The 72,089-nt window shown below is 37.8% G+C and overlaps 3 protein-coding genes, 1 long non-coding RNA gene and 1 pseudogene across 5 annotated transcripts; 2 read left to right on the forward strand and 3 right to left on the reverse strand.

The window, feature by feature from the left end:
* Nucleotides 1-3,940: 3,940 nt before the first annotated feature.
* Nucleotides 3,941-8,159, reverse strand: LOC121264115 (G-type lectin S-receptor-like serine/threonine-protein kinase B120). Of its 2 annotated transcripts, none has more exons than XM_041167171.1 (7): nucleotides 6,836-8,159; nucleotides 6,165-6,278; nucleotides 5,813-6,054; nucleotides 5,491-5,695; nucleotides 5,142-5,379; nucleotides 4,615-4,762; nucleotides 3,941-4,502 (listed from the first exon to the last, which is right to left on the reverse strand). In XM_041167171.1, exons 1-7 carry the CDS (start codon nucleotides 8,142-8,144, stop codon nucleotides 4,188-4,190), a joined length of 2,571 nt encoding a protein of 856 aa, XP_041023105.1. In that variant the 5' UTR covers nucleotides 8,145-8,159; the 3' UTR covers nucleotides 3,941-4,187. The 2 variants fall into 2 exon arrangements, with proteins under 2 accessions (XP_041023105.1, XP_041023106.1); XM_041167172.1 differs by having other exon boundaries at nucleotides 4,378-4,508.
* Nucleotides 8,160-11,981: 3,822 nt separating this feature from the next.
* On the forward strand, nucleotides 11,982-12,737 carry LOC121265780. The gene has a single exon (XM_041169449.1). It carries the CDS (start codon nucleotides 11,982-11,984, stop codon nucleotides 12,735-12,737), a length of 756 nt encoding a protein of 251 aa, XP_041025383.1.
* A 15-nt stretch (nucleotides 12,738-12,752) lies between these two features.
* On the forward strand, nucleotides 12,753-17,043 carry LOC121265781. Its single transcript, XM_041169450.1, has 5 exons — nucleotides 12,753-12,968; nucleotides 13,100-13,292; nucleotides 13,443-13,581; nucleotides 13,659-14,415; nucleotides 16,612-17,043. Exons 1-5 carry the CDS (start codon nucleotides 12,753-12,755, stop codon nucleotides 17,041-17,043), a joined length of 1,737 nt encoding a protein of 578 aa, XP_041025384.1.
* A 14,759-nt stretch (nucleotides 17,044-31,802) lies between these two features.
* Nucleotides 31,803-34,137, reverse strand: LOC121265959. Its single transcript, XR_005940714.1, has 2 exons — nucleotides 34,019-34,137; nucleotides 31,803-31,882 (listed from the first exon to the last, which is right to left on the reverse strand). It is a non-coding gene; the product is annotated as an uncharacterized LOC121265959 (long non-coding RNA).
* Nucleotides 34,138-46,754: 12,617 nt separating this feature from the next.
* LOC121265782 lies at nucleotides 46,755-50,902 on the reverse strand (annotated as a pseudogene).
* Between the last annotated feature and the right edge of the window lie 21,187 nt (nucleotides 50,903-72,089).

A 72,089-nucleotide genomic window follows, 5' to 3' on the forward strand; every position in this document is an offset into this window, starting at 1 on the left:
AAACCGAAGACCCACAAACCAGAAACCACAAGCAACAACAAAGTCTGCAAGTGATGAAACAGAGAGGGTCGGCTGAGAGGGTTGAGTTTAGGGTCTAACATGAAGAATAAAAGAGAGGGAGAAAGAGATACCTGTAGGCAGAAAAATCACCAAGTGGAAAGAGGGAGAGCCGCGTCTGAAGAGAGAAAAATCTAACTGCAGAAAATAGAGGTATGCGAGAGGGAGAGAGACGCACAAACTCTGCAAAAATGGAGGGACGCGTGAGGGAAATACCGAATGGGAGAAATGTGTAGGAAAATTAGGGCAGGACTTTCGGACTCACAAACAGACTCAAGGAATAGAAGAGAGGGACTCGGGAAGGGGGACTGGGTTGTGGGAAAGAGAAGGACACGGGTGAAAACCAGAAGAAGCTGAAAGAGAAAGAGGGGGAGAAGGAATCGGGGAGCTGAGGAAGAGGGAAACTTATCCCCAAAATGGCGCCGTTCGCACTCGTCCAAGGAAATGGGCCGGGCCCTTGAGCACTGTAATACCCCATATTTCTTTAGCGTATTTATTTATTTTATGTGGAAGATTTTTTTTATATAATTAATTTAAATATTATTGTTCTTGTTTTATAATTTTTAAGTTGTAAAATTTATTTGGATGTGCTTTGGTGTTATTATTTAATGTTTGTTTTTAAATTTGCGTTTTGCTTTAATGAATAATTTTATTGTTGGAGTTTAATTGTTATTGTTTTATTTTCTTTTTCTTTTTCTTTTTCTTTTCTGTTTTTTTTTTTCTCCCACGCATGGCACTACACGTTGCACGTCTATCTCTTTTCTTTCTCTAGGGTTTTCTTAGCACCCGTATATTTTCACACTTACACCCTTGACCTTCGAAACTACCTTGTGTCGTCGCTGCCACCAGCCTCCAGAGTTCACCATCGTGCAGCCCTCCTAGTTCGACGTCAACTTCCATCTCCACGCACGTAAAACCGACGCCACCGTTAGCATCCTTCACCTAGGCTCAACGCCTCTCTGTGCTCCATCGTGTCCGTCTCGGCCTCAGCCGCAGCAGCATGCCGTTATCGTGAGAGCGCCCCGCTCATTCAAGGAGGTCAGCAACCGCGGGAAACCATTGCACCACGTGAGACGCTGAGCAAGCAGATCGCACGGCAAGAGACTCGCCCGCGCACGGCCAAAAGCCATCCTGCATCTTCACGGTTTTATCCAATCGTCTCCTGGAAAACCGCAGCCTCCCAAGGAAGTCAAGTCGCCGCTTGCTCCTCCTCAACGCTGCCATGCGCCGCCACCGTGACCCAGCCGTGAACCCGTAGCCTTCGATAGCCATCCTGCAGCCTCTGTTTTTCACTCCCGAAACAGAGGATGGTTCTCCTCCTACCGTGAGCCATTGCAACCTTTAACCACCGTGAGCTTCTTCACGTTGCGGCTCCAGAAACCGCCGGTGAAGTTTTCCGTCACCCCGGGTCCGCCTCTTGCCGCCCCGCCGCACGGTATCTTCCTCTCTATTTTCTGTCTCTCACGTTGGTTTACTCTCTCGTAAGCTCTCTCTCACCGTGCATCTCTCTCTCTCTTTCTCGTCCAGTGCATAGCCACCGAGTGCACCACCTCCCGTCGCACGCAGCGCCGTCGCACTTCACCATCTCGGTGAGTCCCTGTCGCCGCTGCATGTTTTTCGTTTATTCTGTTGTTTGTTTATCGTCTGTTTTACGTATAGGGTGCTTATATATATATATATTTATATATATATATATATGTGTGCGTGTGTGTGTGTGTGTGTATTTATCAGTAAAGTTTTAACTTGGGCACTTACTAGTTTTAACCTAATATATATTAGGAAAGTTCACGGTTTGAGTTTCGGCTGAGAAGAAATTTTTGTGTGTTGAGTTTATATTTAATTAGGATTTTGTTTTACGTTTTAATAAATATTATATTGTATTTTGATAATATTGTTAGTTAAAGTAAGTAAATCTATTTTTCATAAGAGGTGAGTTTTTCATGAATTATTTTAGGAAAAGTTTAGTAATCAATGTATTCTTTTTATTTATAAAATATTGTTGGTATTTTAGATATTTTGAATATTAATTTTTATTGAGTTCTATAAGTATCATAATACTTTTTCGATAAATTTTCTTCTCCAGTACGATTTCGATTAAGTGAATATTGTTAGTCTTAGAAAATGTTGGTATTTTAGGTATTATGAGAATTTTAGGTTTTGAGGTTCTTAAAATAGGTTCTTTTAGCATTTTTAAGTTTTAATATCGAAATTCGTAGTTGATTGGAAATTTATGGAAGTTACGTGATTATTTTATAGATGACGATTAATACTTGTTCGGTATTTTTGAGGAAAGTTCTGAAAAGCTAAGAAGTCCAGGTAAGCGGGGTTCCTATGCTAGACTTTGCATTAAAATAAAATGAACTAAGGTCCTTCTTGGAAAATGTGCATGTTTGGTTATGAAAAGAAATCTGAAAACAACCTCAGATATTTGTTCTGCATTACTCATAAGATTCTGTTTAAGAAGAAAGTATTTTCTGTCATGACTGGTGTAGACATGAGTTTATTTCTGATATTTTGTTTCTGAACTTTGAAAAAGAGAGCGAATATGAAATTTTGTGCATAAAGTATGTTTTGTGATATGATTCTGTTCTGTTTTGTACTCTGTTATGATGTGACATCTGAAAAACCTTTGGCATGACTTTCTGACTCCGATTCTGACTCTGATATGGTGATTCTGATTCTGTTTTACTCTGATATGTGGCCCTGTCACGGGATATAATAGTGACCTTTGGCCCTGTCACGGGAGATAATAGTGACCTCTGGCCCTGTCACGGGATATAATAGTGACCTCTGGCCCTGTCACGGGAGATAATAGTGACCTCTGGCCCGCCACGGGATATAATAGTGGTTTTCTGTTCTGAGTGCAATCGCTTTGGTAACACGGTGATTTATGTTCTGCTTGGCTTTCCGCAGGATGCACAACCCTACCATGGGGGTTAAACATGGTCTCTGTTCTGATATGATATGATAAGACGAAGTTGTTCAGTCATGTTGTGCCAAAGGAGTCTTTGAACATGAAAAGTTGGTTTCTGAATATGAAATATTCGAGAAGTCGCTCTGATTTTCTGATAAAACGTATTTGTTTGAGATTTGCATATTGATACTGAAATGTTTTGTTTCTGCATTCCGAACTCTGTGAAAATGCTCATGTTTACACACTAGTATATGTCCTCTACTTACTGAGTTGTTGATAACTCACCCCTTATCTCCATTCATTTTTCAGATGATTTTTGAATAGACCAGCTAAGGATCAGGATTATGGAGTATCGATGAGATGATTTTTAAGCATAGTGGATTACTCATAGAAGATTTTTGAGAAGTGGCGGATTTTATTAAGAGACTTTGTAGTTTTCTGATGACGTTATATTTTAGAGTCTATAAATTTGTTGATTATCAGGTTATATGAGTTAACTCTCTAGACCCTTGGGGACGGGGCGTTACAAGCACGATCTGGGCTTCACAAATAAGAAAGAAAAAAAAAACTGGGCCTTACATGATGGGTTTATGCCCATCATTTTAAGCCGAGTCTCGTATAAAGTTGTCTCTATGCCCAAGTTTGTCTCTCGCCAGCAGGGTGCATTTGTTGAGGTTAGAATGATCTCTGGCGACGTTGCTTTGGCTCAAGAATTGACTCATAGCTTGGCTATGAGAAGTAGAGGCAATAATGTCATGCTTTTTTATAGAGTCAACTGGGTATGTTTTTGGCGTGTCCAGTCCACTTTTGGTTTTAGTGAGAGTGTTGTGTCTATTGACATCAGAGTTGTTTTCCGAATCTAGTGGAGGCTTAAGACAAGGGAACCTTTTTGTATAAAAACTCCGGCCTAGTTTTGTTTTTAACCCAATAATCATCTGAGAAGATTTAATAAAGAAAAAAAATGAAGAATTCAAAAGAATCTGAGTGCACTCCCCAAGCTGTTCCTGGGTCGATTCGATCTGTTAATTTCCCCTTCAACTTTGTATGAGTTTTTGTCTAACCCAAATCCTAATTCATAGAAACATTATTCATCAGCTTATTAGATTCCAAATAGGAATCTGATATACATTGGTCAATTACGAAAGCTGAGTTGAAATCATAAACTATACTGACTGCATTTGTACCACTTGGAGCAAAAGAAAAGATAAAAACTACTCTATGATCTTTCGAAGACCACTGTTACTGTCAAATCGTTTAAGGATACATTTCCATGGCCTTCCATATGGGATTCTGACTCAATAGAGTTGCCCTTCTTTGAAGTGAAAGTAGGCTGTCTGGGTAACGGAAGATTTATAGCTTCACTCTCTAGAATTAACACAACAGATGATATTGTTGGTCTCCGAGCTGCTGAATCTTGGACACACAGCATCCCCAAATGAATGCATCTCAATGTTTCATCTTCGGAACATGAATCTCGAATAGAAGGATCAACGATTTCCATTGCCTTTCCTTCATTCCAAAGATGCCATGCCTAATACCAGCCAAGAAATTAATTAAGTCGCTGCATGCAGTATCTGATCACTGAGTGGAGGTTATTTCTCTAATCTCACTGTATATTGGAACATACTATTAGACATACTTACATGTTGGATAAGGCTCGAGTCTTCTGATAAACGAAAGCTAGTGTTCCTTCGACCACTCACAATCTCTAGTAATAGTACCCCAAAACTATAGACATCTGACTTCATTGAGAATAAACCTTCCATTGCATATTCAGGAGACATGTAGCCGCTGCATTTCGACAAAGATTGCGGAATTTAGATTGAACTAGTTCTTGACGTGGGGTGAAATATGGTTCATATTTTACATATAATTAAGATATAAAATAAATAATAAAATCTACCTCTTCTCATCAGTTTAACCTTTCGGAACAAATAGAGATTTCATATGATATCAGAGCAGAGGTTTTGAGTTCAAACTCCAATTCTATATTTTATGCCATTTAATTAAATATTTCACGTGTTAGGCTACCCATTGAAGAAGAGTTTGACCCACATGTGAGGGAGAATGTTAAGATATAAAATAAATAATAAAACCTACATCTTCTCATCAGATAAAACTTTTAAGACAAGAAGTGATTTCACACATGATAAAGGTCATATATACTCACTAGGTTCCCACCACTCTGTTTGTCTTGGCTTCATGCTGGTTTCCCCCAAATATCCTAGCCATGCCAAAGTCTGAAATCTTTGGATTCATGTCTTCACCAAGCAAAATGTTGCTGGCTTTTAGGTCGCGGTGAATTATTCTTAGCCTCGAATCTCGATGGAGATAAAGGAGTCCTCTTGCAATCCCTTCAATAATAGCGAAACGTTTCCTCCAATCTAGTAGTGCTTGCTTGGTTGTGTCTGTCATATTGATAGGAAGTACTCTTTGTTGGAATATACTTAATGAATTAGATCTATAATATTTCCAGGCAACCTTTTTTGGTAGCAGTAGATAGGGAAAAAGGAACGTACCAAAAAGAAAGTAATCTAAACTTTTGTTTGGCATGTATTCATATATCAACATCTTTTCTTCCCCTTGAATGCAGCAGCCTAATAGTCTGACAAGATTTCTATGTTGTAATTTGGCAATTAGTATAATCTCAGTCTTAAACTCCTCCAAACCTTGACCAGATCTTCTTGAAAGCCTCTTTACAGCTATCTCTTGTTCACCCGGAAGCTTCCCCTGTAAATGGAAAAAAAATAAATTAAATAAAACGATCATATCTCTAGTTTTAAGTTTTAACATCCCTTCTCTAAGAAGACTTTTTCAGGCAAACTTATCATAAATAGTCACCTTATAGACAGTACCAAACCCCCCCTCCCCGAGCTTGTTTTCTTCAGAAAAGTAGTTCGTAGCATGTTGTAGGCAATTGAAATTGAAAATTGGTAGTTCCGGCATCCTTGCTTGATCTCCTTCAGTGGAAAGATCAACAGATCCTGAAAATCTTGGAGATGATTCTCTACGTTTGCTTTGTTCAAAAATTGGTATGTCAGGACCGTACTTCCAATATGCAATCGAGAAAACTGTGGCCAAAACTAATTAAAACAAAACAAAATAAAGGCTTCCAAGTTAAGATCGATCATCGGAAATGGGTACATTTTGAAATCTTTCACTCATTCACTTAAGGGAAAACTTTGGATATTACCTTTCAGTTTTGTTTTGAGACAACACAACAAGAGTATGAATAGTACTCCTAGGCCCAGTACTCCAGCCACAGCAATTATTATAATCATATGGGTGGATAATTTTCTCTTGCCACCTATTCATATTAACAGACAACAATAAGTACATGTAAATTATTGCAATATTTCATGTAATTTCAACAGATTTATCTTCTATATATGGAAACAAAAGGAATAAAAGAAGAACACATTTGAATCAATTAATTGAGCCTTTTCGTACGTATCTGGTGTTTTTTACTAGAACAATTTGAATGGACACGAGAAAAATCAAATGGCAGTTTGATCCCCATCTGTCCCTTGATAAAGACCAAGGACGATAAAATAAATTGCTTGGAGAAGTACTATAGAACTCAGTGAAAATTAATGGGAATGGCCATTGAAATCTCCTCTACTGACTTATGCAAACAGAGATGCCATATGTCCAAAACCAGCCATACAAACCAATAGCAGAAAACTGATGCATGACATAAAAAGATATGTGGAAAAAGAAAAAGAAACTTTCTGATCATTTGCAAAATGTCAATGACATCTTAGACAACTTATAGGGGTGACAATACTGCACTCTCTGAATGGATATGATAAGTTTTTCTATGTCAAGAACAGTAAGAATGACAACTGCGAAATTTAACATTACCTAGTACTTCGGAATTCGCAAGTCGGATATGCATCCTATTACCTCCTTTTGCAAACTGCTGAGCATCAACCAAATCCCCTATCCATATCATGCACCCAATCCCAGTAACAAATGCATACGCTGTACAAGAACAGTTTTGCAGACACCTTTCCTCACAAGCCTCGTTAGAATTGAGCGTCACCAAATCTGCAAAATCTGGCAACTTCATGCCACGTAATTTGGAGAACCCATCTCCATTATCATTTTCCTCCGACAATTTAGTACTCTGACAATTTAACCGAGTCCTCCTTATACATCCACCTGACCAATTTCCTCTACTCCATTGATCTGTGTACCTTGGAACAAACCCTTTCATACAACGGCAAATTGGTGAATCCACTGCACTACAAATCCCAAAAGCACCGCACTTGTTATAGTGCTCGCAATCGTTAGCCGGCTGAGATTGAATAACACTCCACTTTTTGTCCCCATTATCTTCTACCCATCTTGACTGCTCTTCATGTCCATCCCATGTTATCCGAAATCTCAACTTATCTTTATCATTCAACGGGGTATAAGTAAAATACCTGCTTCCATTCTCTTTATCAGAAAGTACAAAAGTACCATACATATAATTGCCTGTCATATTTGTTACACTTGAAAATATTCGTCCATCCCAGTACCCGCTTCTCCATCGCCTTTCCTCTCCCTCCCATATCAATACCTGTGGCGAGGCACGGGGATCTACTCCCATGGAGTAGTTTCCTGGTGAAGGATCATTGGCAGATTTCCATGAAATGAAAAGACGATTTTCACCCATTTCAGCATTCACTTCCACTCTCATGCCAGGCAAATATGTGTCTGTCGGGTCATTGAAGCTCTGCCAGTAAACATGAGTTTCCTTATCGTCACTGCCAAAGAGGATGAGATTTCCTGTATTGTCAAGTTCTGCTGTCGTGTTCTTTAATGTGATAGAAGCATTACTTGACCATATTGCATCATTTTGTCCATCGAAAACCATTAAATTGCCATCATCTCCGATCCTTAGCACCCCCGATTTATCCGATATTGGTCTCTCTCTGTTTGCCACCCAAATGACTGAATATAGTTCCGGAATGCCGTTGTCATGCCATATTCCAACGTACCTTGATGATGAATTTTCAGGGCTGAAGAATCCCAGTACGAAGTTCTGACCCTCTGATATGAGGGTCTGGCCGTCTTTTATGGATTGGCCTTGTGAGATTACATTTTCTGCATGGCAAAACAAAGTAAGAAAGCTAGAAATGAACAAGAATGATAACTGAAAAATACCAACTGGGTTTCTGCCCATCTCACTATAGGTGATCATGATTATGGAGATTCGTCTGCAGGTAATTAGAGATCTAGAAGTATATATTAACATTAATGGCGTTATCAAAGAAATTAAGTTTTTTTTTTTTTTTTTTTTTTACCTTGTCTGAATATATATGATGTGAGGTGTACAAGTTGGACTGGGAAACTTGCATTCGAGAGGCGCATTTTCCGAGAGTCATAAAGAGTACGGACACGTGTTTCATGTGATCTTGATCAAAGCTTTTATGCATCTATGCATCGACTATTCCTCTCTAGGTTTTTATGCTTTAAAGTTCTTGCATAAATTTTAAATTACCAGACAGCATGGTACGTCATTTCTTTACTCTATAGCTATTATATGATGATTTATACATTATAAAAGGGTAATAACTTAGATAATTAATTAATGATGTCACTTTATCTTTATATTTTGAGATTATTCAATAAAGAAATACTTTAACCACAAAGAGATATCATAAAAGTAAATTTATAACTTAACGTAATACGTTAAATTGTAAAGTTCATTTAATTGTAAAGTAGATCTAACGTTTTATTTGAAATCATATCAGTTTGTGAGTTTATTTTTATGTAATCGTTTTGTAATTGTAATATTTATAATCATCCCATAGTTATTCATAACTGAAGACTACGTACTACAAGGCTAATTAAGTTACAAAATTCGGACAGAATTGAATTGAAATGAATTAGGATAATAGGCAGGTAAATTAGTTAAGTGGCTGTAATTGGCCGCGTCGAACACCAGATTTGACTGTTTGGAGTCAACCTTAATTAGACCACACAGTTGCCATTGGATTACCTTTTTTTTTTTTTTTTTTTCCTGTTTTCGTAAATAAAGGTTGAAAACAGATGCATGCATGTGAAACAAAAGCAAGAAACATGAAATTTCAGTGTATAAAAACAGATTACAGAGAGTAACAGTTGGTCTGGGCGTGGAAGCTGGGAGACCCTACGTACAGAGGAATAATATAAAAAGCATAGACAAAGTACTCAATATTGGTAGAATAAATATGATTTGGTCGATCGCGCGGTTCGTTCACAACAACGCGTAAATTATATCCTTTTAAGAAAAACGATTAACATAATTTTTATACAATATTAGTCTTAAATGAAGAATAATCATTTTGTAAAACAAGATTTTAAGAGCATCATAATTTTATTACAATCCATTTTGTTTAAATTATTACTGTAAAAGAATTATTAAAATTGTCGTTTCTGATCTATCACTATCCCGTTTGTATAATGAAAGTATTTCATCTCATATCATCATTACAATTTTTTTAAATTCTCACATAAAATATAATAAACAATTCATTTTTTTCAAATTTTAAAACAATAATAATATTTTATTTAACTTTTAAATTTTATCTAAAATCATCTCGTCTCATTTCACTACCCAAACCACACCTTAATCTTTAACCCTTAATCATTATCAAAGTACTTATAAAATTGAACCTTATTTCTTAATCGTGTCACTTTATGGTTACAATAAAATAAATGTTTTCATCTATTTTTATCATTTTATTAATAAAATATTGTAAACAAATAAAACCTAAACATAAAATAAATAACATCAATATAATGAGATGATAATAAAATATAAATATATATGCCATAACTCTTTATTTGCAACTAAACCCTTACTCAGAACATTGGCAATAGCTTATGTATCTTCATATTTATCTTCATATTTATATAATATCTCTATAAATTGATCTACATTGGATTATGAATCTTCAAAATTTTACATAGTTATGAATAGTATTTTTTCAAATTTGAAAAAACAATAATCACTCTCTACACATAATTTTACTGGGTTGTGCTTGAGGGCGGAAAATTCTTCTCTCGGTTTCTCCTAGTGGGTGGCTGAGGTGAAGTGGGGGGACCACACCTTTTGCAACGGAAAGGTGGTGGTAAGAGGTTACGTACGTTCAAGGTGAGTGGTTACGTAGCTGAGCGAAAGGAACGCACGGTGGAGTACGGAGAAGCAATTCGCAACGAGTTGGTGGTTTTGGGGGAAGAAAGAGGAAGTTGTTGGTGTGAAAGGGAGGAAAAGGTTTCAACAATGAATGATTTGGAGGAACAGTGGGGGAAGTTTTGTTTGACAGAGGAAGACAGGGAAGCTATAGCCATTGATGATGCTGTCGATGAGGTAATAGGTTTCAAAGGAGACTGTAGCTTGGTAGGGAAGATTTGCCTGGATAGGAACATCGGCAGAATGGTTCTTAAGGACACAATGAAGAAAGTATGGAGAGTCAGCAAGCTTGCTAAGTTCGTTGAACTAGGAGGTAACATGTTTACCATAACCTTTGCTAACCAAGCAGATAAGCAACGCGTATGGAGTGGGAGAGCTTGGCTCTTTGACTCTCACATTTTAGCCTTGAAGCTATTTGATGAATACACACCCCCGCAAAGAATGAGGTTTGATAAGGAAAGTTTCTGGGTCCAAATGTATGATATGCCCCTTGCATGCATGAATGAAGAACATGGCAAACAGATAGGGGGAACAGTAGGAAAAGTAGAAGAGGTGGATACAAAAGAAGATGGGGTTGGATGGGGTAAGTTTCTAAGGGTACGCATCAACATCGAGCTCATGAAACCCCTGGCCAGAGGTAGAACAATCACGATGAAAGGTGAAAAGCTCTGGATCCCAATTAAATATGAAAAGCTGCCCAGGTTCTGCTTTGAGTGTGGTTGCCTAATTCATGGCCCACATGGATGCACTGGGAAGGTGGGTGAAACGTTGCAATATGGAGTGTGGTTAAGGGCTGATACAAAAATGGGGTCCAAGTTGAAAATAAGAGCTAATGGTTTTGAAAGCACGTGGAGAGAAGTGAATGAAGGAGAAGAAGGGGGTGTCAGGGATGACCAGCATGAGGCAGAGGGTGAGGAAACAAAAAGGGGTGAGGTTGAACAAAACATTGAGGGGGAGGAAAATACACCTGGGTTAAGGGGAGGGGATGAAAGTAATGAAGTAGAGAGTAGCTGTGCTAATGGTACATAAAAAAAAAAGAATGGAAGGGGTAGACGGTTGGTTGGTGGAAGCAAGTGGAGATGAAAGGTGTTTGGAGGTGGAGGAGACAGTGCAAACAGTCACTATTGGCGAGGGTCAAGGCTTGCTTAATAGAAAGACTAAGGGAGGGGGGAATAGGAGAGTAAGAGAGAAAAGGGAGGATACGAAGCAGGGTGGTGGGTATGTTACTAGAAAGAGGAAAAAAGAAGAGGTGATGGGAGGTGAAAAAGTGCAAAAAAAGATCAAGCTAGGGAGTTTGAAAAGTGAAGGTTCAATGGATAATTCTCAACAATTATTGGTGGAGGCTGGTCACCAGCCCCGCCAATATCAATGAAAATATTAAGCTGCAACTACCGAGGGCTTGGGAACCCTCAGACAGTTCAAGATCTCTACCTTTTGGTGGAGGAGAAGAAACCCGATGTAGTTTTCTTAATAGAAACTAGATTAAAAGCAGTCAAGTATGAAGGTTTTAAGAAGAGACTTAAGTTTGAAGGGTGTTTTGTGGTAGAACCTGTGGGTCAAAAAGGAGGTTTAGCACTTTTATGGAGTAGTAGGGTCCATTTAGAAATTTTGAATTACACACAAAGGAACATAAATGCATGGATATGAAATGAGGTGGATTGCTCGAGGTGGCTGTTAACTTGTTATTATGGCCATCCTGAGACTCACAAAAGAGTTGAAGCTTGGGAGCTACTGTCATCCTTAAAGCCAACAGGTTTTCAAGGATGGTGTGTATTGGGAGATTTCAATGAGATCTTAACTCATGATGAGAAGATAGGGGGCAGACCCAGACAAAAGAAACTCATGGATAATTTCAAGAAAGTATTGGAGAAGGGGAACTTGTCAGACTTAAAGTGGGTGGGCAGCAAGTTTACATGGAGCAGCAGACATGAGGATGCTTCATTCATGAAAGAAAAGCTTGACAGAGTAGTAGCAAATCCATCTTGGGTCCAGTTGTTTAAGGAATATTGGGTGGAAGTGTTAACAGGCAGGAGCTCAGATCATAGGCCAATCCTGCTGACTATGAACAAAAGGGACAGATTCACAAGGAAGGTTGGTAGAATATTTAGATATGAAGCTAGTTGGAATAAGGAGGAGGGATGTGAGGAAGGCATCCAAGAGGCTTGGAGGATTAATGAAGGAAGGAGAGGTTCACAAATCCCAATAACAAATCAACTTGAAAGGTGTAGAGGGGCAGTTCTGGGATGGAGTAAGCAGTTCAAACAAGACAGGAATCAAGAAATAAAGTTAAAAACTAAGGTACTGAAAAGGCTGAAAGATGAAGAGAGCTGTCTTAATGCAGCTGAAATAAAGAAGTTACGGAAGGAAGTTGGAACTTTGCTCGAAAATGAGGATATCAAGTGGAAACAAAGGGCTAAAAGAAATTGGTATGCTAAGGGGGACAGAAACACAAAGTATTTTCACGCTTGTGCAAACCAAATGAGGCAAAAGAACACAATTAAACTGATTGAAGATGGGCAAGGGAGAAGCTACAAAGACCAGGAGGGCATTGAGGGAGCTTTCAAAGGATATTTTGAGAGCTTGTTCAATTCAACTTAGCCTAGTTCAGAGGAGATGGAAGATTGCTTAAAACACTTAGAACCTCGAGTTACAAGGGAGGAAAATGACAAACTGCTCAGACCATTTAGCAAGGAGGAGATTGAAGAAGCCATTACAATTGGAGATGATGTGTGTGCAGCTGTTCTTGACCATCTCAATGGTATAATTCCTTTCCAACCTGTCAATTTTACTTTTATTGCTCTAATTCCAAAGAAGAAGGACCCAAAAGTTGTAACTGAGTATAAACCCATCAGTCTTTGTAATGTTTTTTATAAAATCATTTCCAAAGTGTTAGTTAACAGATTCAAAGGAGTTCTGTCAGAGATCATCTCAAGCAATCAAAGTGCCTTCATTCCTGGTAGATTATCACTGAAAATATAATGATTGCCTACGAGGTTTTGCATACCATGAAGGTGGGGAAGAAGGGTAAGAAAGGAAGCATGGCCATTAAGCTTGACAAGTCAAAACCTTATGATAGGATAGAGTGGCCTTTTGTGAAAGCAGTAATGAAAAGACTTGGCTTCTGTGATGCTTGGATAGAGCTAGTCATGAGCTGTATAACCTCAGTTTCTTACTCTGTGTTAGTCAATGGAAAGCTAGGGTAAAAAATTTTTCCTTCGAGGGGCTTGAGACAAGGGGATTCCTTATCCCCGTATTTATTCATATTATGTGCAGAAGGGTTAAGTTCTTTGCTTAATCACTCAGATTTGAGTGGGAATACTAAAGGGGTTATTGTGGTGAGAGGAGGAAGTAGAGTAAATCATCTGCTGTTTGCAGACGACTGCATTTTATTTGGGAGGGCTTGTGCGGAGGAATGGAAGAGGTTGCAAGAGTTGTTGTTGAGGTATGAAAGAGCTTCTAGTCAATTCCTGAATAAAGAGAAGACATCAGTCTTTTTTAGCTCAAATACTCCTGTGGCAGTCAGGGATCTTATTCTAAGAGAAGGGGGTCTTTGGTCCAAGGCAGTTATGAAAAATACCTTGGTTTACCAACCATGGTTGGTAAATCAAAGTATAACACTTTTAGATGTCTCAAGGAAAGGGTGTGGCAGAAGATCAACAGCTGGAAGAATTATTTTCTATCAGGGGTAGGGAAGGAGGTGTTGATCAAGGCAGTTCCTCAAGCAATTCCCTCTTACACAATGAGTGTGTTTAAGCTTCCCAAAAAGCTTTGCAAGGAGATCAATATTATGCTGTCCAAATTCTGGTGGGGTAATGGGATACATTGGAGGAGCTGGGAAAAAATGGGGGTAGCTAAGGGCAAGGGAGGTTTGGGTTTTAGAGATTTGGCTAGTTTCAATTTAGCACTCCTTGCTAAACAGGCATGGAGATTGTTGCAAAGCCCTCAATCTTTGGTTGCCAAGATTTTCAAAGAAAAATACCATAAGAACACCTCTATCATAGTAGCTAAATTGGGGAATGCTCCTTCTCTGATATGGAGGAGTGTTTGGAACTCATTGGGATTACTAAAGGAAGGGCTGAGGTGGAAAGTTGGGGATGGTGTGAAAATCAACATTTGGGGTCAAAAGTGGTTGTTATCCCCCTCAACCTATTGTGTTCAATCCCCCATCTCGATACTGGATGCAAATTCAAAAGTCAGAGATCTAATTGATGAGGATTCAAAGGATTGGAATGAAGGCCTTATCGGGTCTATTTTTAATAAAAAAGAAGCTGCTCATGTTTGTAGTATCCCCTTGAGCATCAGGGGTGTAGAGGACAGATTGATATGGGGTCCCTCGAGAAAAGGTGTTTTCTAAAGAAGGCTGTGGTGGGTGAGTCTTCAAGGGAGGGTGAGAAAGATAGCAGGTGGAAGTCCATATGGGAATTGAAAGTTCCTGGTGTGGCGCCCACGACCCCCATGTAAGGAGACACGGGAATCGAGACGCCGGGATGATGACAACAGGGTCACACATCCCAACGATAGTGCCAAGTGTGTGTACATGTAACAGTGTACAAAAACAACGCAACGGATAATTAATACAACTAAGTACCAGAATTTTTAATACAATTTAAAGAATCAGTAAAAAGGTTTAAAAATTATACAGTCATCCAAAAATAAATATTTTACAAGTCTCAAACCAAAACGAGTGACCCCAGATCACTCCTTGGGCGGAGCCAAATCCTCAGGCTCACCCTCAGCCTCATCTGCATCGAAATATGCGTTACCATAAAATGGTACCGCAGGTAAGTATAAACCAAACAACTCTCTGGATAAAAATACATTAATGCAACCAACATGCATTCATATGACAAAATACACTTAGCCATAAAATACCATTTTTCCCAGAAAAATGATTATTTCCAACACACGCCAAAAATCTCATTTTTGCCCAAAAACATAGTCTATCATTTTCCCAGAAAATGATTCACACAAAACAAACCATTTATCGGGCACCGTAGGCGGGAATCGCAGGCGGGACTATACCACCATCCCTGCTTACCATCATACCTACCGCGTGCATCGTAGGCGGGAATCACAGGCGGGACACAGCCACCATCCCTGCTTACCACCATCCCTACAGTCTCTTTTCCTTTTTTTTCGAACCAGTCAATCCAGTTGTTTCAAGCACACTCAAATCATTTCACATGGAAATCTAATTTTCAGATAAACACATGAACATGTATGCAATCATGTGAAAACCCAGTTTTCATTTACAAACATGAACATGCATGCAAATATGCCATATACATGAAACAAAACCAACAACCAACAACCAACATTTCACAATACCAACCAAACACACAACTCCTTCTACAATCCATCCGACCCCCGAACTCCTCGGATTCAGTCCGGTATGTTCAACCAGATCACAATAATATGTGTTAGTGCAAAAATACATTTAAATCACGAAAGTTCTTTGGAAAAATACTTACAGCGCTATATTATAATTTCTAAAGGATCACAAAGCTGCAAGAAGTGGCGGCTCAGCAACGTAACAGTGTAAAATACACTGTGGCCGTGGGTCTCAAAAACCCACTTTTCAACGGAGACAAACCAAGACCCAAAATTGATAGGGTAGGGCCTAGAGAGGTCGGTGAAGCCAATAGTGGTGGTGGTTTACCGTGGGTGGCGGCGCAAAGGTTGGTTTTAGGCCAAAAATACCCAAATCGGAAATGAGGTTGGATGTGCTTCACCGGTGACGGATCGGAGCTGGGGTTGGGTCCATTGGGTTACTAGGAGGTCAAGGATGAAGTGGTGAAGAGATGGTGGCTGGAGGTGGCGCGACGACAGCGCTGGAGCTCAAAATACACCGCGGCTTGGAGTGGTGCGTGGAGGCTATCGGCAGCGATGGAGGAGCTGGAAATGGAGGGGGGTGGTCGCCAGCTGGTGGGGAAGCTAATGGGAGAGGCGGTGTCGCGCACAGCGGCGCGACGGCGGTGGGTTGGGTGGAAGGAGAGAAGCGCACGGGAGAGGAGGGGAGAAGGTGTCGCGCAGGGGGGAAAAACTGGGGGAAGGAAAAGAAAAAAAGAAAGGAAAGAAAAGAAAAAGGGAAAAAGAAAAATGAAGGGAAAGAAATGAGGTCCAATCCCCACATCTTGGGTCACAAAAATGATCCAACGGAAAAGATTTTAAAACCGCAAGTCAGTTAAAATAATTTAAACGTAATGATACAATGCAAATAAAATAATTAAATCTAACACTAAATTAATTTAAAAGATGAACAATTTAAATGCATAACAATAATGAATATTAAGGAAACATCGCAAATTAATTTTTTTCACAATTTAAAGATTATAAAATAAAACATCTAAAAATAACCGATACATTTAAAACAATAGAATAAATTTTTGAATTAATAAAAATAATCATTCAGTGAAAATACACTAAAATACGGGGTGTTACACCTGGTAAGGTGAAGCTTTTTTTGTGGAAGGCAGGAAACAACCTTCTTGCTACTAGAGGAAACATATTTACAAAAAAAGTTATTGAGAACCCCTTATGCCCCATCTATTTGAAAGAAGAGGAGACTGTCATGCATGTTCTCTGGCTTTGCCCAGCAGCTAGTGATGTGTGGGCTGAGTCTCACAAAGCAACTCAGAAATGGAGTATTATGGAAACTGATCTGCTTAAGCTGTGGGAGGGTTTGGAAAGGAAGCTTAACAAAATTGAGCTAGAGGAAGTTGCAGTCATAATGAGGGGATTGTGGATGAGAAGGAACAATTTTATTTTTGATAACAAATTTATGAACCTGAGCAGCATTATCAGATCTGCAAGAGAATCCTTGGAAGAATACCACTTAGCAGATGAGGGACTAGCAGTTTCAAGTAGAGGAGGGGTCAGTCGAGTAGAAGTCATCCAGAAATGATCACCACCAGGAGCAAACAGCTTTAAAGTTAACTGGGATGCAGCTTGTAATATCAAATAAAGGAAAATGGGGATAGGAGTCATTATCAGAGATGAAAATGGGGCAGCTACAACAACATATTGTGGATTCAAAGGCAACGTGGACCAACCAGTAATAGCACAAGGGTTTGCTCTTAGGAAAGTTATGGAACTTTGCAGAGACTTGGGACTCAACAAAGTGACATTCGAAAGAGATGCTCAAAACATTGTAAGAGCAGTTTATAGTCCAGATGAAGATGTATCAAGCTTGGGCAGTATTATTGAAGATTCAAAGTCTTTTTTATCTGAATGGTCCAATTGGGCAGTTCAATACACAAACAGAAATACAAACACAGTAGCACACAATTTGGCTAAGTTAGCTTTAAGATCAAATGTAGAGCAAGTATGGATAGAAGAGGTACCAACTTGTATTTCTTCTTGTTTACAGAAAGACATGGAAGGTTTTGTAGACAATGTTCTATGCTAAATGAATGAATGAGGCACCATTTCAAAAAAAAAAAAAAAAAAACATAATTTTACTATTTTTTTACTCTCATATCCATTAAAATCAACTTTGTGGAGTTTGTATTAAAATAATTTTGAAATATAAAATTTGTATTAAGTTGATGATACAAAATGATTTTTAGTACATAAAATTGGTCATTTTGATATATGAAATTGGTAAATATTTAGATATATGGAATTTATATTTTGAGCACATGGTGCTAATTGTAAAATATATAAAAATAATAATATTTTTTTATTATTTAGTTGAAAAATGAATAAGTCATTATAGAAGTTTTTTTTGATATACAAAATTAATATTCAAAAAATGTGATTATAAAATGTATATAAAGAAACTAATGCTAATACTCATCAGTTTTTATAGACTACCAGTAAAGGCACGTGCCCAGTTTCCAACGTACAGACTAATTCAAATTTGAAGGCAAAATTGAATGGGTATAAAAGCATTATTTCAAAAAAGAAAATATTGACTCGGTAGGGAAAGAGTTTGCTTACGCGCTCTGATAGAGCAGATCGATATCTCAAGTCTGGGATCTCAAGCATGTGATCATGTACGTGATTCGATACGTGAATTCGCTTATAATAAATTTTTTTAATAAAATATGTTAGGTAGATGTAAAGGAGTCAGTCTCAGTTTTTCCATTTATTTTTCTTATTTAACGAGTAAGCTGCAACTGTTATGCATGATCAAAACGTGATGACTAGTTGACAAAGTTGCATCAAATTGTTTTTAATCTATCCGATGTAGTTTTCTTAATAGAAACTAGATTAAAAGCAGTCAAGTATGAATGTTTTAAGAAGAGACTTAAGTTTGAAGGGTGTTTTGTGGTAGAACCTGTGGGTCAAAAAGGAGGTTTAGCACTTTTATGGAGTAGTAGGGTCTATTTAGAAATTTTGAATTACACACAAAGGCACATAAATGCATGGATATCAAATGAGGTGGATTGCTCGAGGTGGCTGTTAACTTGTTATTATGGCCATCCTGAGACTCACAAAAGAGCTGAAGCTTGGGAGCTACTGTCATCCTTAAAGCCAACAGGTTTTCAAGGATGGTGTGTATTGGGAGATTTCGACGAGATCTTAACTCATGATGACAAGATAGGGGGCAGACCTAGACAAGAGAAACTCATGGATAATTTTAGGAAAGTATTGGAGAAGGGGAACTTGTCAGACTTAAAGTGGGTGGGCAGCATGTTTACATGGAGCAACAGACATGAGGATGCTTCATTCATGAAAGAAAAGCTTGATAGGGTAGTAGCAAATCCATCTTGGGTCCAGTTGTTTAAGGAATATTGGGTGGAAGTGTTAACAGGTAGGAGCTCAGATCATAGGCCAATCCTGTTGACTATGAACAAAAGGGACAAATTCACAAGGAAGGTTGGTAGAATATTTAGATATGAAGCTAGTTGGAATAAGGAGAAGGGATGTGAGGAAGGCATCCAAGAGGCATGGAGGATTAATGAAGGAAGGAGAGGTTCACAAATCCCAATAACAAATCAACTTGAAAGGTGTAGAGGGGCACTTCTGGGATGGAGTAAGCAGTTCAAACAAGACAGGAATCAAGAAATAAAGTTAAAAACTAAGGTACTGAAAAGGCTGCAAGATGAAGAGAGCTGTCTTAATGCAGCTGAAATGAAGAAGTTACAGAAGGAAGTTGGAACTTTGCTCGAAAAGGAGGATATCAAGTGGAAACAAAGGGCTAAAATAAATTGGTATGCTAAGGGGGACAGAAACACAAAGTATTTTCACGCTTGTGCAAACCAAATGAGCCAAAAGAACACAATTAAATTGATTGAAGATGGGCAAGGGAGAAGCTACAAAGACCAGGAGGGCATTCAGGGAGCTTTCAAAGGATATTTTGAGAGCTTGTTCAGTTCAACTCAGCCTAGTTCAGAAGAGATGGAAGATTGCTTAAAACACTTAGAACCTGGAGTTACAAGGGAGGAAAATGACAAACTGCTCAGACCATTTAGCAAGGAGGAGATTGAAGAAGCCATTAAGAGCATGGCACCTTTAAAGTCACCAGGCCCTGATGGTTTTGAAGCTTGCTTCTACCAAAACCATTGGGTTACAATTGGAGATGATGTGTGTGCAGCTGTTCTTGACCATCTCAATGGTATAATTCCTTTCCAACCTATCAATTTTACTTTTATTGCTCTAATTCCTAAGAAGAAGGACTCAAAAGTTGTAACTGAGTATAGGCCCATCAGTCTTTATAACGTTTTTTATAAAATCATTTCCAAAGTGTTAGTTAACAGATTCAAAGGAGTTCTGTCAGAGATCATCTCAAGCAATCAAAGTGCCTTCATTCCTAGTAGAATTATCACTGACAATATAATGATTGCCTACGAGGTTTTGCATACCATGAAGGTGGGGAAAAAGGGTAAGAAAGGAAGCATGACCGTTAAGCTTGACATGTCAAAAGCTTATGATAGGACAGAGTGGCCTTTTGTGAAAGCTGTAATGAAAAAATTTGGCTTCTGTGATGCTTGGATAGAGCTAGTCATGAGCTGTATAACCTCAGTTTCTTACTCTATGTTAGTCAATGAAAAGCCAGGGTAAAAAATTTTTCCTTTGAGGGGCTTGAGACAAGGGGATCCCTTATCCCCGTATTTATTCATATTATGTGCAGAAGGGTTAAGTTCTTTGCTTAATCACTCAGATTTGAGTGGGAATACTAAAGGGGTTATTGTGGTGAGAGGAGGAAGTAGAGTAAATCATCTGCTGTTTGCAGATGACTGCATTTTATTTGGGAGGGCTTGTGTGGAGGAATGGAAGAGGTTGCAAGAGTTGTTGTTGAGGTATGAAAGAGCTTCTGGTCAATTCCTGAATAAAGAGAAGACATCAGTCTTTTTTAGCTCAAATACTCCTGTGGCAGACAGGGATCTTATTCTAAGAGAAAGGGGGTCTTTGGTCCAAGGCAGTTATGAAAAATACCTTGGTTTACCAACCATGGTTGGTAAATCAAAGTATAACACTTTTAGAGGTCTCAAGGAAAGGGTGTGGCAGAAGATCAATAGCTGCAATAATTGTTTTCTATAAGGGGCAGGGAAGGAGGTGTTGATCAAGGCAGTTCTTCAAGCAATTCCCTCTTACACAATGAGTGTGTTTAAGCTTCCCAAAAAGCTTTGCAAGGAGATCAATATTATGCTGTCCAAATTCTGGTGGGGTAATGGGATACATTAGAGGAGCTGGGAAAAAATGGGGGTAGCTAAGGGCAAGGGAGATTTGGGGTTTAGAGATTTGGCTAGTTTCAATTTAGCACTCCTTGCTAAATAGGCATGGAGATTGTTGCAAAGCCCTCAATCTTTGGTTGCCAAGATTTTCAAAGAAAAATACCATAAGAACACCTCTATCGTAGAAGCTAAATTGTGGAATGCTCCTTCTCTGATATGGAGGAGTGTTTGGAACTGATTGGGATGACTAAAGGAAGGGCTGAAGTGGAAAGTTGGGGATGGTGTGAAAATCAACATTTGGGGTCAAAAGTGGTTGTTATCCCCCTCAACCTATTGTGTTCAATCCCCCATCTCGATACTGGATGCAAATTCAAAAGTCAGAGATCTAATTTATGAGGATTCAAAGGATTGGAATGAAGGCCTTATCGGGTCTATTTTTAATAAAGAAGAAGATGCTCATATTTGTAGTATCCCCTTGAGCATTAGAGGTGTAGAGGACAAATTGATATGGGGTCCCTCGAGAAAAGGTGTTTTCTTAGTCAAAAGTGCATACTTTTTTGAAGAAAATAGAAAGAAGGCTGTGGTGGGTGAGATAGATAGCAGGTGGAAGTCCATATGGGAATTGAAAGTTCCTGGTAAGGTGAAGCTTTTTTTATGGAAGGCAAGAAACAACCTTCTTGCTACTAGAGGAAACCTATTTACAAAAAAAGTTATTGAGAACCCCTTATGCCCCATCTGTTTGAAAGAAGAGGAGACTGTCATGCATGTTCTCTGGCTTTGCCCAGCAGCTAGTGATGTGTGGGCTGAGTCTCACAAAGCAACTCAGAAATGGGGTATTATGGAAACTGATCTGCTTAAGCTGTGGGAGGGTTTGGAAAGGAAGCAAATGACCTCTCAGATAAAGCAAAGATTGACAATGGAAAAATAAATAAGTCAGTATAGAAATTTTTCTTGATATATAAAATTAATATTCAAAAAATGTGATTATAAAATATATATAGAGAAACTAATATTAATACTCATCAATTTTTATAGACTACCAGTAAAGGCACGTGCCCAGTTTCCAACGTACAGACTAATTCAAATTTCGAGAAAAAATTGAATCGGTATAGAAACATTATTTCAAAAAAGAAAATATTGACTCGGTAGGGAAAGAGTTTGCTTACGCGCTCTGATAGAGCAGATCGATATCTCAAGTCTGGGATCTCAAGCATGTGATCATGTACGTGATTCGATACGTGAATTCGCTTATAATAAATTTTTTTAATAAAATATGTTAGGTAGATGTAAAGGAGTCAGTCTCAGTTTTTCCTTTTATTTTTCTTATTTAACGAGTAAGCTGCAACTGTTATGCATGATCAAAACATGATGACTAGTTGACAAAGTTGCATGAAATTGTTTTTAATCTATCCTGGAGATTGTAATAAAATTCAACGTTGGCTTCAAACTTATAAAGACTTCTTAGAAAATAAGAATTTATAATTAATGATATATATATAGGCCAAAGCTGACCTGAATATATAACATATATGCTAACTTTTAGAACTACTAGTCTTGTTTGAATGTGTAATTCGGAGCCTCAGCCTAGCATTAATTGTGTCTCTGATCACGTGATCCTCAAAGTCATACTTTTCAATTAATTTCCCAATACTTCTTAGAAAGTGATGTAGCAATATTTGTTTTATAGCCTCGTCAACTTCGACTTCTCGTTCTTTGGAGATCAGATCAGTAAGCTATCTTCCAGCTCGCATTATAGAAATGGACTCTCTTATACAATAAACTGAAGCACTATCTTGGAAGGACTTCAACCTCATTCCAGCATAAGACACTGCAAATGAAACAACCGAGTTGGCGTTAATTGGAAGAATTGTAGCAACAAGGCCTCTCAACAAAATCTCACTACTTGCCACTTTCAAAACAGCATGGAATTTTGACAAGAAGTTCCACATTAAAGATCTGGATGTTAACAAGTTCCAATTCACTTTCCAATCAGGTCGAGACAAACAAAGGATTCTAAATCAGACTCCTTGGAATTTCAAGGACCATCTTATGATTCTCAAGGACTGGCCAGTTGGATCAACCTAGCAAGAGATAAGCCTTAACTCATCAGTTTATTATATTCATATTCATAGTCTTACTCTTGATCACGCTACTGTCCAAAATGCTACAAAAATTGAGAAAGCAAAAAGAACACTATTGGACATAGATATTGATCCTAATTTTGGAATCACTTGCGAGAAGTTTGTTAGGATCAAAGTTGAACCAGATATAAATCAATCTCTCAAACAAGGTTTCTGGCTCTCGAGGAACGACAACATTGACACAAGGGTATCATTCAAATATGAAAGACTCTTGGATTTTGGCTATGCCTGTGGTAGATTGGGGCACTCCCATATTTTCTGCAACTTTTTAAAAGTCATCCTTGATCAACTGCCCTATTCCCCATGGCTGAGGGCAAAGTACCACACTTCTGGAATCATACTTCCCCCACAACAAGGCCAATCTATCTTCCCTAGGTCGACTTAGATGGAAAAACTACCATAAGAGGAAAACTTCATAGAAAATTCACATCCTACTGCTACAATCGAAATATAGGGCATGAAGGCTTTTCCCCCCTCTTTGGTCTTCCAAGGACCGATGGCCTATGTCAACGTAACAAATACTAGCAATGCAATTGGTATGGTATTAGACAAAGACTCAGAGCCAAACAAAACAAATGACCCCTCAGATAAAGCAAAGATTGACAAAGGAAATGGGATTTTAATTGAAGAGTCAAAGAGGCCCCCGATCATATTGTCTAGAGAAATTAGGACTCCAGTCGAGGAACCCCCTTTCACTATCAATAACCCGCCTTTTATTCAGATTCGTATAAGGGAATCATCTTCTGAAGATCTTTTGGCAGGCAAAGGTTCACTTGGTAATACAGGATTTCTAGGGAACAAAATAAGTTCCAGAGAAGGAAAATTTGCAAGAAACATGACGCAAAGGGGAAATATCGCCTGGAAGGAACCAACGGAAAATCAAACAGCTCACAGCGGTGCCATAAATCAGAGGGTAGCGAAACTTGCTATTAGCTCTTCCACCAGGTCACTGTTCACCATCCTCATCAAATCACTGTATATCATAAAGAAGCTCCACCAACCAACATGTTCCCCTTTACTACGAAAGTTAATACCTTCCCAACAAATATGTTCACATCAGTCAACACAAGCAGTCACACCCACTCCATCTGACGGAACAACAACTTCTTCATAGCAACCTGAATCGGCACTGCAGAGTTTCTCTTACCCTTATGCATTGAACCCTGATGCGTGGTTTGAGAACTGGAAGCGAATTCATGCAACTGTTATGAGCTTTAAGGCCCATCAAACTCAATGGACTGAGTCCCTTAATTCCCATCTTTCGGCCCAATCGAGTGGAACTCCTCCTATGGGCCTAGAATCAGCTCAGACTTTTACGGGGCCTCAAGACTTACAAGCCACACAAGCCTCTCAAGGCCATATTGGTATAGACTCGGGCCAACTCAATAAAATGGTCCCATTTATTCAAGCAAGCCCAATGCTCTCACTTATCTTTAGCAACTATCATGGGCCCAAGTCTTTTGAAAGGCCTTCAATCTGCATTGAGCAAGTTTCTGAACCGGTCCAGCTTATCCCAATCCATCTTGGAACCGAGATTAGCTACACTTGGGACCCCAACCCTTTGAAAAGGAACCTACTCTCAGCATAAGCATGAAGAATAGAATTTTAAAAGCAAAATGCCGAATCTAACAAAGGATCATCTGGAAGAACATGCTATGTAGATCAATATTAGCAAGGAGGACAACGACATGCTCATACGCTCCTTTCAATGTAGGCAAAAGCCACTGGGAAAATTCAAAAGAAAAAGGGCTACATAAAAAATAAGTCTTATTCTCGAGCTACATCAAAATTGGTTTCATTAGAGAAGAATAAAGCAGTAGGCGAGGCAAGGGCTTCTAGGCCGTCAAAGGCTCCATGAAGACACTGGTTTGGAATTGTCGGGGACTGGCCTGCCCCAAAGCAATCAGAAGTCTTAGGGCTAATATTAGAAAGTATAATTTGGATATTATATTTTTGTCGAAAACCATGGTACCTTATTGTAAATAGCTTAGGTTTCCATCTTTTTGTTAATTCCCCTGCCTTGGGGAAAAATTGAGGACTTTTGTTGTTGTGGAGACCGGGTATAGATATATAACCAGTGCATTTGAATACTAATGCAATTTCTATTTTGGTTTTACACTGACCCTTCTCATAACCCTTGGTTAGCCACTTATGTTTATACTATGCACGATGGCAACAAAAAGCGCATTTCTAGACCTCTTTGGATACCATCCACAACTCTTATCTAAGCCCATGGTTATGCATAGGGGACTTCAATGATCTAGTGAACTAATTAGAAAAAATAAGGGGGTGTCTGGTAACTTCTTCTTCTATAGGTGGTTAAAAAAAATTTGATGACTACTCATGAATTAGTTGATATTGATTTCTCGAGACCCACTTTCACTTGGACTAATAATCAACATGGTAGAACAATTATCAAGGAATGACTTGTTAGAGGAATAACAAGTGCACAATGGAGACTATTGTTCCCTAATGCCACTATTCAACATCTCACATCAGGGGCATCGGACCATCATCCCTATTGTTAGACACCGTGGAAGTATAGAAGAGAGCACCTTCCTTTAAATTTGAAGAATTTTGGACCAAAGAACCTCTTAGCAAAATAATCATCAAGGAAGCATAGTGCAAGAAAGTCAGTGGTAATCCCTCTTTCATTCTTTGTAGCAAAATTAAAGCTACAAAAGAAGCGCTCAAGCACTGGAACAAAGTGCACTTCAGAAGAATACAAGGGAATATTCAACAATTAGAATCAAAGATCACTCATCTTCAATGCGCCCAACCTAGTCCCAGTAGTCTTCAGAAAGAACACCTGCTGCAAATAAAATTTCAAGACGAATCGAAACATGAAGAAACACAAGGGGGCCAGAAGTCTAGAATTAATTGGCTCATAACATTAGATGTAAATACAAAGTTTTACCATCTTTCAACAACAATTCGGAGGTGAACCAATGGAATTGACTCCATCAAGCTTAATATAGGTAACTGGACCGTGGATCAAAATATTATTGAATTAGCTTTTATAGATAATTTCAGGGCCATCTACACTGCCACAAAACCTATCATTCCAACAGAGCTCGAAGACTTATTTCAGAACCAAGTATCAGATTAAGAGAATGTTTTCTTAACAGCGATACCAGAAGAAGAAGAAATTTATGGTGCGCTAAAACAAATCCTGAATCACAAAGCCCCAGGTTCGGATGGCATGATGGCTCTCTTCTACAAGCATTACTGGAATATTATTAAAAAAAAAGTCATTGCTACGATCCAGTTTGTTCTGGGTCGCAATATTAGGGAGAACTCTATTATTGCTCATGAGCTATTTCACCATCTCAAGAAACTAAAAAGGAAGAAAGACCAAATGGCAATCAAGCTAGACATAGAGAAAGCCTTTGATTTTATAAAATGGGATTTCCTGTTTGTGGTAATGAAGGCTTTAGGCTATAACAATCAGTGGATCAATCTCATCAGAGAATGTATAACGACGACATCCTTTTTGGTGCTCATAAATGGTTCTCCAAGAGGCTTTTTCAAAGCGGAGAGAGGTCTCAGACAAGGTGATCTCATCTCACATTTTCTATTTATATTAAGCTATGAGGTTTTATAAAGATTAATCGCTAGATCGGAGGCCATCGACAACATTGAAGGAGTTAAACTAAGTAGAAACTGCTCGCCAATCTCCCATCTATTTTTTGCAAATAATCTCATCATATTTGGGGAAGCCACAGAAAGCGCAACAAGGACCATAAATGAGAATATGGAAAAACATCAAGCATGATCAAGCCAAAGAATCAATAATGCAAAATCCTCAATCCTCATCACGGGCTATACAAACCAAGCAACAAAAAGAGCCATCCTCAAAAAGTTGGAGTATAAAGAATGAAATATCTAGGAATCCAAACCTTTTTTGGAAGATTCAAGAAAGAAAGCTATGGTGAGCTGCTGTAAAAATTAAACATAAGCTTGAGGGTTGGAAATCAAAACTCTTATCACAGGCAGGTAGAACGATGCTAATTCGCACAGTGGCAAGCACAATTCGCACATACCAAATGTCGACACATCTTTTTTGGTGGGGGACAAAGAAGGATCAAAAGCACAAGCTCTATTTGAAATCCTAGAAATCGATTTGCCAACCAAAAAAAGAAGGAGGATTGGGATTGAGGCTGATGGAAAACATGAATGTTGCTCTACTAGCCAAGATGGGATGGGAGATGAGCCAACCAAGTACAAATATGTGGCATTTGCTTCTATCCAAAAAATATCTGGTAACGAACACATTCTGGCAAGTGACTTCAAAAGCTACTAACTCATTTTTCTAGAAAAATATACTGTAAACATGAAAATTGTTAGAACAAGGTATGTGTTATCAGATCTTTAATGCGGCTTTAGTGAGAGACTGGTTTGATCCATGGATACCTTCCCTAGAAAGCTTCAAACCAATACCACTTAGCCATATCACAGACTTATCCTCGTCCCTCAAAGTCTTATCCTCGTCCCTCAAAGTCTCAGATTTCATCAACCAAACAACCCATTCTTGGAATCTGTAAAAAATGCTCACTCTATTCCAACATGAAAGCATTTCAGAGATCCAAAAAATACCATTGCCTTGTTCTAGCTTCAGAGACGATTGCCGCATATGGATCAAAAATCAAAATGGAAAGTTCATTGTTAAAACAGCCTACCACCTGGTAGCAAAAATGGGCAACGCACTCCAAGTAAACTATCCTAATATTGCAGTAGAGAAGATTTGGAAACTTAAAGTCCATGATAGCCATAAGCTCCTTCTATGGAAAATTCTCTGGGATATAATCCCCACTAAAGGAAGAGTAAAGAGCTTCTTACCATCTATGCCTTCCTTTAGTTGCCCTTTGTGTAATGAGCAACAAGAAACACTGCTCCATCTCTTTCCTGAGTGTCCTATTACAAGAATCTTGTAGAGTCAAAGCAAGTGGCCACTAAATCTCTCTTCCTTGGAATTGCAACAATACAAGATTGGATATCTTTCATTCTCAACCCAAAGCTAAAATTGGGTTTAAGCTCACAAGAATTGCATCCTTTCCAACTATTTGCAATTTTGATGTTGGATTTGACCTGGAGACTAAGAAACGATATAGTCCATAATCAAACAATCTTGTCCCTATGGAAAGCAATAGAACAATTGGGTTTCTCTTATTAAGAATATATAAATGCTTGGGAAATGAAGAAGATAGAAAGTTAGCACTACTATGGCAAAGTCTTCATCCCAACCATGTAAACGTTTCTTTTGATGCAGCAGTCAGGTTATCGTCCTCTTTGGCCTCTGTAGTAAGTCGCGATTCAGAAGCGAATTCAATAGAAATTTGGACAGAGGAAATTGGCACAACAATCCCAGTAGTAGTAGAAGCGCTAGCAGCTAGACTTGCTCTTAATATGGCAAAGCATTTACACTTTTTAGATGTCACAATTGAAGGAGACTCTCTTCTTGTAATCTCGGTTATTCAAGGATCATCTTCAGTCTAGCAAACTTCCCCCATCTTTGAAGACATAGCTATTATCCTACCTTCTCACAAAGGATGGTGCTTTAAAAAAAATAGATCAATCTCAAAATCGATTTGCGCATTCTGTGGCGCAGTGGGCCACAACCAAGGGAGTGATTGGTTGCATACCAGTAGCAATCTTACCCTCTAGTATTGTCTTTATTAATAGTGGAAATGACCCTCCTAATGATAGATTTGTAATTTAAACTAGTTTATATATATATATATATATATATATATATATATGCAAGCTTGATTAGGAAAAAAAATGTTTGTTTTATAGGAAAATCAATATCATCATGGAAGGAAACATTACAAGTTTTTGTCAAGCCAAATAGATTGAGAAATAAACTTAGAAATATTCTCCGACCACATTTCTAGACTTCAACATGTGATAATTCGGACTTAGCTAGACTTTTATCTATATTTACGCTGCCTAAGTTTTTATTTTATTAAGGGCCATGATTTAGGCATAGAATGATTAAGACATTTGGGCTCAGGATTAGGTACAAATCCCAAGAAAAAGAGTGATTTAAGCCATTGGATTTCAGCCAATTAGGCGGGCTTAAGCCTAAAATGCCCTGAAGGACCATAGGTCACGCCCCACACCGTGAGGCTTGTGCCACTTGTCACGCATGCATAATCCATGAATCTGGACATGATAGTGGGCTAAGGGGGAGAGAAACGTAGGGTTTGGGAACCCAAAGGGCTTGCAAGCCTATCTTAGTGACAAGCCATTGGATTTGCCACATGTCACTCATGCAGGAAGACTTCTCGAAGGGAAATCATAAGATTCACATAGGAGAGACCGAGAGCCACTTGGCCAAAACACCCCACACTCACCAAGAATCCCATCACTCGCCACATGTCAATTTTAGATAGTTCCAAGAGATCTTACATAGGGAAGTGGCGCATGGGAAGACTAAAGGGCTGATTTTCCTAAGGAGTTCATATGGAACACCAAGAGGCTTTCGGATCGCAAGCCACACGCCCACTCTAGGGAATTTTCAGACTTTGTGCCAATTGTGATTCATGGTTTGGAAAAGGAAAGATTATAGAAGAAGTTTCACACGAAATTTACCATTGTAACCCTAGGGTTTCGGCCACATCCCATCTTTTGCCACATGTCATATTTAGAATTTCTAAGAGGCATAGGGACACTACAAGTCAGAGGCATGAGACTCTAAGGGGTTTCTAGGGTTTCGGTCATAGTGTTGCACGCCCCCTATGAAAAGCCAACCACCTTTGATTGACACTTGTCATGCATGAGGGGGAAAGCATGAAAGTTACAAGAAGATACGTAAGGGGAAGGCACATGCACACACTCACATAAGATTTGGAAGAATCTTTGTAAGGGGAAGTGCAAGAGGTGGACGGCAAGGGAAGGCCAAGAGGCACATGCCACCTACCCGCCTAGGAAAGAGAAGAGTTTTCTTGAAGAGGTGAAAGGGTTTTCGGCAAACCACGTGCACACACACGCACCACTTGCCAAGTGACAAGCATGCACACGTTCATTCACCCAAGGATGATTGAGGGTTTGCATTTTGGCCTTTTTGCCATCGAATACATTGAACCTAGACACATGGAGGAACATGCCACTTGTCCAAAAGACATTTGCTTTTCCAACACAATTCCATCATGAGGAAGGTGAAGAGATGCTCTGTCAAGATGCCAAGTGGCATCCATGCACCAAGACTTTTGGCTTTCCAAAGGGAGAGGAGATGCCAATAAGAAGTAGGGAGTCGAAAATGGGGAGTCCTTTGGTCATTTTCTGAATTTCTTCTTTGTATCGCACGGCTACACCATTATCTTTCTTTCTCATTATTTTCTCTCCAGCCAACACCACACTTGTACCTACCTTCTTCCTCCAACCACCATTTCAAGCATACCGAGGAGTACCAACACCACCTACAGAGGAGAAGCACACGGCGTAAGAACCATTCACTTGTTTCTTGCACTCACACACACACGACCAAAGAAAAAGAGAGTCTCGAACTCCAAGGATTTTACACCCCCACGAGCATCCACACACACACGACTATTTTGAGTAAAGAAGGTGACCTAAGCCTTCTTTTGTACTTGAACACTTGGATAGGGCTAGGGTTTTCTTCTCAAGGGAAGAACCAATCCACCCTTATCACTAAGCACGTGAGCTAGAGTTTTGGAAAGGAAGGAGAGCCACGGCCACTACACTTAGATATGCTCGGGTTGATTTCTTCACGAAGTTTCGGATTTGAGAGTGAAGTCCGAATGTTAAGGAGTCCTTCTTACCGAGGAAATGAGTTTCATGAGATATGTACATGACACACTCACACTCAAGAAATTAGGATTTCGGATAACCATGTCTAATGAATCTCAATATGCATTTTTAGCTTATTATTTGTAATCGTTGGATTTTGTAAGTAAACCCTCAACCTATTTTCGGTTAACCTATTTATCTCTAGGTTTTTATGTTTTAAAGTTCTTACATAAATTTTAAATTGCTCGAAAGCATAGTACGTAATTTCTTTACTCTATTATATGATGATTTATATATTATCAAATGGGTAATAACTTAGATATTTAATTAATGATGTAACATTATCTTTATATTTTAAGATTATCCAATAAAAAAAATATTTTAGCCACAAAGAAATCTCATAAAAGTAAACTCATAACTTGATGTGATACATTAAATTATAAAGCTCATTTAATTTTAAAGTAGATCTAACATTTCATATAAAGTCATGTCAGTTTGTGAGTTTATTTTTGTGTGATCGCTTTGTAACTTAAGTATTTATGATCCAATAATTATTCGTAACTGACGAGGTCGTACTACAAGGCTAATTAAGTTACAAGATTTGGTTCATCCTCAGGTGTAATTTAGATCTTCCAAAATTCTTGTCCAAATTTGAAAACTTAAAAGACCTGAATCCGAGTAGGTGAATGCTACATTCAGTTCAATCCAACACAACATAAGATTCTTTAAGCAAGTGATGTAATAATATTACTATGACTGTTCATCCGGGTTTCGCTCAGGAACCCGAGTATATCCATACAGGAACTTGGGTTTCAAATCAGTGCCAAAACTCGGACCGAGGTAGCCCGACTCAGACCCTGGCCAGAACTCTAATGAATCTGGGTTTTAAACCCGGAACTCGGGTTTACAACCTGCTACCCGATTTTTTTTTAAATATATTTGTATAACAAAAAAAAATACCAACTGATCTTTATCTCTTTAATTTGTTTAATGTACGTTTTGATTCCTTCACAGGGTACATTCCCCGACTTGGAGCTTTTGTCATTACACTTCGGTCAAACCATATATCCTAGCAGATTTTCAGATTTTCCTTATCCACCTTTTCTTATAACAAGACTGCCAAATCTGATGGAACTTCAAGTGTGGAGTAATGGCTAGGAGGAAAGATTCCCTTATGAACTTGTTGATCCAGTCGCACAATTAAGACGACAAGAGTTCCATAATCTACCTATGTGGCGCCCCCGACCCCCATGTACGGAAACTTAGGAGTCGAGACGCTTTGATGATGACAATACGGTCACGCATCCTCACGATATTACCAAGTGTGTATACATACAACAGTGTACAATGAACAACGCAGCGGATAGATTAAGTAAGTCGACTAAGTACTAGTATTGTTTAATACAAGTTTACATAAGTAAAACGTTTAAAAAGAGTTATACAGTTATCCCAAAAATAAATTTAATATAAGGTCCAAATACATAAATGAGTGATACCATATCACTCCTCCGGTGGAGCCGAATCCTCAGGCTTAACCTTAGCATCATCTGCATCAAAATCTGTAATACCATAAACGGTACCGCAGATAAGTAATAATCCGAACAACCCTCGAGAATAAAAATGAATTAATGCAACTAACAATTATGCATGCATATGATGAAATATGCATTAGACCCAAAACAACATTTTCCCTGAAAATGAATATTTTCCAACGCATGCCAAAATCCCATTTTTGGCCCGAAATATTTCCATAAACATTTTCCCGCTATTTTCCCAAAAAATGGCCCAAATCAATAATCCACAATTTTCCCAGAAAATGGCACAATATCCATTTTAACTGTATGCTCCATGATCTCCCCTAAGGATCATCCGCACACCCTGACTCCCTTTGTCACACAACGGGTAACGACCGTGCGAGTGACTTTGTAACGAGTAATGCCCAGTTCAGCACCTAGCGCGTTCCTGGCCAAATATCCTCTAACCCCCGCCAGTAGATGGCCACGGAGTCTGCACGAGAGTGTTACCATCCTGTCCGTTCCCGTTGTCGCCCAGCAACAACCCAGGGGACGTCACTCTGTACATTCCGCTCCCAAGTGACCAAAGGAGCTCCACCGAGATAATGCCCCATCTTGGCTTGGGGTTGTGATATACACGCACCCAAAAACCATTTCTCACATGAAAACCTAGTTTTTAAAAAATACACATGAACATGTATGCAATCATGTGAAAACCCAGTTTTCAGTTACAATATGAACATGTGTGCAAATATGCAATGTATATGATACAACACAATATCCAACAACCAACAAATCACAACATAATCTAGTCATACAAACAACTTCATCCTCCAATCCAACCGACCCCCTTACTCCTCGAACTCAGTCCGGCACAACCAACCAAATTACAGTAAAAATGGGTTAGTACAAAAATACATTTAAATGTCAAAAGTTCTTTAGAAAAATGCACACCAACGTAATAGTGCAAAATGCACTACGGCAACGGGTCTCAAAATGGTAGATTTTGAACGGGGACAAACGAAGACTTGAGATTATTATGGAAGGACTTAGAGATGTCGGTGAACCTAATAGTGGTGGTGGTTGGCCGTGGGTGGCGGAGTAGGCGGCGGATGAAGTCCAAAAAGCCCAAAACAGAAATAGAGTTGGATGGACTTTACCGGTGGCAAATCGGAGATGAGGATGGGTGGGTTAGGTAGCTGGGGGTAGCCAGTGATGTGTTAAAGAGGTGGTGGCCAATGGCGACACGCGAGCACAAGGAGTGCCGCGGCTTGAAGCCTTGAGTGGGGGCTCACGGTGGTGCGAGAGGGGTTGAAAACGGAGGGGAGTGGTCGTCGGCCAGTGGGGAAGAGGTTGGGAGGGGCGGTGACGGCCACGACGGCGCACAGAGGCACTGGGTGGAGGACGATGCATGGACGGGGAGAGAGAGAGAGGGAATTCCCGCGCAAGAGGAGAGAGATAGGAGAAAAAGAAATGAAGAGAAAAAGAAAAGAAAAAGAGGAAAAAGAAAAAGTGAGGGAAAGAAATGAGATCCAATCCTCACATTTTGGGTCACACAAATGATCCAACGAAAAAGATTTTAAAACATGTTAAATAAAATAATTTAAATATAGTGATTAAATGAAAATAAAATAATTAAACCTAACAATAAACTAATTTAAAATAAAGAGAAATTTAAATGCATAACAATAATTAATATTGAGAAAGTATATCAAAATAATTTTCACAAATTAAAAATCATAAAAATAAACCAACGAAAAATCCGATAAACTTAAAACAAAAGAATCAATATGTAAATTAAAAAAATAACCCTTCAATTAAAAATACACTAAAATAAGGGGTGTTACAACCTATGCTTACACATTTGTGGAAAGATGGCACCCAACCATGCTCGCTTTTTCATAATCTGGGATTTCTCCATCTGTCACGATGCGGCAAATTGGAAAACTTAGTGCCGTCCTCAATGTTTCTTCAAAAATGTTTCTTCAAAAATTGATAGAGTTGGACATATCATATTGTCACAGAATGATCAATTTATTAACATCCTCAATTGTCAAAACTCTGGTGCAACTCAAAAAAATGACTCTAACTGAGTGCAAAAGTATTACTGAAATTGTAGCAATGGAGCATGGTGAATCAATGTGGCTATTACTTTCAACAAATTAACATCCTTAGAACTTGATGGATTACCAAACCTAAGAAACTTTTGGATAAAGTGATTGTGAGACATTGTCCTGAGATGAAGACTTTCTATCACGGAGTCTTGAGAACACCAAAGCTAAAGGCAGTACAAGCAATAGAAGATAAAAATGACTTACATTCTGGTTGGCATTGGAGCATGACCTTAATACCACCATACCAAAGCCAAAACAAAAATCAAAACATTCAAATATCCAAAAAAAAAAAAAAAGGGTAAAACCCGGTACACAGACTAAGTGTACCCAGGTTCCGACCACCAATATCCATTGGACCCCGTGATGGGAAACTTCAATTTTCTAGCCAACGTATTATTATTGCTTTCCAGAATTATTTTTGCCAATCAATTATAAAGTACAAGTAAACTTTGTTTCCATGATCATATCATTGGATTTTTTTCCCTCTTATAATTAAGGATATTATAGAATAAAACAAAATTACAAGAGTTTAAGGTGGGTCTTTCCTACTTTCAATAAACGGAAAACATCTAGGGATTTCATCTAGGGGTAGGCATCCAAAAATAAGATTGGTTGCTGCCCATTGTACCACTGAGTGCGCACATGAATTTTGAGATTGATAAATTTTTACTTGTTTCCATCCTTGATGATGACGATGGATTTGTTGAATGTCTGCAATAATGGGAGAAACTTGCTAGAACTGTGAGGAGTCAAGACTTTCTACAGTTGTGATGACGTTTTGGGCGTTGCCTTCAATAATTGATAGATTTTGATGAGTTTCCATTTTGGAAGCTTGCAATGCCACTGAAACTTCAGCTACCAGCAGGTTTGAAATTTGAATTTTTTCTGTTTTGATTTCTAGGATACCCCCTTTATGGTCCCTCTGATCCACTAATGCCACTGAGAAATTATTCCTGATTGCTGCGCCAAAGGAGAAGCTATGAAAATTTGGAGGAGGAGGTTGCCAATTTTCTTCTTGACTGTTTTGCTTCTTTTCCCATGCTTCTTTGTATTTATCATAAATTTGACTTGGTTGACTATTTACTTTTCCTAGAGATAGGGTAGTGTGATTATGGACAGTATCATTTCATTGCCTCTAAATAAAATCCATGATGATTATTGCAAATAGTTGGAAGTGGTGTTTTTCCTTGTCTCGCAGTCCCAATGTTTGTTCAGGATATATGATCATTCTTATCCAGTCTGAGATGGAGTTGATGGGCAAGTTTGCTAGATTTAATGGCTAGTTGCTTTGTTGCCATAGTATCCGATTTATTGGGCACTCTACGAAGAGACGTAACAAAGCTTCTTCCACATGGTTGCACAATGGACATTCTGTTGATTCAAGTTGAGGGACAATTGTGTTGATACTTGTTTTGGTAGGGAGAATGTTCTAAAGTATCTTCCAAAGCAATAGCTTGCGTCGATCAAGGATTCTTAGACTTCAGAGAGGCTTGGAAACTCCATTATTATGTCTTATGGTTCAAAGCCCCGGTTGTTGAATGTTACATGATAAGCTATTTTGACCAAAAATTTCCTGTTATGATTTGGTGTCCAGATAATTTTGTCTTGCCCCTGTAAAATTGTTAGCAATGGAATTTTTTGTATTTTTGTGACGCTTTCTTGATCAAAGAGATTTTCCGTTTTTTTCGTGTCTCATGATCTTGGGTTGTTAACAATTATATCCGAAAATGTGAGGGAATAGTAGATTTGGTCCATAACATGGATTGGCTTTGGTTTGAAATTTTCGATGGAAGGAATGCGTGGTTCTGACCATATATTGACTAAGAGTCCATTAAGAATTTGGTAGCCTCGTCCTTTTTTTATAATGTGTCTAGTCTGAAGAAAACCTTTCCACATGCTTGAGTCTGACAATTTTGGTATGGCATCCCATAAATTTTTGTTTTGAAGGTATTTTTCCTTGAGGATTGAATACCACAGAGCTTTGTGTCCCTTCGCTTAATTCTCATCTAGTTTCTACTAGTAACGCTTGATTCATTTTCTTCATCAATCTGAGTCTAAGTCCTCCTAATTTTTTTGGTAGGCATATGGATTTCCGTAATTTTAATGTCATATTGTGGGTTTTGTCTTTTGGGAATCTCGACCAAAATTCTTGAAGCTTGTGTCGAGGGCCACCATGCATACCGATTTTGGGAGTTGAAAGGAGCTTATGTGGTAGGATGGGATTGTGCTTGCCATTAATCTGATCAACATTGTTCTTCCTACCTATGATAAGAGGTTTGATTTCCAACCTTCAAGTTTTTTCCTCACTTTGCTTAACATTTCTTTGTAACTCTTTTTTTATTTTTGTTGAAAGAGGTTGGTAGGCCCAAGTATTTCATTCTTGCTGAAGATGCTTTGTAAGGAAGCCACTATGTTATAGATGCTTTGGTTGTTGGGCTTGTATTTCTTGCGATGAAGATGAAGGATTTGTTCAGACTAACCTTTTGCCCCGTTCATTGCTGATATTTTTCTAAGCTTTCTGAGATAACTTGAACATTTCTTTTCGTGACTTTTGCAAATATAATTGTATCATCCACAAAAAGTAGATGCAAAATGGGTGGGCTATTTCTGCTGATTTTTACTACTTCAAGTGTCTTTTGTGCTTCCGCTTTTAACAGTATTCTTGAGAGTGCCTTTGTGACTAGTTTGAAAAGAAATGGTCAGAGCGGGTCTCCTTGTTTGAGTCCTTGTTGGGCTTTGAAGAATTGATAAATAGTCAATTATGCGGTATTAATACTCTTAAATATCTTGGATTAAAAGAGTTTTATGTATTAAAATAAGAGTATTAATTAGATAATGTGATTTAATTTTTTTTTTGCATGTGAAATGACTTTCTTGTCTTTAACTAAATCCAAAAAGGCATCATCAAGCACTTAAGTGCACATACAAGCACTTAGGCCCATGAGAGGAAACCCATGAAGATCAATAGCATGTCTCATGCCTAAGTGTTGCACCTGGGAGGAAATAAAGGCCAAAGTGGTCCTGGGCAAAAAGAAAAAAAGATGGTTTGCGAGTGGAACGAAGGCAAATGGGGAAACGTGGCTGCGTATGTTCGTGGCTGGACATTGGAGAAGCAGAGACAGACGCAACGGATGCACGGAGAGAAGAGATAAAAGGAAAAGAAAAAAATCAGGCCTAGGACACATTTTATTTTATTTTATTTTTACTTTTTTTGCTTTGGATTCCCGAAAGGATTTTATTTTTTGGAGCTTTTCTTTTCATTCATACACGGGGCGTCGGATTCCTATTGGGGGAAAAGGGGGCTCTTCACATTTCACTTTGATTTTTTTTCAGACAGCTGAGTTTCACAACTTGGATCTCGTTTCCTTTTGTGCTCATTTTAACCACAACATTATCTTTGAGAAGTTAATTTATGCATTCTAGGGTTTAATTCATTTGAGTTTATTTTACTCTCAAATTTTTTTATGACTTTATTTAGATTAATTTTTACTGTTAGAAATATCATGTGTAGCTAAAATCTGAAGCTTGAGTTGTGGAATGAGACTTGACTTGTTTTGGATTCTAGTTTAATGCAATATTTTGTTGATGAATATTGATTTCACTTGTTGCTAGTCAGATTTGAATTGAAAATAGAGTGCAGCTCTTGCTTTTGATTTGTTGTTGACGTAAGGTACAACAATTGCTTGAAAATTATCAAGGCTTCTCTCAGTTGATTGTTAAAGTGTGTTGGGTTAGTAAAGTTGTGTATCCCTTAGGGAAATATTGCAAAAACTTGAGCAGAACTTTTTATCTTCCTTTTATCAATGCCTTGATTGGATTATTAATTGAGAAAATATTCTAGAAACCGAAACAAAGAGAGTTCCATACCCAACTCAAGTGTTTGTTAATTTGCCTATTTGATTAGAAACTTTAATTTCAGTTTTGATTTAATTTTTACGGGAATTAAATTCATACTTTTTTTTATCTTCTTAAATCATTTTCAAAGAAATATATTAAAATCCTTTTTGCTCATTGTTTATACATACATAAAAAAAAATATAAAAAGAAAGAGTTTTATACCTCATTTTACTTCTTCACACTTCTCATACATCATTATACTTTCCAATTAAATTTCACAAATGCTTTGCTAATCCTTTGTCCCTATGGAATACAATCCTGGACTTATCCTTGATACAACTTGACACTCCTACACTTGGAAGCACATTTGAGACCGAGTCAAGAATCCTTTCGGTGAGCCATTTATGAGGATGGAGAATGTTGCCATTGTTATACATTCTTTTATCAAGCTTATCCCTTCTTGGGCTATTCTCAATGCTCTCATCACCGGAAAAGAAAATCTCATTGCACTAGATCGAAAGCTTTTTCCATGTCAAGTTTAATGGCCATTAATCCCTTTTTTCCTATTTTCCTTTTGAGATAGTGGAATGGCTCATGCGCAATGATTGTGTTTTTATTTTATTTTATTTTATTTTATTTTTTATTTTTTTATGTTGCGGCCTGGGATAAAAGTTGTCTGAAATGGGGGAGATAATGTTTGGTAACATAAGTATTAAGCAGTTTGCCAATATTTTCATCCTAATTTGTAGCTAACATTTGTGAGGCTTAATGAGCGGTATTGGCTTGGGATATTCGGATTTGGAATTTTTGGAATGAGAGCTACGTTGGTATGATTTAGTTGCTTCAAGAGATTACCGCATCTAAAAAAATTTTGAACTGCCTAGACCACCTTTTTTTATGATCTCCTAATAATGTTTGTAGAAAAGAGTTGTCATGCTATCTGGGTCTGGTGTTTTATGTCTTGGGATTTGTTTTAGAGCTCTTAAAATTTATTCTTCACTTGGTATCGCATTAAGCAATTCATTATCATGATCTGAAATATGCTTATCAAAAAGATTTTCAAGCTGCTCCAAGATTTGCGGGTTGGATGTGGTATATATTGATCTGAAATGATTTATAAATGAAGATTCAATAATGAGAGAGTTCATTGTCTAGTTACTTGGTCCCAATTTGATGGAGTCTATGATATTTCTTCTCCTTCAAATTGTTGCTGTGAGATGATAGAATTTTGTGTTGAGATTCGTGGAGGTGAGCCAGGTGATCCATGATTTTTGACGCCACAGTATTTGTTCATTTTCTCTTTGTTTGTGCAGTCTGTGTTGCAAGGCTCTTTCTTTCTCTTGATTGTAAGGTGTCATTTGACAGTTTTGAATTTCAAGCAACTCTCTTTCTAGATCTTGTATATTCTGCTGGACACGCCCAAAGTGTGTTTTATTCCATCTTTTGAGTACTTGTTTGGTTGCTTTGATTTTCTTGTGGACAGAATATTGGCCTGATTGCCTTGATATCTTCTGTCCCATGCCTCCTTAATTATTTGATGGCTAAGCAATTCTCTAATCCAAAATTCTTCAAACTTGAAAGATGAGGTTTGGCAATGGTTTGTGGTGATGTGCAATAATAATGGATGATGATCTGATGCTGATGAGGCTAAGTGTTGTAGCTTTGCATCCGAGAAGAACAACCTCCATTCTTAGTTTGCTATTACTCGGTCTAGTCATTCTCTTATAAGGGCTTTCCCATATATGTTATTTGACCATGTGAATTTCGGACCCGTGAAGCCTATGTCAATGAGGCCATTTCTATTCGTCAGAGACCTTCGCTTTTGTTGATGTTAGTTGGGTGCCCACCTTGATTCTCAGACTGATCAATGAGAACATTGAAATCACCCATGCAAACCCAAGGGCCCGAAAATGCTTGGTATATTGAGTCCACATGTTTCCAAAAATTTTCTTTGAAGTTCCATTGGGCTGGTGCATATACATATGTAATTAACCATGGTTAATAAGGAGGATCCGAGTAGATTAAAAACTGAAATTGCATTCATATTAATTTGTACAAGTTACAATTCTACACCCAGATGCCACAAAAGTAAGAGACCCAATTTTTTACAAGTTGTTGGAAAATGAACAAAATGTTAGAAATCTAAACTATTTACAATAGATTTGGTGCATTCATCCGTCACCAAAGTTTCCGACAAAAAGATTACTTTCAGGTTATAGGTCCTAATATTAGCCCTTAAATTTTTTATTATGATATGATTCTATGGTGTTCTGAATATGTTTTGTACTTTGATATGATATGATGTGATTTCTGAAAACCTCTGACATGACATTTTATTTTTGTTATGTTCTGACCTTACCACGGGTGTAAAACTGTGGTGTCTGTTCTGGTTGGTACTAAATTTTCTATTTTCGGTGCACCCACTCTGGAAGCCAAAGTGGTTTCCTATTTGGTCTTTCCTGTGTGCACACTCGGAGCTCCGAGAATAATAAGGGGAATATTTCATATTCTGTTTCTACTTGGTTTGCCGTTGGGGTTTGCACAACTCTACGATGGGGGTTAAACATGGAATTCTTTTATGATGTAATGTTTCAATTATGTTATGCCAAATGAATTTTTAATAAGAATATTTTTGAATTTTCGCTTTGATATTTTTGATAACATGTTCTAATTTTTCATTCTGAAAATAAAAATATTTTGTTCTGCATTCTAAACTTTGTAAATACTCTTGTTTATATACTGGTATATGTTATTTGCTTACTGAGTTGTTGATAACTCATAAAATAAATAAATTTGTATTTTATGGGGAATTTGGAATATATAAATATGTTATGGGAGATAATTTTAGGTTACAAGGAGCTAACTCTCTGGATCTACGGGAACGAGATGTTACATGCTTGGGTAGTATTTTACCTGAATGGTTAAAACTAGTATTCCACGCATGCCATTGGTTAATGATGGTGGTGTTTTTTTTTTTTTCATTTATGCCCTTGAGCTCTCAGGAGGTCAACCCTCTGCACTGCTCGAGTTTCTTCCCCTTCCCCCGGATCTTAACCCAAATTGCCCTCTCTCCTCAATTTTCTTCTAATTTGATTCTTCCTTGCTCTCTATTCGCATTCTTTGTGTTGATACATTTTTTGGACAAGCCGAAGAGGAAGGAGGAGCCATCCTCTACCCACAATGGCTGCTTGAGCATCGGTATGGGTTCTTACGTTTATCCATAGCAGTAAATAATAAAAGAAATATAGAAGAGAGAGGGACACATATTTACGTGGTTTGACATAAAACCTATGTCCACAGGGTATCTGGAGAGCAAATCTACTATGCTGGATGATTTGTACACTCTTTCATAGTCTCACATATGTCACAGTACAATAGAGGTAATGGAGGTTTAGGATCCTCTTGACTAGATGAAGATGATGTCTCTAAAGGCCCCAATGATAAACCCGGTTGCCCTTCAGGAAAGAAAATCCAATGTTTCCAATGAACCTATTTCTGTTCTTAGCAGTAGTTCTGGTAAAGAGGCAGGCCCAATTTAGTGGTTGGAAAACTCCATGCTAGTTCTTGCCCTACTTTATAGCCTAAGGTAGAACCCAATGTTACCCACATATTTGAATACATTTTAATGGTTACTGAAAAGAAACAAACCTCTAGAGCTGAACTCAAGTCTGGAGATAGAATGCCAAGGGATGTTTCCTATTTTTAATTCTCTCTATGCTTGCTAATAACTTTGAATCTTGGTTCTACCATAGCATCATCAGAAAGATGAAAGCATTTATAATATGGAAAGCTACCCTCTCTGGTAAGTTCTATTAAGAACAAAGGACGTAGAAGGGTTACTTGAATAGCTGGTGTAATTTCTAACACAAAAACTCAAATTATATATATGTTCATGAATTCTATTATGGTTTTGAATTGAGAGGTAGGGTGGCAATAATTTGCGGGTCAAACCGCAAAATCCGCAATTAACATGTTACAGAAAATTTATTTGGATATCAAGATGAGTTTAGATGTATCTATGAGACGTTGAAAAAAGTTATGAGTCCTGCATGTAAATAAGTATTGAATTGAAAAAGATTGTAGATCATAAATATAAATATATTTTGAATTTAGATGAATTTAATAATTTAAAATTTAAATATTTAAAAATTAAATATTTAAATATTAAATTCAATTTAAAATTAAATTGAATTGAATTATTTTCAAACTCATTTCTGAGTTGGGTCTTTAACAACCCTATGTCAAATATGCTTCTAGCAGCAATAAGCATATCATCAACATATAATAGCAAATAAATGAAAGACTTATCAGATAATTCCTTATGATAAACACAACTATCATAGTTACTTCTCAAATAACCATGATCAATCATAAAGGAATCAAACCGCTTATACCATTGCCTTGGCGACTGCTTCAAACCATATAAAGACTTCTTCAATCTGCACACATGATCTTCTTTGTTTTCAACAATGAATCCCTCTGGCTGATGCATGTAAATGGTTTCTTCAAGTTCACCATGTAAGAACGCTGTTTTAACATCAAGTTGCTGTAGCTCTAAGTCATACAATGCTACTAAAGCTAGTAGCAATCTGATCGAACTGTGTTTCACCACTGGAGAGAAGACTTCAGTGAAGTCGATGCCTTCTCTCTGACTGAAGCCCTTAGCAACTAAGCGTGCCTTGTACCTTGCATCTGTATCACCCTGGATTCCCTCTTTTCTTTTGAAAATCCATTTGCAGCCAACAGTCTTTACCTTCTTTGGCAACAGAACCAAATCCCATGTTTGGTTTTTGTGAAGAGACTCAATCTCTTCGGTCATAGCTGCGCACCACTGTGCAGATTCTACGCTCTTGACAGCTTCTGAATAACTGGAAGGTTCCTGACCAACTATATTCTCTGCCGTAGTAAGAGCATACATAACCATATCTGCATGAGCATACCTCTGAGGTGGTCTAATCTGCCTCCTCTGTCTACCAGTCGCTATACTGTAGTCTTGCTCACCTTGTGCGCCGCTACTTGAATCAGAATCATGCTCATCTTCAAAAGCATGATCTTGGGCGCCGTTGGGCAGCCCTTGTGATGCCTCCACCTGAAACTCCACCTGCTTTCTAACATCCTGTTCTTGTCCTGTAGACTCAGAATTTTCCTTCCTCGGACTAAGCATGGACTTTTCATCAAAAGTGACATCCCTACTGATTACAAACTTGGGTGATTTAGGATCAGTACACCACAACCTGAATCCTTTCACCCCACTGGCATATCCAATGAATATGCCCTTCTTTGCCCTTGGCTCAAGTTTTCCATCATTAACATGGAAATATGCAGGACAACCAAAAATTTTCAAATTTGAATAATCAGTAGGAGTATCAGACCATACCTCATTTGGAGTCTTCAAACCAATCGCTGTGGCTGGTGAGCGATTGATCAAGTAACAGGCCGTGTTGATTGCTTCGGCCCAAAAATCCTTAGCCAAGCCTGCATTAGAAAGCATGCTGCGAGCTCTCTCCAAAAGGGTCCTGTTCATCCGTTCAGCTACCCCGTTTTGCTGTGGAGTATGTCTAACTGTACGATGTCTGGCAATACCCTCATTTCTGCAGAATTCATCAAACTCACCTCCGCAGAATTCCATACCATTGTCGGTGCGAAGTCGCTTGATTTTCTTGCCCGTCTGATTTTCAATCAAAGCTTTCCACTGTTTGAAGTTAACAAATACATCACTCTTCTGCTTCAAAAAGTAGACCCAAACCTTCCGAGAGAAATCATCAATGAACGTAAGCAAGTATTGAGCTCCACCTTTTGACGGGACGGAAGATGGGCCCCAAAGATCAGAATGAATGTAGTCCACAGAACTTTTGGTTCTGTGAACCCCTGTAGAGAACTGAACCCTGCACTGTTTGCCAAACACACAGTGCTCACAAAAATCCAGTTTCCCTATCTTCTGATCACATAACAAACCCTGCTTACTCAGAATTGACATTCCCTTTTCACTCATATGACCCAACCGCATATGCCACAAACGAGTGACATCTGAATCTGGATCATCTGACACTGACACTGCAGCTGCACCTGTCACTGTAGAGCCCTGAAGGAAATAAAGACCATTTGTCTTATCTCCTTTCATCACAACCATAGAGCCCTTACTGACTCTGATAGCTCCACCTTCACCAGTGTACTTATAGTCCAGAGAATCAAGAGTACCCAAAGAAATGAGATTCTTTTTCAAATCTGGAATATGCCGAACATTAGACAAAGTCCGGACAATTCCATCAAACATCTTGATTCTGACTGAACCAATTCCAGCAATTTTACAACCCATATCATTCCCTAACAAAACAGAACCTCCGTTGACTGATTCATAGTTAGTGAACCAGTCCCTCTTGGGACACATATGGAAAGTGCAAGCTGAGTCCAAGACCCACTTGTCACTAAAGCGACTATTGGAGTCGCTTATTGCTAGAACAAGATCTAGGTCGTTAGACCTATCATCAGCAACACTAACGGCATTAGATGAACTAGTGCCGTCCTCCCTGTTTTTCAATTTTGGACACTCGTTCTTGTAGTGACCAAACTTATGGCAGTAATGACATTTGACGTTTTTCTTACTAAACGTTGTTTGTGAACTGCCCCTGGATTTCCCCTTATTCTTTTCTGAACCCCTGTCATTCGATCTACCCCTGCTTGAGGACCCCTTAACAAACAAGCCACTAGCTTGTTCATTAGTGTTCTTCACACTCAATTTATTCCTCAACTCCTTAGAATTCAAAGCAGACTTTACATCTACCAAGGAAATTGTATTTCTACCATACAACATGGAATTTACAAAGTTCTCAAAAGACGTGGGTAATGAACATAAAATAATTAACGCTTGATCTTCTTCTTCAAGCTTAATATCTATGTTCCTCAGATCCATAATGATTTTGTTAAATTCATCTAGGTGTTCAGAAATAAGAGTACCTTCCTTCATTTTGAGAGTGTATAACCGTTGTTTCAAATACAACCGGTTAGTGAGAGATCTCTTCATGTACAGATTCTCAAGTGCTGACCAGAGACCAGTTGCAGTCTCCTCATCAGCAACCTCTCTTAAAACTCCATCTGATAGTGACAAAAGAATAGTACTGTGTACCTTTTCTTCTTCTTCTTTCGAAGGAGCCGGAGAATCTTCAGATACCGAGACTTCTAATACTTTTGACAAGCCCTGTTGTCGCAGTAAAGCCTTCATCTTGATGCGCCATAGACTGAAACTGTTCTGACCGTCAAATTTCTCCACTTCGAACTTAGCCATAGCCATCCCTCCAGATCCTGAGCCAAGCTCTGATACCAGTTTGTTGGGAATAAGTGTAGCTAGGACTAACACGAAGTATAGCAAAAGAGATAGATGACAATCATACAGAATGAACACCAAGAATTAAGTGGTTCGACTCAAAACGAGCCTACGTCCACTGGTGGGGTTGGTATCGAAGATTTCACTATCAACAGAGATGGAGTACAAATCAATACAACAAAACTTCACAAGGAAGTTATCTCTCAAACTCACTCTAGACTTCTTCTCTCAAGAAAACACTAAAAACAAATGCCAAATGAATTCTGAAGAAGTTGGATAAGAGAGAGGCGCCGTTTGATATTTATAGGAAAAGTGAGAATTCACTTTTGTGAACATTGGCTCGAGCGAACGTCGAGCGAGTGTCGAGCGAACGTAGATATTCTGTACTTCGCTCAAGCAAACAGTTGTGCGAGAGTCGAGCGAAGCTCTCTGCCTGAACTCGCTCGAGCTGTGTGTCGAGCGAGGGTCGAGCGAAGCTCTCTGTCTGAATTCGCTCGAGCTGGGTGTCGAGCGAATGTTGAGCGAAGCTCTCTGTCTGAATTCGCTCGAGCTGGGTGTCGAGCGAATGTTGAGCGAAGCTCTCTGTTTGACTTCGCTCGAGCTGAGTGAACCTCCGCTCGAGCGAACGTACGACACTTGCACTGTTCAATCAGAATTCAAGCTACCTCATAACACATCATTTTAAGCCGAGTCTCGTATTAAGTTGTCTCTATGCCCAAGTTTGTCTCTCGCCAGCAGGGTGCGTTTGTTGAGTTAGAATTATCTCTGGCAACGTTACTTTGGCTCAAGAACTGACACGTAGCTTGGCTAGGAAGACTAAAGGCAATGATCATGTCATGCCAACTGAATATGTTTTCGGCGTGTCCAGTCCACTTTCGGTTTAAGAAAAGTGTTGTGTCTATCGAAATCCGAGTTGTTTTGCTGAGTCATATTTTCTATTCGTTTAGATGAAAGTTAAAAGTTGAATAAATTATTATTAAAATATTAATTTTTAATAATATTATTATTATTTTAAAATTTAAAAAAATTATATTATTTATTATATTTTATGTTAAAATTTAAAATAATTATAATAATTAAATAAAATAAATTGAGATGAATTTATTATCTAAACCTACGTGGCACTCATCGGGTTCTTTCACCTTCGGTGGAGGCTTAAGACGGGAAACTTTTAAAATTCCGGCCTAGTTTTGTTTTTAACACAATAATCATTTGAGAAGATTTAATAAAGAAAAAAAATTGAAAAATTGAAAAGAATATGATAGTCCACTCCTCGAGTTGTTCCTGGGTCGATTGGATCTGTTAATTTCCCCTTTAACTTTGTACGAGTGTTTGTCTAACTCAAATCCTAATTCATAGAAACATCATTCATCAGCTTATTAGATTCCAAATAGGAATCTGATATACATTGGTTAATTACGAAAGCTGAGTTGAAATCATAAACTATACTCACTGCATTTGTAACAGTTGGAGCAAAAGAAAAGATAAAAACTACTCTATCTTCCGAAGACCACTGTTACTGTCAAATCGTTCAAGGATACATTTCCATGGCCTTCCATATGGGATTCTGACTCAATAGAGTTGCCCCTCTTTGAAGTGAAAGTAGGCTGTCTGGGTAACGGAAGATTTAGAGCTTCACTCTCTAGAATTGACACAACAGATGATATTGTTGGTCTCTGAGCTGCTGAATCTTGGACACACAGCATCCCCAAATGAATGCATCTCAATGTTTCATCTTCGGAACATGAATCTCGAATAGAAGGATCAACGATTTCCATTGCCTTTCCTTCATTCCAAAGATGCCATGCCTAATACCAGCCAAGAAATTAATTAAGTCGCTGCATGCAGTATCTGATCACTGAGTGGAGGTTATTTCTCTAATCTCACTGTATATTGGAACATACTATTAGACATACTTACATGTTGGATAAGGCTCGAGTCTTCTGATAAACGAAAGCTAGTGTTCCTTCGACCACTCACAATCTCTAGTAATAGTACCCCAAAACTATAGACATCTGACTTCATTGAGAATAAACCTTCCATTGCATATTCAGGAGACATGTAGCCGCTGCATTTCGACAAAGATTGCGAAATTTAGATTGAACTAGTTCTTGACGTGGGGTGAAATATGGTTCATATTTTACATATAATTAAGATATAAAATAAATAATAAAATCTATATCTTCTCATCAGTTTAACCTTTCGGAACAAATGGAGATTTCACATAATATCAGAGCAGAGGTTTTGAGTTCAAACTCCAATTCTATACTTTATCCCATTTAATTAAATATTTCACGTGTTAGACTACCCATTGAAGGGGAGCTTGACCCATATGTGAGGGAGAATGTTAATATATAAAATAAATAATAAAACCTACATCTTCTCATCAAATAAAACTTTTAAGACAAGAAGTTATTTCACACATGATAAAGGTCATATATACTCACTAGGTTCCCACCACTCTGTTTGTCTTGGCTTCATGCTGGTTTCCCCCAAATATCCTAGCCATGCCAAAGTCTGAAATCTTTGGATTCATGTCTTTATCAAGCAAAATGTTGCTGGCTTTTAGGTCGCGGTGAATTATTCTTAGCCTCGAATCTCGATGGAGATAAAGGAGTCCTCTTGCAATCCCTTCAATAATAGCGAAACGTTTCCTCCAATCTAGTAGTGCTTGCTTGGTTGTGTCTGTCATATTGACAGGAAGTACTCTTTGTTGGAATATACTTTATGAATTAGATCTATAATATTTCCTGGCAACCTTTTTTGGTAGCAGTAGATAGGGAAAAAGGAACGTACCAAAAAGAAAGTAATCTAAACTTTTGTTTGGCATGTATTCATATATCAACATCTTTTCTTCCCCTTGAATGCAGCAGCCTAATAGTCTGACAAGATTTCTATGTTGTAATTTGGCAATTAGTATAATCTCAGTCTTAAACTCCTCCAAACCTTGAACAGATCTTCTTGAAAGCCTCTTTACAGCTATCTCTTGTTCACCCGGAAGCTTCCCCTGTAAATTGGAAACAAAAGAAAGCAAAACGATATCTCTAGTTTTAACATCCATCCCTTCTCTAAGAAGACTTTTTCAGGCAAACTTATCATAAATAGACTAAATAGTCACCTTATAGACAGTACCAAAGCCCCCCTCCCCGAGCTGATTTTCTTCAGAAAAGTAGTTCGTAGCAAGTTGTAGGCAATTGAAATTGAAAATTGGTAGTTCCGGCATGCTTGCTTGATCTCCTTCAGTGGAAAGATCAACTGATCCTGAAAATCTTGGAGATGATTCTCTACTTTTGCTTTGTTCCAAAATTGGTATGTCATGACCATACTTCCAACGTGCAATTGAGAAAACCGTGGGCAAAACTAATCAAAACAAAACGAAATAAAGGCTTCCAAGTTAAGATCGATCATCGCAAATGGGTAAATTTTGAAATCTTTCGCTCTCATTCACTAAGGGAAAACTTTGGATATTACCTTTCACTTTTGTTTTGAGACAACACAACAAGAGTATGAATAGTACTCCTAGGCCCAGTACTCCAGCCACAGCAATTATTATAATCATATGGGTGGATAATTTTCTCTTGCCACCTATTCATATTAACAGACAACAATAAGTACATGTAAATTATTGCAATATTTCATGTAATTTCAACAGATTTATCTTCTATATATGGAAACAAAAGGAATAAAAGAAGAACACATTTGAATCAATTAATTGAGCCTTTTCGTACGTATCCGGTGTTATTTACTAGAACAATTTGAATGGACACGAGAGAAATCAAATGGCAGTTTGATCCCCATCTGTCCCTTGATAAAGACCAAGGACGATAAAATAAATTGCTTGGAGAAGTACTATAGAACTCAGTGAAAATTAATGGGAATGGCCATTGAAATTTCCTCTACTGACTTATGCAAACAGAGATGCCATATGTCCAAAACAAGCCATACAAACCAATAGCAGAAAACTGATGCATGACATAAAAAGATATATGGAAAAAGAAAAAGAAACTTTCTGATCATCTGCAAAATGTCAATGACATCTTGGACAACTTATAGAGGTGACAATACTGCACTCTCTGAATGGATATGATAAGTTTTTCTATGTCAAGAACAGTAAGAATGACAACTGCGAAATTTAACATTACCTAGTACTTCGGAATTCGCAAGTCGGATATGCATCCTATTACCTCCTTTTGCAAACTGCTGAGCATCAACCAAATCCCCTATCCATATCATGCACCCAATCCCAGTAACAAATGCATACGCTGTACAAGAACAGTTTTGCAGACACCTTTCCTTACAAGCCTCGTTAGAATTGAGCGTCACCAAATCTGCAAAATCTGGCAACTTCATGCCACGTAATTTGGAGAACCCATCTCCATTATCATTTTCCTCCGACAATTTAGTACTCTGACAATTTAACCGAGTCCTCCTTATACATCCACCTGACCAATTTCCTCTACTCCATTGATCTGTGTACCTTGGAACAAACCCTTTCATACAACGGCAAATTGGTGAATCCACTGCACTACAAATCCCAAAAGCACCGCACTTGTTATAGTGCTCGCAATCGTTAGCCGGCTGAGATTGAATAACACTCCACTTTTTGTCCCCATTATCTTCTACCCATCTTGACTGCTCTTCATATCCATCCCATGTTATCCGAAATCTCAACTTATCTTTATCATTCAACGGGGTATAAGTAAAATACCTGCTTCCATTCTCTTTATCAGAAAGTACAAAAGTACCATACATATAATTGCCTGTCATATTTGTTACACTTGAAAATATTCGTCCATCCCAGTACCCGCTTCTCCATCGCCTTTCCTCTCCCTCCCATATCAATACCTGTGGCGAGGCACGGGATCTACTCCCATGGAGTAGTTTCCTGGTGAAGGATCATTGGCAGATTTCCATGAAATGAAAAGACGATTTTCACCCATTTCAGCATTCACTTCCACTCTCATGCCAGGCAAATATGTGTCTGTCGGGTCATTGAAGCTCTGCCAGTAAACATGAGTTTCCTTATCGTCACTGCCAAAGAGGATGAGATTTCCTGTATTGTCAAGTTCTGCTGTCGTGTTCTTTAATGTGATAGAAGCATTACTTGACCATATTGCAACATTTTGTCCATCGAAAACCATTAAATTGCCATCATCTCCGATCCTTAGCACCCCCGATTTATCCGATATTGGTCTCTTTCTGTTTGCCACCCAAATGACTGAATATAGTACTTCCGGAATGCCGTTGTCATGCCATATTCCAACGTACCTTGATGTTGAATTTTCAGGGCTGAAGAATCCCAGTACGAAGTTCTGACCCTCTGATATGAGGGTCTGGCCGTCTTTTATGGATTGGCCTTGTGAGATTACATTTTCTGCATGGCAAAACAAAGTAAGAAAGCTAGAAATTAACAGGAATGATAACTGAAAAATACCAACTGGGTTTCTGCCCGTGATGCCCATATCACTGTAGGTGATCAGGATTATGGAGATTCGTCTGCAGGTAATTAGAGATCTGGAGTCTGAATATATATGATGTGAGGTGGACAAGGTTGACTGGGAAACTTGCATTCGAGATACACGCATTTTCCTACCATTTTCCGAGAGTCATGAGTACGGACACGTGATTCATATCTTGATCAAAGCTTTTATGCATCTATGCATCGACTATTCCTCTCTAGGTTTTTACGTACGTTTTAAAGTTTTTGCATAAATTTTAAATTACCAGACAGCATGGTACGTAATTTCTTTACTCTAGCTATTATATGATGATTCATATATTATAAGAAGGGTAATAACTTAGATATTTAATTAATGATGTCACATTATCTTTATATTTTGAGATTATTCAATAAAAAAATATTTTAGCCACAAAGAGATCTTACAAAAATAAATTCTTAAGTACTTGATGTGATACGTTAAATTGTAAAACTCATTTAATTGTAAACTAGATATAACATTTCATATGAAGTCATTTCAATTTGTGAATTTATTTTTATGTAATCGTTTTGTGATTGTAGTATTAAAAAAATAAAAATATTAAAAAACAATAAAAATATTAAAAAATAATATTTTATTCAACTTTTACCTTTTATTTAAAATTATTTCATTTCATCTCTATCCAAACTGCACATTAATCTTTGACCCTTAATCATTATCAAAGTACTTTTAAAATTGAACCTTATTTTTTAATCGTGTGTCACTTTAGGGTTACGATAAAAGAAATGTTATATATTATATTTTTATCTATTTTTATCATTTTATTAATAAAATATTGTAAAAAAAAAACCTAAACATAAATAAATACCATCAATATAATGAAAAAATAATAAAATATAAATATATATAGCATAACTCTTCTACCGTACAGACTTTCAGATTTGAAGAAAAAATTGTTGTTTCGTTGCTTGTCCAATGTCCACGGATTCCACTATTGACTCTCGGTACTCGGTGGGGAAAGTTTGCTTACGCGCCCTGATAGCGCAGATATGTCAAGTCTCGGATTGTGATCCAAGCCCGATCAAATAAGTCAGATCACGGCAGAACTCCGGAGCATGTAGTTATAGTTTGTTTTTACCATTCTTTTTAATTCATTTTATTTCATTTTATTTAATTATTATAATTTTTTTATATTTTTATATAAAATAAAATAAATAATTTAACTTTCTAAAATCTTGAAATAAAAATAATATTAAAAAATATATTCTAATAATATTTTATTTAATTTTTAATTTTAATTTTAATTCATCTCATCTACAAAAACAAACATGGCCTATATCTGGCATATATTACTTATTACTTAATTTTAGAAGTAATAAAATATGTTAAAAATTAAATTTGCTATGAAGTTGTAGAGGAGTCAGTCTCACATTGAGTTTTAGCACCTGGGGGCATTTGGGAGTTAGACGGTTGCACAATTTGGCATTTTCAAAAGTAAAACTCAAAGGAGTTTTACGCATGCAGGCCTTTTGGCTTTATGAATGGAACACCGCATGAAAAGAGAAAAAAAAAAAAAAAAAAAAAAGGGCTTATGGCGTAAGAGGACGAGTTTTATTATTGGGGGAGTTTTCGTTTGGAGGCTAGGGGACGGAACAACATACTTTTTTTGGAGACGCACACAACGCCGTTGAAGAACCTGGAAGGGTCCACTGCCGCTGCCCAGCTTCCTCTACTACTTTTCATCTTCATCTCCATTCATTTGTCTGGCTCTTTTCACTCTATACTATTTATTTAATTTTAGTTTAAAGTTTGTAATGTATTTTTGAGATATTTGGCATAGACTTTGGGACATTTTATTTGCTGTTTATTTACTTTGTGTTATATATTTTTCTCGCTTCTTTAAGCTTTCATTTAACTGTGATTACAATTGCTATGGATTGATTTTGAGAATTTGAAATTTGAATACAAGGATGAACTCTAGAATCTTGATTTTAGGGCTTTTCAATTCTTAGTTTGTATTTTGTCAATTACTTTCTAATCTAGTTTAATTCTTACCTTAGTTTTATTAATCTCTTAGTTCCATTGCATACTAGATTAATTAAAGCTTAATTAGGACTTAAATAATTTCAGTTTGTTATTTAATTTTCAGATTAATTAAGATTGTTTAGTTTAGTTGATTCCTTAATTGTTAATTTCAATTTGTTAGTCTTTTACATTTCACTTCGACACTCAAAAATTCAAAAATATGAATATAGTCCATGACTAATGCCCTTTTCATTCCCGTTGCACTTTTCCATCCATTGCACATACCACTATGAATATTTTCATCATTTTAAACGAGTTTGATTTTAAGTAACTTTCCCTGAGGAGACGATCTAGGAATTTATTCCTAATTATTACGCGACACCCTCCTGCACTTGGAATAGCCTTTGTGCTACTTATTTTTTAGTGAGTCAAGTTTTTGGCGCCGTTGCGGGGGATAGTTGTTTGACGTAAATTTAGACTCGTTATTTTATTTTTTTTTATTTTTTTATCTCAAATATTTCTTTCACTATCTGATTTATGATTACACATTTTACTTGTCACCTACTACTTAGTCACTTGAACCTTACTTGTGCTATTTGGATTGATGTTTAATGTCATGGGTGAGAGACAATTCAAATAGACATTGAGCATTGAGATTAGTATACACAACTCAGAGATAGATAGCTCTTCTGTTTTTTCTACAGATGAGGATATTGAAATTGAATAAACCATAGCTGCACCTGCACCACGCACTCTTAGGGATTATTTGTAGCCCACTCACACCACTACACCATCATGTATTATTTTACCTGATGATGCACCTAATTTTTCTATTAATCATGGCATGATGTCAGTGATACCTCAATTCTACGTGATGGATTCTGAGAGTCCTTATCAATACTTGATAGATTTTGAGTTGGCCTACACTACTTTTATCAATAGAGCCACTACTGATGAATTTATTAGACTTCGTTTATTTCCTTTCTCTTTGAAGGATAAAGCGAAGATTTGGTTTAATTCTTTAAGACCTAATTCTATCTCTAGTTGGTCTGATATGGGCGTGAGTTCTTACAAAAACATTTTCCTTTTCAGAGAACTCAATATTTACAAGAGTAGATCAGCCAGTTCAATCAGAAATCAGATGAGACTTTCCAGGCTAGCTGGGAAAGGTTTAAGGATTTGGTGAACATCTGTCCACATCACGGTTTTGAATCTTGGAGGTTGGTGAATTACTTTTACATTGGTCTCACTCCAGAATGCAAGCAGTTTGTTCAAACTATGTGCAATAGAGAATTCTTTAGCAAGGAACTTGATGAAGCATTGCCATTTTTTGACTATCTTGTTGAGAGCATACAACAATGGAACACTCGGACTGATCGAGTTTCTTTGACAGCACAATCACTGAAGGCTATTTCTGGTAGGGGTATATATGAGCTTAAGGAGGACATTGATGTTCAAGCCCGAATAGCTGCATTACCTAGAAGAATGGAGGTTATGGAAATGAAAAAGGTGAAGGCTGTGAAAACAGTATTGGTATGTTCTTTATGTGCTGATTCAAACTACAAGACTCAAGATTGCCCAATTATGCCAATATTTTAGCTGAGTGGTTCTGAGCAGATGCAATCAATGAATTGGATTAACAGAGCACAAAATCAACCTTTATCTGATACATATAATCTAGGATGAAGGAATCATCCAAATTTCTCATGGAGGAATGATCAGCCTGGCCAGTCTCCTCCACTTTCTTAGCAACCATTTCATCAGGCTGCTCCTCAGCACTAGTATCAGCCATATCAGAGCTCTCAGAGTTATCCTTTTATAGCACCTCCAGGATTTCAGCCTCATGTAGCTTCACAGAGTTCTCAGCCTCAATCACCTGTGAAGAAGTCTCTAGATGACAGTATGGCACAGATGGCCAATACACTTCAGCAATTCATGCAGATTCAGGCCACCACAAACAATCAGAACACTCAGGCCATAAATGACTTGCGGGGCATCATGAATAAAATAAACACAACATTACGCATTCAAGAGAAAGGAAAATTTCCAGTACAGCCTCAGCCTAATCCTCAAGTATACTGGCAACAACAACAGAAAGTGCATAATGTCTTAGGGGAGGTTTTTGAGACAATGAAGGTCGTTCTTACTTTGACATGTGGAAAGGATGTTCTCCAACCAGAGATGACCATTGACAGACAGGTAGTTACTCCTACACCTGAAGATGTAACAGAGACTGATGAAGCTGAAAAAGAACCAGAGGTAGTGAGACCAGAGTTGAAAAAGCCTGTGAGTGCAGATGTTGAAACTAGTAGGGGTTATCAACCTGTGGTTCCCTATCCTCAGAGATTGGAAGCTGGCCAAAAGAACAAATACCACACTGAGATTCAGGAGACTTCAAGCAAGTAAAGATTAATATTCCACTCTTGGATGCCATACAACAAGTTCTTTCATATGCAAAATTTCTAAAGGACTTGTGCACAATGAAGAGGAAGCTGAATGTAAAGAAGAAAGCTTTCCTAACGGAGCAAGTCAGTGCATTGATATTGAGCGAGACTCCTCAGAAGTTTGGAGATCCCGGCTCTCCCCACATTTCCATTATGGATGGTGAGTCACGCATTGGGAAAGCTCTACTTGATTTGAGGAGTAGTGTGAACTTGCAACAGTTCTCAGTGTATGAGCAGTTGGGATTAGGTGAGCTAAAAAAGACGTCCATCAAGTCACAGTTAGCGGGCAGATCAGTCAAGGTGCCGAGGGGTATTGTTGCAGGTCCAGGTGGACAAATTTTACTACCCAATGGATTTTATAGTTCTTGATATGCAGCAGCCAGTCACTACTATTTACCAGGCACCTGTCATCCTTGGGCTCCCATTCCTTGCTACCTCCAATGCACTAATAAATTGTCGAAGTGGAGTACTGAAACTCACATTCGGGAATATGACATTAGAAATGAATGTGTTCAATACTTGCAAGATGTCTGGTGATTGCGACGAGTCAGAGGTGCATGCTGTTGATGTGCATACTTGACGAGTCAGAGGCTGATGACAATTCCCGCTTGGCAAAGGAGTGAATGAAGGCCTTGCATGACAAGAAGATCCATGACAAACATCTTGTCCCTGATCAGAAAGTGCCCATCTACAATTCAAGACTGCATCTTTTTTCCAGGAAGCCGAAATCTCGATAGAAGGGGCCGTACATTGTAAAGAAGGTTCATCCTCACGGGGCGGTAGACATTGTCAATCCGAAGAATGGCAATAGCTTCACTGTCAATGGACAACGTTTAAAACCTTTTCTGAAGGTCTTTGATCCACACGAAGAGATCTTGCTTGTGCAAGATTCCAGGGAAGTGTTTTGATCTTTTCCCCCTTTACAGCTTTCTTTACTTGCATTTTGTTTTTTTTTTTATTTGTTGTTTTACTTTGATTTTATATTTCATGTTGATTTGTTTTTTGTTTTGCTTGCTTATTCTTGTGCATTTTATTTTCTTTCGTTCGATTCATTGAGGATCATATCTCTCACTAGTTGGGAGTATGTGCACAGATTTAAAAATAAATAAATAAATTTGCATTAATGCGATGTGCATTGATACACATAGGATTGACACACACTCTATTTCTAGTATTTTGTGAAATCTAAGCATCTTGATGGAGTAGTTGAGCGGAATCATTTTGTGAAGATTTATTTTCAAACTTAAGCATAGAACATGATTTTTGATTCATCATATTTTGTTGATGTGTGGCTTGAAACACCGGGATGCTATACTCATTGAGATGAGACTTCGTGAGATTTTTGTAGAACGAAGGGCAAATTTTGAAGGACATTTTGCACATGCTTACACTTGTAGTGTTCCTTATTTACTGTTCATTGATTTAACACAGGAGAAGTAAACTGCAGGACTACTGACCCATGCTTTTAAAAAAAAAAAAAAAGAGGAAAAAAAAAGAAAAGGAAAAGAAAAGAGAAAGAAAAGAGATTTGAAAGGAATAAAAAAAAAAGGATAAAGGTAGCGTAGTGAGATTTCCTAAGTAAAGGGCTAGAAACAGTTACCCATGACTTTGGAGGTTGAGTGTTCAACCTTTAAAAACAGAGCTGGGGTGAAAACTGCTAGTCTCTTGGACTTTGAGGTAGTTAGAATCATCAATGATTAATCGTAAGGTTGAAAAATCCTATGACAAATTATGGCTAATAATGAGGAACACACAACCAGTTTAGCTCCACACACACATTTGAGTTCTGAGACATTTGCCTCAATTCTATGTGAAATATTGTTGAGATAGTCTTGGTGGGTATAGGCCCTGGGAGTTGAGTAGTAACGTGTCACTTTTGTGAGAATTCAGAATTGTGTTTGATTATTTCTGTTTGGATTTCGATCTTTATACAATATTCATCTCAATTAATTTTTACTATTTTACTCAAAGATTAGCAAAACGCTAGTTGGAGGGTGTGATTGAGCTAAGTTATTGCATATTTTATACATTTAGAACCAATATATTTTATTTATTTCATTACATTATTATTGGTTTTAGATGGAGAAATGGTTAAGATGAATAAATCTGAGTTATGATTTAAATTGGTTAATAGAATGATTGGTGCTTAATTTTATAACTTGTGATTTAATTGGATAATGTTCTTTCACATCCACAACATATTTTTAATATTCTATTCTTCATTTTTATTTTATTTCTTTTCTAATTTCTATTTTTTTTATATAGGCCAAGAAATGTAAAATCAAGAAAATAGAAAAGTCAAAAAGGTTTTTTTGGTTTCCCTAGAGCCACACATGCACGTGGGACCAAGCTATTTTGGGGTTTTGAGGAAAAGTTGAGTTTTAGCATGTGGGGGCATTTTGGAGTTAGACGGCTGCACAGTTTGGCATTTTAAAAAGTAAAACTCGAGAGAGTTTTACGCATGCAGGCCCTTTGGCTTTACGAACGAAACGTCACAAGAAAAGAAAAAAAAAAAGAAAAAAAGAAGGGCTTTTGGCATAAGAGGACGAGTTTTATTATTGGAGGATTTTTCGTTTAGAGGCTAGGGGATGGAACAACATACTTTTTTTGGAGACGCACACAGCGCCATTGAAGAACCTGGAAGGGACCACTGCCGCTGCCAGCCTCCTCCACTACTTTTCATCTTCATCTCCATTCATTTCGCTTGCTCTTTTCACTCTCTACTATTTATTTAATTTTAGTTTAAAATTTTTTTTATGTATTTTTGAGATATTTAGCTTAGACTTTTGGGCATTTTATTTGCTGTTTATTTACTTTGTGTTATTTATTTTTCTCGTTTCTTTAAACTTTCATTTAACAGTGATTACAATTGCTATGGATTGATTTTTAATAATTTGTGATTTGAACACAAGGATGAACTTTAAAGTCTTGATTTTGGGACTTTTCAATTCTCAGTTCATATTTTGTCAATTACTTTCTAATCTAGTTTAATTCTTAGCTTAGTTTTATTAATCTCTTAGTTCCATTGCATACTAGATTAATTAAAGCTTAATTAGGACTTAAATAATTGCAGTTTTGTTATTTAATTTTCAGATTAATTAAGATTGTTTAATTTAGTTGATTCCTTGATTGTTAATTTCAATTTGTTAGTCTTTTACATTTCATTTCGACACTCAAAAATTTAAAAATATGAATCTAGTCCATGACTAGTGCCCTTTTCATTCTTGTTGCACTCTTCCATTCATTGCACATGCCACTTCGTTTATTTTCTCTTTGTGAATATTTTTATCATTTTAAACGAGTTTGATTTTAAGTAACTTTCCCTGAGGAGACGATTTAGGAATTTATTCCTAATTATTACGCGACACCCTCCTACACTTGGGATAGCCTTTGTACTACTCATTTTTGAGTGAATAATTAATGGAACTGTTCGAACATGACTAAGGTTGACGACTTATCGTGACTAGCATAGTTGGAGAATTGTAGCGAAATGCTTCCGAAATTTTTACTAACATTAGAGTTTAGGACTAAGTATATATGCGATATAAATGATAGTCTCTCGAATGGGATATGATCAACTACCTTATAAAAGTTGACTTTTTTTTATAGTCTTTATCCCATGATTTAGGTGTTTTTTAATAGACATCCGACAAGTAACATAAATACAATGGATAAAAGATGGATGCTACTAGAAGATAGACTTGGGTGAGACTATAAGGAGTATGCACAAGGGGTGAATTTTTTTATAGAGTTTGCTCGCATAAGTGTTGACAGTCGAGGATTTATAAGATATCCGTGCAAGAAGTGCAAAAATCTTAGTTCTTATAATTTAGTGGTAGTGGAGGATCATTTATTTGCAAATGGAATTGATCTTAAATACTCAACTTGGGTCTTACATGACGAACCATTTTCCAAAGGAGTTAGATTTAGCAGTCACACAACTCAAATGGACGAGGATAACGACATCGACATAGACGACATTAATGTGAATAATCCTGATGATAATGGAGAGGATATGACTAAGATGTTAGGCAATCTGAGGGCAGGAATATTTGGGATGAGGGATGGAGAAGGTACATCTGCACAATCATTTGAGGGAAATGATAATTTTGCAAGACCATGGGAGGATGCACAAAGAGTTGTACGAGGGGTGCACTCGTCATAGCAAGTTGTCTTTCACGGTGAGGTTGTTTCATATTAAGTCTTTTGTCTTACTTCTGCCAAGGCAATCAACATGTTGTTAGAATTATTTAAAGAGGCTATTTCTCAGGATAACATAGTAGCCCGTAATTTTTATGAAGCGAAGCAATTAAAGCGAGGGTTAGGATTTTATTATAATATTATCCATGCTTGTAAAAATGATTGTGTTCTCTATTGGCAACAATATGCAGAATTTGACTCATACCCAGTGTGTCATGAGTTAAGATGGACATCCGATAAATGTAATGTACCCCAAAAAGTGTTGAAATATTTTTCGTTGATTCCTCTACTTCAAAAATTGTTTACGTCCCGTTTGACTGCTAAAGATATATCTTGGCATCACACAGAAAGAGTCCAAAATGAAAACTTCCTCTCACATCCTGCAAATTCCTTACAATGGAAGAAATTTGACATTGAGTATTCATGATTTGCTGAAGAACCTCGCAATGTACGTCTTGGTTTAGCAACGGATGATTTTAATCCATTTGGCAACATGAGCACTTCTCATAGTACTTGGCCTGTCATATTAATGCCCTATAACTTGCCACCTTGGAAGTGTATGAAGGATCCGTATTTTATGATGACTCTACTGATACAAGGGTCAAGGCAATCAGGGAATGAATTAGATGTATATCTGCAACCACTGATTGTAAAGTTGAAAGAGCTGTGGGATTAGGGTGTCAGTACATGTGATGCAGCCTCGTCAGGGGGTTCAAGATGGATGCTCCATTGATGTGGACAATAAATGATTTTCCAGCATATGAAAATTTGTCTGGGTGGAGCACAAAAGGTAAAATGGCTTGTCCTGTTTGCAATAAAGATATACAGTCTCAGTGGTTGAGTCATGGTAGAGAATTATGTTTTATGGGATATCATCGTTATCTACCACATAATCATAGATGGCGTTCAAATAGAGCGATGTTTGATGGAAGGGTTGAGCGCAGGGCATCACCGCCAGAGTTGTCTGGGAATGATATTATCGCACAGTTGGGGGATGTTTCAGAAAACAGATTTGGGAAAGATACAAGGGTTCGAAAGAAAAAACGACATGATGTGGAGTTGAATTGGACAAAAAAAGTATTTTCTTTAAATTGTCATACTAGTCTACATTGACACTGCGCTACAATTTAGATGTTATATACATCAAGAAAAATATATGTGAGAATATATTGGGCATTCTGATGTCAGTAGATGGGAAGACAAAAGATACAACTAATTCTCATGAAGACTTAAAGGAGTTGGGGATAAGATCAGAGTTGCATTTGCAAGATAATGAGTCGTTAGCTTATATGCCCATCGGATGATATATACTTTCAAATGATGAGAGAAATAAATTTTGTGATTGGTTTATGAAAATTAAATTACCCGATGGCTATGCTTCAAACATAACAAGATGTGTTTGAACACATGATTGGAAGATAATTGGTTTTAAAAGTCACGACTGTCATGTATTTTTACAACGTTTATTACCGGTTGGTGTGCATGGAAAGCTTACCAAAGATGTTCGTACAGCTCTCACAAAATTAGGAAATTCTTCAAAGACATTTGTAGTAGAACATCGAAAGTTGATATAATGTTAAAAATGGAAGTTGGCATTGCAATAATATTGTGCAAATTGGAGAATTTGTAACTGCCTTCATTCTTTGACGTAATGGTTCATTTGGTTGTGCACATACCTCGTGAGGATTTAGTTGTTGGCCCGGTTCAGTATAGATGGATGTATCCTATTGAACGATTTTTAGAAAAATTTAAGCGATCTATGGGGAATAAAGCTCGTCTAGAAGGTTCGATTGCAGAGTCATTTATTGATAATGAGTGGCATACATTTTGTTCAATGTATTTTCGTGAGACTGATACTAGATTTACAAGTCTAGACCGAAATTATGAAGGTGGGCGAGAGATGGGAGTCTCATCGATATTTACTGTATTTTCCCAGATCGGCCATCCCATAGGCTCACAAGGGCACTACGATCTATGTGGGTGAGAGTTTGAAAGAGTTCGATGGTATGTCTTGAATAACTGGGCAGAGATTGATCACTACTTGAAGTTAGTGATGATCCTTTAAATCAATATTATCTTTAAGTTTATAGATAATAATATAGTATAACTTCATACAAATTAAACATGAACATGAACATGCGCAGCGAACATATACAACTACTTCGCTCGAATAGTGTAACTGACTTAAAAAATACGCACAAAGAGGAATTTGCCTCATGGTTTGAATATACAGTATTATTGCTAAGCCACATTTTATAATACAAATTTCATACCACTAAACTCTAACTTTTTTGTATATAATAATATTTATTGATATAGGTTGCATTGAAATATGGTGAAAATTCAAAAGAAATCTCACCAGAACTGTGTGCTCTAGCATGTGGTCCATCCAAGTGGGCCATCCAGTACTCAGGATGTTTGGTGCGTAGATATAAATTTCACACAAATGATAGAGAACGATATAGGAAAACTCAAAATTATGGGGTCGTAGTCAAAGGAAGCCATGATGATGATAACATTGACTTCTACGGAATTGTAGAAGATATCATAACGTTAAACTACGTGGGGGAATATATGGTCTGGTTGTTTAAATTTAATTGGTGGGAAGTCTCAAACCTTAGGTTGGGAGTGCGTAACGATGATTATTTTGGGAGTGTCAATACATCTCGCACATGGTATGAAGATGATTCTTTCATTCTCGCTTGCCAAGCGATTAAGTTTTTTATTTAGATGATCCGGAGTACGGAAACCCATGGCAGGTAGTGGAGAAGTTTGTACTAAGAAATATATATGATTACATTCTAGAGGTAGACGAACCATATGAAGAAGTTGATAGTCCAGCATATCAAGAAAATGAAGTAGGCATCAATCTATTTGTTGATCTAGGCCAATATGATATGGTCCCATTGCATAGAGAAGATTTTCAACCCGAAGTAATTGAGGGTGGAATATCGAAAGAAAATGAATCAACTGAAGTGTCTAATGAGGATGAGGGCGATTGGTTCAGTAAAACGGATAGTGAATGAATTTCAAACATGAATTTTTGTAAGTAATATTAACATATAAATATATGTAACGTTTGTTTGAATAATAATTTGTTACAATTTCAAATAGATATGTCTCACAAACGCAAAGCAAGACGTGTGTCATCCTCATCCATTACTGACTTCTCGTATAGTTCACCTGTCATGAATAGTGAGCCAACATCACCAGGCCCAGAACAAGATATTTTATCAAATTAAATATCACATTTTATGCTCAATTTAAGTAATATATCTATAAAATAAATTAATTTAATTAAAAAGTTATGCTTTAATTATTATATATATAGATGTTGTAAGCAAGCACCGAGGTAGACACTACGAGGGGCGTCTACATAGACAAAGTAAGGAAAGTGGATAAAATCAAGGTTGATATTTTTGATGATCACACCGGTGGCTCCAGAGATTCGGCAGCGTGGCTTACTTCTTATGTTGGTACAATTACTCGCACGTATGCACCAATTGCTACATCCTCTTGGTCCAAAGTTCTCCAATATGTGAAAGACCACATCAAAAATCGTTGTTTGATAATAAGCTACATTTCAAACAACTAAGTATATAACATGTTACTTTCAAGTTACTTTATATTTATACTAATTGTTTATAATTTTCGAAAGGATGAGATTGAGCTTAATTTTGGCCGAAGAGAGGATTGATTAACGGTTGAGGAACTGATGTCAAATGCATTTCGGAGGTACAAAGGTCGATATCATGCATATTATAAGAAGTTCAGTATTACAATAGAGGCGTACCAAAATCCATTCAAGCAATTCAACCAAACGAATGGGAGAAGGTTTGTGATATGTTTGAAGATCCTGCTTATCAGGTAATATCGTTGTTATCTTTTTTTAATAGTATATCACAGATGTATTAAACATATAGACTAATATTTTTTTTAGCAATGAAGTGTTGTGAAAAACGATGACAATAAAGTAAATTCAAACGCTGGAAAAACAAGCAATCACACACGACACAGTATTTACGTGGTTCGGCAAATTGCCTAGTCCACGGGAGCTGCAGAGGATTTTTATTACTTGAGGAATCACAATACAATGTATGTAGAACGGCTACTGTTCACTCTGATACAGTACAGGTCATAAAATATCACTATATATATGTTATGCGGCGGAAACCCTAAATTCAACAAAATTAGTGATGTTCGCTCGAGCGGCGTGTCGAGCCCGCATCGAGCGAACTTGTTTCCCGCAACTGCTCAAGCCATGTGTCGAGTGGCTTCTCAAGCGAAGCTCTCTGACTTTCCTCCGCTCGAGCTGTGTGTCGAGCGGTGTCGAGCGAAGCTCTCTGACTTGCCTTTGCTTGAGCGGTCTGTCGAGCTATCTTTGAGCGAAGCTCTCTGACTTGTATTCGCTCGAGCGGCTAGACGCTCCGCTCGAGCGCCGTGGACCAGACTCCAAATACTCAACATGAAGTACTGTGAACAAAGCAAATAGATCAAATTTAAAGATAAACCATCATGCAGGTTCACAATCTTTTCATCGTTTGTTTGACAAAATGGTAAGTTATTTTAGTGTCCGTTAAATATTAATATATAATACACATTTTCTGATTTAAATTCTAATATAGATTTTCTTTTTGTAGAAAGAAGAAAATCCTGCTGACTATGATTTGACCCAATTGTATATTAAAATACATAATAATCGTGATGGTGTTTCGGCCAGTCTCGAAGCAAAGGCAAATTATGTAAGTTTAAGTTTTTTTAATTCCATTGTCACATAATATTTTGTTACTTATACTTATTTGTTTTTGTTTTTGTAGGACAAGATGATATCTCCTAAGGACACTGTTGCGGATCCATCTGATGCATTATCTGTCAACGATGTTCAAATCCTTTCTCAAGTTCTTAGATCACGTTCTGGATATTTGAGGGGCATAGGACGTTGCGTAATCTTATTCTCGAGCCAGATCGAATGATAACAAGACTAAGGAATTTGAGGAAGCAGCACTTGAGATAGAATAATTGAGGTCTAAGGAAAAAGAGTTGCTGACCCGATTAGATCAAGCAGTGCATTTGGAGACGAGATTAGAAGAGATGATGCAGTTGAATAACTAAAAAATGTTTGAAAAATTCCAGTCAATGATGTCCCAAAACTCTAAGCCACCACCATAGTCTTAAAATTTATCTTTTCTTTAATTGCATCTATATTATGATATTCCAAAACATTTGAACAAATTGATGTTTGAATTACAATTTGTGTAATATTAGTATGGTATTTTTAATTAAATTATGATCTGTATAATTAATGCAATTTGAACAGTAAATAACCAGTTCGAATGGTAAATTACCATTTGTAATTACATTCAAACCAAAACAGACTCATTTGAACGACGAGAAATATGGACGCTCGAACAATAAATTATTTGTTCGAACAACATTAATATACAAAACCCCATTCGAATAGATATAATTTTTGAAAATAAAATGTTTGTTCGAACACAAGTCATTTGAAAAATTTATTAGTTCGAAGGCATAAAATCTGTTTGAACACTCCGTTCATTCGAACAAGATCAAATATAGTTATTAATTCAAATGAATATTTCATATTGTTCGAATGGACGTCTCAGTTTGAACGAAGAAATATTCCATTCGAACAATTTATTGAGACGAAATCCGTTCATCTCAAAAAAAATTATCCGTTCGAACGGTTTCGAGTGGATCTGCCCAACTTCATCTCTAAAAATTATTTTTGAGATGAAATTTGATTTTTGTCTGCAAAAAATTTTTGAGACGGTCTTTTCGAGACAAAATTGTGTTTTTTGAGACAAATTTTTTTGTCTCAAAAAACACAATCTCTTGTAGTGCGGCCATATAGACTACAACTAAATATGTGGATATACACATTTTTAGCCCTTGAATTGTCAAACTTAACCTCCTAGAAAAAACCTAATTGGCAAAACTTCACAGCATTTGCAGCATGAGACTTTTCAAGAGTGGTTCTTTCAGTTGGTTCTTTCAAGAGTTACATTTGCAGCAAAACTTCAGAGTCATGGTGGTTCTTTCAGTTGCTTTCTATCCAAGAGTGGTTGGGCTTATTGCATGGTTTTAGACTTTTCAATTTTCAAAAGCAGACCATATTGGCTACAATTAATACATCTTGGAATGTGGATGTACATATTTTGAGTCCTCAGTTGCCAGACATGACAACATTTGCGGCTGCTTGACATTTGTGGTGGTGCTTCAGTTAGTTGCTTTGTAGATAAGAGTGATTGATTCCCAGTTGTTTGGGTTTTCTATTAGCTGATCTCAAAGTAATTATTTTAGTATGGGTCTTTTTTTTCAATGTTGTAATGCTTCTTTCCACCAAAAGAGTGCAATGGATTTGTTATTGAATAACGAAAAATCAGCGCTCCTCTACATTAAATATTGTGTGGATTTCATATAAATTTATTTCTGTGCATGGTACTTACTAAGAACCACCAAAAGTGGAAACCAACAAATTCTAGAAGGTAGATAATAATGGCCCTTTTCCATTATAATTAAGGTGGATGCTGGAAATCTCAAAAAGCCTTCATAATTCAATTCTTAATCCTCTAAAAGGCCGGCAGCAACATGGATTAAATTTGTAAATGGGAGTGTTAAGTTAATTTCAATATATATATATATATATATATATATATTAAACTATAATAATAATAATAAATAACTCAAACTCAAGACAAACTAACAAGCTTGAGTTTTTCAGTTTTTTTTTTTTTTGAAGTACATTCCTCATTCATTCATATATCTATAAATTCAATACAATTTGTCTCTCTGTATACTAGCTAATACAAAAACTGGTGCCTCTTCAATCCACACTATCTCCTCCTCTGTCTGTAAAGCAGCCTTTGCTAAATTGTGTGCTGCTACATTAGTACTTCTATGTGAATATTGAACCTTCCATCCATACTAGTCTTGAAGGACCATCTTCATCTCCTCGATGATATTGCCAAAATAAGATAACCCTTTATCTACTTCATTCACTGCATTGATAATGACCTATGCATCACCCTCAAATATTACTTTGTCAAAGTTGAGGTCCCTGCATAAATCCATTGCTTTCCTCAAAGCATAACACTTTGCTATAGCTGGTAGATCAACATTTGGTCTTTGATCATTGCAAGCAACCATAACCTCTCCCTCTTCATTTTTGATTATTACTCCTATTCCCATCTTCCTTGCTTTAAAATCCAAGGTAGCATCCCAATTGGCTTTTAGAAAGCTCTGCTTTGGTGGTTTCCATCGTTTTTCACCTCCTACTGCTCTAGTAGTCCCCTATTGTCCCTCAGATAAAGGTTGAGCTAGTTGAAATTCACACAAGGCTTCCTTTGCTGATCTGATAGCATTGCTTGGGCTGAGAAATTTCTTTTCGAAGATGTACATGTTTCTTCTGATCCACAAGCTTCTCATAATAGCTGCCATCTCTTCCATCTCAGGCTTTGAAAGCTTATGTGACAACTTCTCCCACAAACTCAACAAGTCTTCTTTTGCTATTCTCCATTTCTGCAAAGTTTTTAAATGCAAAGCCCAAACATCATTTGCAGCAGGACAATGCCATAAAACATGCATTACAGATTCATCCTCTTGAAGACAAATAGGACACTTTGGCTCTTCAATTACTTTCCTTCCAAATAAATTCCTCCTTGTAGCTAACAACTCATTACCTGCCTTCAATATAAACATTTTCAACTTTCTAGGTAAATTCTAGCTCCATATATGTTTCCATCTACTGTCTGATTCTGCCCCCCTTGAGGATTCCACTTGTACAACCTTTGATCTTTCTTGTTCCAAATAATAAGCACTCTTGACACTAAACAAGCCCAATTTGAAGGGCCCCATATCCTCAATATCCCATCTGCTCAAAGGAATGCAGCATATTTGATCAGCTTCCTCTTTTATAAAAAATAGTTCTAATTATGACCTCGTTCCATTCCTTTCTATCATCAACCATGAGCTCACTAACCTTAGCATCATCATCATTCAGTATAGTAATTGGAGTCTGTACACAAAAAGGAAGATGGGGTGGACAACCATTTTTTGCCCCAAATTTTGATCATGTTACCATTTTCCACTCTCCACCTTAGTCCCTCTTTAAGCAGCCCCAATGAACTCCACACTCCTCCATATCAATGAGGGTGTATAGCCCAATTTTGCCTCTGTTTGTGAGGTATTTCTGAAATACTTTTCCTTATAGATTTGTGCAGTTAAGGAAGAAGGATTCTGAAAAATCCTCCAACCATGTTTTCCCAACAAAGCTGAGTTGAGATTCTTCAGGTCTCTGAAACCCAGCCCTCCATTGCCTTTTGACAGCCCTAGTTTCTTCCAGCTCCCCCATTGGATACAACTTTTTTTTGTTGGTTACCCCACCAGAACTTAGCTAGCAAACCATTAAGCTCTTTGTAAAGCTTCTTTGGTAATCTGAAAACACTCATAGTGTAGGATGGAACAGCTTGTAAAACAACATTTATCATAATTCCTTTCCTAACACTCGAGAGAAAAGAATTCTTCCAATTATTAATCTTTGGCCAAACTCTTTCTTTTAAACACCTAAAAGTGTTATACTTAGATTTACCTACCATAGGGGGAAGTCCTACGTATCTCTCATAGTTCCCTTTCACCAGATCTCATCCTTCCCTTATGATTCTTTTTCTGTTTTTTGAATCAGTGTTTGAATTGAAAAACATGGTTGTCTTTTCCTTATTTAAGAACTTACCAGGAGCTGCTTCATACTTACTAAGAATCCCTTTCAGTTTTCTCCATTCCTCCACACTAGCCCTTCCAAGTAGAACACAATCATCTGCAAATAAAATATGAGTGATTCTCAACCCCCTCCTCACAACAGAAACTCCTCTTGTCTCCCTTTGCTGATCAGACTTGTTGAGCAATGCACTGAGACCTTCTACACACATGATAAAGAGATAAGGGGATAGAGGATCCCCTTCCCTTAATCCCCTCGATGGATAATTTTTTGCGCTTGGTTCACCATTAACCAACACTGAGTATGTGACAGAAGAGACACATTTCATAATCATCTTTGTCCACTCACTGCAAAAACCCAGTGTAAGGGGATTTTCCCCCCAAGGCCCAGGAGGCCCAACCAAGCCCAGCCTAGAATGAAAGGTCACAAATCCGGACCACTAGGAGAATTCCATGTGTATAGCCTGCGGGAGGGATGATGCAGCAGAGGATGGGACTCGTCGGGGCTCATTGATCTAATGTCCCTCAGATAATGTCCAGTCATCAAGTGCCTGCCCACACAGCAGGCATGACATGCAGGGGATCGTCAAGCTACTGACAAGGAAAGCATAAACGGACCAGGGGAAAGGCAAACTGAGAGGAGAAGGTTGGAGAACCACGCCACATTTAATAGCTTTGTCGCCTGGACCGCAAGCTACATTAATGACGCCGTCGTAAAGCCATGCCACATTAATGGGACCGTCGTTGAACCACTCCACATTTAAAGGTTCTGACAAAATGAACAATTCGAGGACTCTAGACCTCATAGTTGATCTCAATGACGAGGAAACTCTCTTAATCCCTAGATTTTCTTATTAATTTACTACACTCCAAGAACACTTATTGACTTTGGCATCAGAGGCTCCTCGACCCCCAAGCCGCATACCTTCTTCTCTCTGTAGGGCCCGTTGTGAAGATCTGAGTTATTGGAACCTGGCCCAAGGGTGTGTGAAACACGACATCAATAGTTGCGTCGTCTATGGGATTGTAATAGATCTTGCATGTTCTTCTCATGCCTATGACAACCCGTTCCGAACAAGTCAGAAGAAACGTGGGGGATGCCATGGAAGCAAGGCTAAAAGCCATGGAAGAGTGGGTGACAAAACTAACCAGCAAAGTGGAAACACTCCACAAGGAGAATGCGGAACTCAAGAAACCCCAAAATGATCAAGAAGGTAGGGAGAACAATGACATTGGGCAAATGAGGTCCCGAAATATGCAAGAGGAGCAAAAACACATGTAGGACGAGCTCTGCAGCCTCAAAGGGAAATATAAGGAGATAGCACGAAAGGTGGGTACGTTATCAACAGTGGACCAACTATACACTAGCATAGGTCTACCCTATACAGAACAGGTAATGGCATTCCCTTTGACACCAAAATTCAGAATCCCCATCATGGAGATTTATGACGGGAGTAGGGACCCTCTCAAGCACCTGGAAACTGATATGAACCTATGAGAATGGAATCCCTTGAACCCACAATCAATTTGAAAACTCACCCAAGAAAGCCAAAATCAAGCCAATGAAAAATTTAGACCCGTTGAGGAACTCGTTTCAAGAACCTAGATTATATGAAAATTTAGACCCGTTGAAGAACGCCACAAAGGTTGTGATTTGCCTTTGATAAATTCAAAACTTCATTCAAGAACAAGAGGAGATAAACTCAACTCACAATGAATAAATTTATCAAATTTCATAAACTAATTAAAATGAGGATACAAAGAGTATTTAAAGCAAAACCTCATTAAAACCCTAGCCAAAATAAATCACCATCTTCTAAAAATGTCCATGTGTGAATAGTGTCACGTCTACAATAAGGCTACAGTACTCGGCTACAATAACTTCTTGAAACTCTAGTTCAATAAAATAATAACTTTTCCAACATGCCCTTGAATAGGCCCCCCTTAAGTCCTTCTCATAATAAACTCAATTATTCTAAACTAATAAAATAAGTCCTTTAAATGAATTAAACAAGTTGAAAGCTTTCAAGTGCCCAAAGCCCTTTAAGGCATGTTGTTGCCCTCTTCCATAACTTGTATCAAATGAGTCAAAAACTGGATCTTCATCCTTCAAGCCCATCTTGAATGTTGGACTCTTGTTAGACTAATCTCAAGTGGATTGCACTAATCCTTGCATTGCCTCCTTGATCTTCTTGGTTCTTGACCTTGTAATTGGTTCATCTGAAACTTCTAAATGATCTTTAAGACTACGTTCATCTTGGTGCCCATCATTCCCCCTCTCCTCAAAAGGATTTGATCTCAAATCTCCACTTGTATCCAAGGGAAAAATGTTAGTAACATTAAAAATAGCAGAAACATGATACTTACCCGGAAGATCCACTTGATATGCACTATCGTTAATTTGTTCAAGAATTTGGAAAAGTCCATCCAAGTTACTCCTATCATCAACAGGTAAAGACATTAAATCTAAAGGAGTAAATGGATTAAGTCTATAAATAATTTCAAAAGATGAAAATTTAGTAGTAGCATGAACACTCTAATTATATGTAAACTCAATAAATGGCAAACAATACTCCCACAAATGTTCATGAAACATATCTAAAATCTTCCTTACACCGAAATAACCTTTACAATTATGTGCAAACTCAATGAAAGGCAAATGATACTCCCGTAAATGTTCATGCAACAAGTCAATAAATGACAAATAATACTCCCACAAACGTTCATGCAACACGTCTAAAATCTTATTTACACCAAAATGACCACTCCAACTATATGCAAACTCAATGAAAGGTAAATGATGCTCCCATAAACATTCATGTCAAGGAAAAGCGACCAACAAGACACACGGCAACAAGGTCATTAACATCTTACCTCCTCGCAGGGCATCATAGGGAAATGTAGGCCTAAAGTTGCCTTATTCCTCCCACGATGGAAAGCGAGTCAGTTGATGGGGGCTCGAATATAAAACTTATATTCCTTGCAAACGTCAACAAGCGGGTGCGGGTTCAATAACAAACTGCCCGAAAACTTACCTCCTCGTGGGATACTATAGTGAAAGGTTGACCCAAGGGTAGCCTTATCCCTCCCACAGATGAGAGTGGGACTGGCATACGGCCCTCCCGAATACAAATCCAATCTCCGTCGCAACAAAAAATGGGATCAGCACTAGCTCGACCCAATACCTACCGTTCCTGTGATATCAACGAACGAGAGCTGGTACAGTAACAAACTACCCAAAAACTTACCTCCCCGCGGGATACTATAGTATTGGGTTAGGCTAACTGCCCAAAAGTTAGTCTAAGGTTAGCCTTATCCCTCCCGCAGAGGAGAGTAGGACTGACAGACGGCCCTCCCAAATAAATTATCCTAACTCCTATCACGGTGAAGTGCGGTCGGCCAATTACTGTCTGAACTTACCTCCCCTCCGGGGCGTATAGGCAAAAGTAGGCCTTAAAGTTACCTTATCCCTCCTGTGATGGAGTGCAGGTTAGTCCTCAGCTACCCGACATAAAAAATTATACCTAATTCGTAAGTGTCAACAGGCGGGAGCAGGTATAGTAACAAATTGTCCGAAAAACTTTCCTACCTGCAGGATATTATAAGGAAAGGTCGGTCCATGGGTGGCTTTATCCTTCCCATAGACGAGAGCGGGTTGTGCCCTCGCAGCGGCCTGAAAACTTACCCCAACCTCCACTACGAATTGAGAGTGAGTCTAGCGCCAACCTGGCTCAAAGTGTTACATTTCCCTGTGATACCAATGAGAGGGAACAGGTCCAGTAACAGACTGCCCGAAAAACCTACCTCCC

The sequence above is a fragment of the Juglans microcarpa x Juglans regia genome, chromosome 5D (assembly GCF_004785595.1).
Source record: "Juglans microcarpa x Juglans regia isolate MS1-56 chromosome 5D, Jm3101_v1.0, whole genome shotgun sequence".
NCBI classification, from domain to species: Eukaryota; Viridiplantae; Streptophyta; class Magnoliopsida; order Fagales; family Juglandaceae; genus Juglans; species Juglans microcarpa x Juglans regia.

Excerpts from the sequence above, each read along its gene's own strand:
- LOC121264115 (XM_041167171.1), bottom strand. The coding sequence starts at position 8,144 with ATGGGCAGAAACCCAGTTGGTATTTTTCAGTTATCATTCTTGTTCATT. Across the intron at positions 6,279-6,835 it reads TGCGAATTCCGAAGTACTAG|GTGGCAAGAGAAAATTATCC; the intron begins GTAATGTTAAAT and ends TAATATGAATAG. Across the intron at positions 5,696-5,812 it reads GGTTTGGTACTGTCTATAAG|CTTCCGGGTGAACAAGAGAT; the intron begins GTGACTATTTAT and ends TTACAGGGGAAG.
- LOC121265780 (XM_041169449.1), top strand. The coding sequence starts at position 11,982 with ATGGATAATTTCAAGAAAGTATTGGAGAAGGGGAACTTGTCAGACTTA.
- LOC121265781 (XM_041169450.1), top strand. The coding sequence starts at position 12,753 with ATGGAAGATTGCTTAAAACACTTAGAACCTCGAGTTACAAGGGAGGAA. Across the intron at positions 13,582-13,658 it reads TTGCAAGAGTTGTTGTTGAG|TCAGGGATCTTATTCTAAGA; the intron begins GTATGAAAGAGC and ends CTCCTGTGGCAG. Across the intron at positions 14,416-16,611 it reads ATAAAAAAGAAGCTGCTCAT|GCAGGAAACAACCTTCTTGC; the intron begins GTTTGTAGTATC and ends TTTTTGTGGAAG.